At 40.8% G+C, this 72,089-nt stretch overlaps 1 long non-coding RNA gene across 2 annotated transcripts; it reads right to left on the bottom strand.

The window, feature by feature from the left end:
- Positions 1-20,626: 20,626 nt before the first annotated feature.
- LOC129705352 (uncharacterized) lies at positions 20,627-45,259 on the bottom strand. 2 transcript variants are annotated; one of them, XR_008724883.1, is made up of 4 exons: positions 44,958-45,259; positions 37,395-37,539; positions 35,003-35,102; positions 20,627-24,199 (listed from the first exon to the last, which is right to left on the bottom strand). It is a non-coding gene; the product is annotated as an uncharacterized LOC129705352 (long non-coding RNA). The 2 variants fall into 2 exon arrangements; XR_008724884.1 differs by lacking the exon at positions 37,395-37,539.
- Positions 45,260-72,089: the final 26,830 nt, after the last annotated feature.

A 72,089-nucleotide genomic window follows, 5' to 3' on the forward strand; every position in this document is an offset into this window, starting at 1 on the left:
GTCTTTGGAGTGTGGGAGGAAACCGGAGCACCCGGAGAAAACCCCCACAGGTCATGGGAGAATAAACAAACTCTGTAACTGCAGCAGACATTGTCAGGATCAAACCTGAGTCTCCAGCGCTGCAACATGGTAACTCTACCGCTGCACCACCACTACCGCCTTTACAAAATCACACTCCTGGCTTGAATCTTCAGACCAGAAGCTGGGAACCCAGATTTGTAAATACACATCCCTTAATGACACTTCAGTAGATCAATGGCCTCTTAAATATTAGAAGTGAATTTCATCACTCTTATTCAGTAAGCAGACAGTATGTTGTGGCTCAGTTCCCTTGGGCACCAATTGTTCTCAAGGTACAAATTCTAAGAATTGGAACTTTCAATTTCCAATTTTAAGTTTGGAATTCAAAAACGTATAATTCCAATAGACAAATTTTACATTGGAATTACAAAATGGAAACTCAATCATTTTATCATTGCATTCTCCCATGTGGCAAAGATCCTTATCTAATGCATCCATTCCTGTTTATGTGTCTCTTCAACCTATTTTTTTAATCAAAAGTTGGCATAATCTTTTTCTTTCAGTCACTACTTCTCATATTTCATTGTACACCCTCCCCTGTGAATGAGAGAAAAGCAAACAATTAAAGTCTAGATTTACATTGAGATGCTCAGTATGGGCAAAAACATGATACAGTCTTATGTGAAATACAGGTATGAGGAGTATTTGTACACTTCCATGTTCTGTATCTGATCCTAAATAATATTACAATTCTTCAAAGGTACACAAAAATGCTGGAGAAACTCAGCGGGTGCAGCAGCATCTATGGAGCGAAGGAAATAGGTAGCGTTTTGGGCTGAAACCCTTCTTCAGATTCTTCAATATTGGCAAGTTATTGGAAACATTTTCTGTGTTAGTAGTTTACAAAATATTTTGCTTTTCTCATAAATAAGGTGATCATTTCTCTCTGAAGAAACTGTCGATGTATATCTATGAACTGCAATCTACTATAGAAATTTATTAAAAATGCTGCATTCATTTTACAGAATACAGCACAGAGTTTGCAGCAGAATATGACCCTCTAGGAAACTCGGGAACAATCTAACTAACTTCTTGATTGTAAGTGGAAGACTAAAATAATCGCTGTGGCATGTGCCAGCTTATCGATAATTATCATTGTATTGTGGATAGGTGGGTGAGCTGGTAAACAATAACCAATTTTCAAGAGTCATGAGTGGTTAAATGTTGTATCCACAGGCCGGGGACAATTAAATTCTTACTTGCTGCAGCTTTATTAAATATTAAACGCACCAACACAATAATAAAATACAATCAATTGGCAGTTATTGTAGTTTATACTTAATTGCAATATTAAGTAATCAGTTCTATCTTTTCGTGTTCATTGTAATCCCCACTCACAGCAACAGCAAGTATACTTGACCACTAAATGAAAACACAAGTTACAAAACCTGCCTGCTCCAAACTTTTCTTCAACACCATTTCATTAAATCTAAGTGACTACTTAGTGAGTCCTGAAACTCATTAATATGGTGCTTAGAATGGCAGGTACGAATACAATGTGCGGTGGGCCAGCAACAAGCTAAAAATATCTCCAGCACATGCCTGCAAAGAGTCATCAATAACTGTTCTGTCCCACACATGAAGATATTCATCATGTCACTCTGCCGCTCATGACACATCCTCTCCTAATGCTGTTTTGCACCATTTCCCCTCACTAATTTGAAGTGATCTTCATTAGCAAAGCTTCACACATAAACCTTTACCATCAAACCCCCTTCTCCTTGATTTTCTGTTGGCAAAACATGGACTGAACTGATCACACTGGGCAGTCATTGAGAATTGAGAGAAAAGAGATGGGATACCAATATTGTGATGGAAGGAATAAACAGTCAGTGGAATGAAGCAAATGTGTTTCTTTTTGTCTCGTGCCTTGTTTGTGAGAAGAAAGGAGATCAACATGTATATTCTAACTCTACTGCTTGACAAGTGTCCGCCCAATTATACAGGAGAAGAAAGAAATGAGCATGTAATTGTCTGTAAACAGATGCATGGACATTCATTATTAGATTGCTGGAAGTTCTTGACAGTGATGGAGGGCGTCGCACTGAACAGGAAGAAAACATTTAACCATCAATTTGTTCATTGCGTGCAGCCACAGTTAGGAGCTGCTTCCTCAGGTCCTGAGTTGTTGAGTAACTACGCACAGTTACTAAATTAGAATGCTGTGAACGACAGCATCTGGCTATTTAAATTAAACCTCTTATTCTGAGCTATGTTTCGTACGGTGGGAAAATGCACAACGTGGACTATTTTTTCCTGGGTTATTTTTTTCCAGTGCATCGTGCGAGAATGCAAACTGCAAGTTTCCTCCTGCCTTCAAAAGAATAGTGGTTTACAGAGTTATGGCAAATTTATGATCAATTTGTAGAATATATTTTAAATTATTTTATCATAAGGTCATACGATATAGGAGCAGAATTGGGCCATTCAGGCCATTCAGTCTCTTCTGCCATTCGATCATGGCTGACCTATTTTTCTCTCTCAACCCCATTCTCCTGCCTTTTCCCCTTAACCTTGGACACCCTTATTAATCAAGAACCTATCCATCTTTGGTTTAAAAATATCAGATGACGGCCTCCACAGCCGTCCGTGACAATGAATTACACACATTAACCACCCTCTGAATAAATAAATTCCTCCTCATCTCCATTCTAAAGATATATCCTTTTATTCTTAGGTTGTACCAATATATGTTGATATATGTAACTATCTGTATATTTGTTACCTTGTAAATGTTCAATGTAGAATTATTCTTTCATTTGTAACTTGGTGGGATCTTTTCATTATTAATTGCTCCCTGACTGGAGACAAATGTTGCCCCTCAAAGAAGCACAGAAGAAAAATCATAGTTGCTATGATTCATTAGGGAAATGACATGAGTTTAATCTCTCAGGTTATGGTAATTAATTTCTCCTTCTTTGAATAGTGTCCAATTCACAACTGTGCAGTCTCAGCATCTCACCAGCAACATACATCTTGTGAGATGCTGCTGGATCATCAGACCAGAGAGCCGCCATGTTCTGTTGAAGATCTGTATTGTGTTGGTTGACTGCAATCAGAATAGGGTTAAATGTGCTAGAGGACATAGATGTATTGTTAGGACTTTAGAGATTTAGAGGGGATTTGTCAGGGACATTTTCTCGCCCACAGATTGACAACTACCTGGAATGCACTATCTGAGAAAGTGGAGATATGCAGGGCCAGAGTTTTACACAGAGAGTGGTGGGTGCCTGGAGCACACTGCCAAGAATGGTGGTGGAGGCAGATACTATTGTGACACTTAAGAGGCTTTTCGAAAGGCCCATGGAAATGCTGGACATAGAGCGGCATGGATCACATGCAGGCAGATAACGTTATCTGAACTTGACATCATATTCGACCCAGACAGTGGAACAAAGAGCCTGTTCTTGTGCTGTATTTTTCTATGCTCTAATGTTCTATCTCCAAGCTAAAGAACTTTCTTCTTCCCAACAAATGATTTTCAACCAGCCTTCAGAATTTCTTACAAAAAAAACCCTTTGTTAGACCATTATAAATAACAAAAAAAAATCATTCATTTCTTCAACACTCTCATACAAATCTTGCACTATTTGTATTTAATGAATCATACCACTGGGTGGCGCTTCGATGGCAGCTTTGCCTACAGTCTGTCTTTTTTTCTTTTTAAAATTTTTTATTGTGTTTTTAAAGTTTGTGTTGATGTTCTCTGGTTTGTTTTATGTGGGGGTTGGGGAAGGGGGAGGGGGAAACTTTTTTTCAATCTCTTACCTTGCCGGAGATGCGATTGTTTTCCAGTCACTCTGCAGCCTAACATCATGAAGCTGGAGGCCTTGTTTGGGACTGACGTTAAGCCTCACCACGGGGCATGGACTTACCATCGGAGCTGATTCCTTGCTTGGGATTTACGCTCTAACCTGCAGACTTTAACATCAAGGAGCTCGCAGTCTCGGGTTGAGACCGACGTTGGGAAGCTCCAAAAGCCACATGACGTTCAGCTAGCCCTGGCCTGGGGTTGATCACCCTGCACAGGGGAGCTGAGATTCCCCCCAATGCAGGAGTTTGATCACCTAGACGAGGAGACACGCCGCCGGCTACAGGACCAAGATCAATGGAAGGTTAGAGGCCCCCAACCGCTGGAGGACAAAGAAAGGAAAGATTGAACTTTTTTTTCGCCTTCCATCACAGTGAGGAATAGGTAGGAGTCACTGTAATGGATGTCCATGTTAAAATGCCTTTTGAATGTTCCATTGCTTTTTATTGGTATGACTGTATGGCAAATGAAAATCCTCGTATGTTGCAAAACATACTTGGCTAATAAAGTATGATTATTATTATCTGCTTTAATGTATGCTTGTTAATTTTGCCACATGTCACAGTTTAAATTCAAATAGCAAATCACACATTGATTCTACTTGTATCTCAGTGGTACTTCAATTTCTATTCATGCAATAGGCACAAAGTGACTCAACGGGTCAGGCAGTTTCTCTGAAGAAAAAGGATGGGGTGACGTTTTGGGTCGGAACCTTTCTTCAGACAGGTTTGAACGGCCAGATGCTGTTCTTCATTCCTGTGAGATTCCTTTAACCTGCACTTCCACCATTGAAACATCTCTTTGGTAGATTAATCTTCCTCGTGGAATTTTACCAGTTCATCTTCCGAGTCTGGAAAATTATATTTTAACCCATAGTGTTCTTTCTCCTTCTTATGAGACGCCTTGGAAATATTTTGATAATGTCAGGTCATTCAGAATGCTGGTTACAAGCCACATTTGTCCAACTGGGAATCCAGATGTGGCAATCTGTATTTCTAATCAACTGACTAAGAGATTTTGTGGTTACACATGTGGACTGTGATCTCATTCATGTGGGTCATCCATGTGTACTTGTGCGTTTGGTGCTATGATAAGAGTTGATTGTGTAAATCTTATTGGGTTGTTGTGAGTAATTTATTGAGAATTGGTAAATATTTGTTGACTAGTTAAATGTTAGCCGTGGCTCAGTTGGCAAATGATTCACCTTTGAGTCAGAAAGTTGGGAGCTCAAATCACTCTCCTAAAATCACTTTGTTTTGTTTAGAGATACAGCAAGGAATCGGCCTCTTTGGCCTACCAAGTCCAAGTCGGACATCGATCACCCATTCACGCACTAGTTCTGTGTTTATTCACTTTCTCATTCACTCCCTGGACAAGTGGGAATTTTTACAGTGGGGCAATTAACCTGCAAAGACGCATGTCTTTTGTTTGAGATGTGGAAGGAAACTGGAGCACCCGGGGGAAACCAACCACTCTCTGAAGAAGTGCTTTCCACAAAGCAAAACATAATCTAAAATGGGTGATCCATTATTTTATGCAGTGACTCACTTTTTTCTAGATTCTCCCACAAATGGAAGCATTCTTTCCATATCGATCCAATCAAGAGTCCTCAGGATCCTATATGTGGATGAAAAAGTGGGAGAACATCAAACAGGTGTGAATGGGTGATTAGTGGTCAGTGTGGACTCAATGGGCTGAAGGGCCTATTTCCATGCTGTATCTATAAAATAATCAAACAAAACTAAACCAAACATACATGAAAAATAACACAAAGTGCTGCTGTAACTCAGCATCTCTGAAGTTCATGGATAGGTGATGTTTTGGGTCGGGGCCCTTCTCCAGAAAATGTCACCTATCCGTGTTCTCCAGAGATGCTGCCTGACCTACTGTTAATCCAGTACTTTGTGTTTTTCTTTGTAAACCAGCATTTGCAGTTCTTTGTGTCTAAACATATATAGAGTTGCTTAGCGTGGAAAAAGGCCATTTGGGCCTCTATGTTCGTGCTGGGTATCACGTACCAATCTGTAGCAATCCTGTTTCCCTGAATGTGGTCTTTGGCCTTCTGAGCCATGACATTTTAAGTGTGCATTCTAAATACTTATTAAATGTTGTGAGAATACTTGCTTCTTCCACCCTCAGGCAATGCAGTCCTGAGTTCAACTAGCCTCTGATTATAAAAAATCCTCATCAGATCTCCTCTAAACCTCCTATGCCTTACTTTAAACAGATATTGTCTGGTTTTATATAATTCTGCTAATGAAACAACATTTCTCACTGTCTGTCCTATCTATGCCCTTACAAGTTTGTACACTTCAATCAGGATAGCACTCAGCTCTTCTCTAAGAAAACAAAACTTAGCGTATCCAGTCTCTCCTCATAAATAAAAGTTTACTCTGATGAATCTCCAGAAAATGTCACTTATCCGTGTTCTCCAGAGCTGCTGCCTGAACTACTGTTACTCCAGCACTTTGTGTTTTTCTATGTAAACCAGCATCTGCAGTTCTGAGTTTAAACATATACAGAGTTGCTTAGTGTGGGAAAAGGCCATTTGGGCCTCTATGTTAAGCAGTTCTCTCCAGTGGTTAGTGCAACTGACCTGAACAGTGTTGGACTATGAAGAGTGAATGACATTCATCAAGGGAGAACTGGCAGCTAAGATGCCTGAGTTCAGGACTTGGGGCAGGATGGCAGAATAGCTACAGTTGGGGCAAAAGGATTGGATAGAGGTCCTACCCTTCCACAGTTATTGTGTCTCTGAAATTCCTACGGCATTACTATTAAACCACACTGGAATGTTAATTATTCCAACTGATGAAGGTGACCCTACTGCTGAATATTCCTAAAAGACCCATAATTCAGTTAAATAAATAAAATGTTTCAACCAATTTCCAAATCAACATAAAGTGGTAAACCAGCATTTAAAAGTAGCCAGGGAAAAAGTGAAATTCAATTCACGCTGTTGTGATCCATAGGATTCAGTGCTGGATGCTTCATAGTGAGTACATTTTATTCAAGAGGCACAGGATTTCCCAAATTCCTGGCCATAAATTGAACACAGAAGAACCCTTGAAGCTGATATGTGATCTGATTGAAAGGATTCCCTGGGATTGTTAAATTCAACTCATCCTAACTTCCCTTGGCAGTATGGTTCATTGACAAATTGGTACACCGAGAATTGGAGGGCAGATCATCGAAAGCAAAAAAAAAAAATGGTGACTTGTTTATTTTCCCTTCAAATCACCCATTTCCATAATAACATTAATTATTTCTGAGGCAATCGGATTTACAAATAATGTATTAAAGAGAATTAAAGTTGAGAAACAAATAACCGTGTGACAAGAACCAAATTGTTGTTATTACATGGGTAACGTGGTGAATGTCAAGATGTTCATTGGGACTTACAACATGTGAGGAACAGTGGGGAGGGAGGAGGAAAGTAGGAAGGAAGGTGTCGAGGACAGCAGGACCAGTCAGAGAAGCCGCAGCTGCCAGGGGGTTCAAGTTGGAGAATATAAAACTTGCGGTTCAAGGACACTGTAGAGCGGCACGATGGCGCAGCGGTAGAGTTGCTGCCTCTTACAGAGCATGCAGCATTGATCGTTCGATCCTGACTACGGGTGCTGTCTGTACAGAGTTTATACGTTCTCCGTTTGTACAGAGTTTATACATGACCACGTGGGTTTTCTCCGAGATCTTCGGTTTTCTCCACACTCCAAAGATGTACTGGTATGTAGGTAAATTGGCTTGGAAAAAGTGTAAATTGTCCCTAGATTGTGCAGGATCGTGTTAATGTGCAGGGATCGCTGGTCAGTGCGGACGCAGTGGGTCGAAGGGGCTGTTTCAGTGCTGTATCTCTAAACTAAACTAAACCTAGCAAACCTTTGTCCTTTTGCATGCCTTTCATTCATCTTTTTCTATGTACCTTTTCATATCTCTCGGTTCCTTCTCCTCTCACTCTCAGCCTGAAGAAGGGTCTCACTCCTAAACATCACCTATTTCTTTTCTCCAGAGATGATGCCTGACCTGCTGAGTTACTCCAGCTATTTCTGTCTATCTTCGTAGCAAACCTCACAGATGGAAAGAGAATGAAATCAAGTATATGGTGAAGGTTTAAAAAATAGTATTAAGCTAATTTATATTCCCCTTGATCCCGAACATGGCTCCTTCAAAATCCTCTCTCTCAGTTCGAGCTTAGTTTGGGAACTGTTATAAGCCTTGGCAAAAACAGGCCAGATTTTTATCCAGACCATGTGGTTTTGCTGGACTCTAATGTTTTTGCCAAGAGAGGAAACACTGAAGTAAAATAATTTTACTAAGAGGGCAAGGATTTCTTCACAGAATACTTCTCACATGGAGTGGGATTGTCAGAAAATATTAGAGTTGCAGAATCACAGAGTTGTACAGCATAGCCTCATGCTGACTGAGATACCAGTTTCCTGCATTTGGCCCATATCTTCCTCTTCCTTTCCTATCCATGTACCTGTCCAAATGATTTAAAAAGGGTGTGAAACAGTGTGAAAACTTGCCCTTCAGCACAACTTGCCCACACTGACCAACATGCCCCATCTACACTAGTCTCACCGTCCTGCATTTGGCCCATATCCCTCAAAACCAATCCTATCCTTGTACCCATCCATATGTTTTTTTAAATGTTGTGATAGTTCCTGCCTCAACTACCTCCTCTGGCATCTTTCCCCCCTCACTTTACACCTATGTTTTTGATTCCCCCACTCTGCGTAAAAGACCATGCATTTACTCTATCTATTGGTCTCATGATCTTATACACCCCTATAATATCACTCCTCATTCTTCTGCACTCCAAGGAATAAATCCTAGCCTGCTCAACCTCTCCCAATAGCTCAGGCCCTCGAGTTCGGGCAACATCCACTTAAATCTTCTCTGCAACCTTTCCAGGTTGCCTACCTCTTTTGCTCATCTCGGTCATGGCTGACCATGGGTGTCTCCAGGGTGCTATTCCCTATATGGAGGACGCCTGTGCGTGACTTTATTTAACGTGGGGAGACTGGTGCACAGAGAGCCACCCCATGGTCCTTGACAGATCTAGATCAGGATCCGGTGGCATGGAGTCCAAGATGACCAGAGTCCTTTTTCTGCTGCAGCCTTCATCTGCCTTCCTAGCCGTGGTGACGCTCCACTAATGTCAGCAATCATCCTCCGCCTGTTCCACCATTGAGATCTTGGTTGGATTGCTCTTTGTCAGAGACCTCCCCTTCGACCTTACCGCCATGGGTGGCCCTACCAGGAGCATAGGTCCAGACGGCATCATGGTAGATCTGCCCATGGGACATGGGGAATAAATGGTGCACTCTCATTGTAAGCACTTATGTCTCACCATTCAACATGAAAATTGAATCATATCATTATAAAGATTTGGTATACCTATGGCAAAAATACTATTATTTAAACCAATTCAAACTAATGAAAGCTGCAAAATATGCCTGCCTTTTTTCTGAGTGTGACATTTGCTATTGAAGAATAATAAATAAAATGCTCAGATAATGACTTTTGGATTGCAAAATTGCAAATACATAAGGAGTCGATTTTAACAAGAGTGATTTCATGGGATTGAATGCAAGTGTTGTGCTAACGGATGTAAAATTCTCGGTCATCTGCAGCCCAGGTTTTATTGAGACATGTTAGGAGATGCACATCAAAATCACTTCCAAGAGGTGCCATTGTCATTTAAAGCTGTAATTCAAAGAACCACTGGGTTCAAGTTAAATTTCCAGGCACAGCAAAATCTAAACAAATGAAGGCAGGCAAAAAAGAAGAAGTGATTGCCTCCAGAACACTGCTGGCAAGTCTTGGCCACTTGGCGCATTACCTTCTTTCCCATGGAGATTAACATGCTTGTTTAGACGCTTTGCAATTGTTGTCCACCACTCTGCTTCCACCCCTCTCCCAGGCAGAGTATTCCAGGTACACAAAAAAGCTGGAGAAACTCAGCGGGTGCAGCAGCGTCTATGGAGCGAAGGAAATAGGAAACGTTTCGGGCCGAAACCCTTCTTCAGACTATTTCCTTCACTCCATAGATGCTGCTGCACCCGCTGAGTTTCTCTAGCTTTTTTGTGTACCTTCGATTTTCCAGCATCTGCAGTTCCTTCTTAAACACAGAGTATTCCAGGTATTCACCACCTTGTGGGCTGAAACAGAACCCTTCAATTTTTTTGCTCCTTACCTGCAATTTTGTCTATCTCTGATAGGGGACAATCTGCCCAATCTACACACCTGATAATTTTATATAGCTCAGTTATGTCTTCTCTTAATCTCCTACCCAAAACAAACCCAGCCTCTCCAGTCTCCCCACATAATTTAAACACTCCACCTCAGGCAATATCCTGATGAATCTCCTCTCCAACAATAAGACATCCTTCCTATAAGGGAGTACGTGCACATAACACCATAACCTGTTTGTCTTATAATCAACTGGATGTCGGTGTAAGAAGCAGAATCAGTATGTTTGCAGATGGTAAGAGTTATGCCCCTGTCCCACTTAGGAAACCTGAACGGAAACCTCTGGAGACTTTGCGCCCCGCCCAAGGTTTCCGTGCAGTTCCCGGAGGTTTTTGTCAGTCTCCCTACCTGCTTCCACTACCTGCAACCTCTGGCAACCACCTGCAACCTCCGGGAACCGCAGTGGGACAGGGGCATTTAGTGATACTGAGGCAGATAGTCCTAGGCTGCAGTAATGTCAATGTATTGATGAAATGAGTTGAGAAATAGTAGATGGAGTTTAATCCATGATAATGCATTTTGGGAGTACCAGTGAAACTAGGATGTACACCATGATTTGTAAGATCCCAGGGAGAATTGAGGAATAAAAGATCTCGGTTACAAATCCAAAGATCCATGCATAGTATACCAGCAGAGGTCTAAACCAAGTTAGAGCATAACCTTCCTGTTATTGTGATCAATGCCTCACAAATGAAGACCAGTATCCCATTTGCCCTCATAACCATACTATCGACCTGCAATGCTACCTTCAAGGATCTTTGGACTTGTACACCAAGGCCTGCTGTTCATCAAAACTCACTGGGACTTTAGCAATTATTGTGTGTGTCCTAGTTTCTCTAGTCTATGTCCAAAATGCATTACTTATCTGGATTAAACTCCTTCCGCTATTTCAAACCAATTTCACCAACACATTGACATTGTTCTGGAATCTAAGGCTACCGCATCACTAACAACTCCAACCATCTAAGAGTCATCTGCAAACTTACTGATTTTGCTTTTCTATGGCATTTCTACATGATTTTTTTGTAATAATATGTGACTCTGGGTGGACAATCAGAAGCTTTTTCCCAGCATGGAAAATGGCAAAGACATGGAGGTCAGAGGGGCAAAGTTCAAAGGGAATGTGTGGGGGAAGGTTTTTTTATACACAGTGGTTGATGCCATGGTGGTAGTGGTTGCAGATATGATAGTGGCATTTAAGATGCTTTTAGATAGACACTTGGATATGCAGGGAATGGATGGATATGGATAATTTGAAGGTTGAGGAGATTAGTTTAACTTGGTGTCATGTTCGGCATGGACATTGTGGACTTAAGGGCTTGGCCTTGCGCTCTACTCTTCTCTAATCTATGTTCAAACAGCAATCATACCACGAAGGATTCAGAAATAACTAAAACCACAATCTTGCGGACAGTGGTGAAGTATCACCATTCACTGCTGACCTAAAAAAAATTGCCTGCAAAGACCTAGTAATCTCTGGCATGGATTTCACCTACTACTGTGACTGGTTGCTATCAGGCATTAGTACGAAGGGATTGTTGACATTCAGTAACAGCAATGTTATACAGCAGGCTGGGCAACTGTTCGCATTGCAGAGTTCTCACAGACCACAAGCCTGGTTGTAAAGAACATAATTTTTGCAGAGAATGAAATGAGCATTGGAAGTTTTTTTTGGAATGAGCTTTGAAATTTATGAAACTTATTGAAACTTCACAAATGAACATCACAAAAACAAAATGAAATTATACCTCAATTATTTTTTTTAAATTGCTGAATTTTGAAGTAAGTTTTTATGGTCTTGTTTTTTGCAATCTTCAAAATGTGAGCTGTAATTTTGTATAATTTGTTTTTTGTGTATTGTCTGAGTCTATGTGCTTTGATGTGGCTGCAAGCAAGATTTTCATTGTGTAGGAAGGAACTGCAGATGCTGATTTAAACTGAAGATAGACACAAAAAGCTGGAGTAACTCAGCGGGGCAGGCAGCATCTCTGGAGAGAAGGAATGGGTGATGTTTCGGGTCAAGACCTTTCTTCAGACTAGTCAGGGGAAAGGGAAACTAGAGATATAGACGATGATGGAGACAGATAAAGAACAATGACTGAAATATATGCAAAAATGTAATGATTATAACGTAAACAGACCTTTTTAGCTGTTTATTGGGTGAAAACGAGAAGCTGATGTGACTTGGGTGGGGGAGGGATGGAGAGAGAGGGAATGCGTGGGTTACTTGGAGTTAGTGAAATCAATATTCATACCACTGGGCGGTAAGCTGCCCAAGCAATTTTCATTGTACCTGTACCTCACGTTCTTGTGTGTATGATGGAATTAACAACATGTTTGCCTCTACATCTTTCCATGATCTATCTACCTCACTGTTCCTGTACCTCCCACTGGCCATTGGCCACTTCTTTTAGAGTGATCACATCTTTAATATTTTTGAGATCTATCTGTATGCCTCAGTGGATGAACCCTCCAGTATGCCCTAGTCTCTGAGTGCAGTTGTGACATTCTCCCTGATTGGTGATGCTACTTCCAGCATTTAATTCATTATTTCTTGTGATGAATACAGACCCTTTGCAATTACCAGTTTCAGCGTCTCGCCAATGCGTCACAGTCACAACAGAATCTCAGACGAGGAGATGTAGATACAAGATTAACGGGCTGTCATTTCAAACTTGTGAGCAGGTACTTCCACTGGCAGCGAATGCTGAATAGCCAGAGGGCTGTGGAGGATAAATCATTGGGATAATAAAAGAGCAGTTGGATAAATACGCGAAGGATCAGGGAATTGAGATTAATAAGGAAATGCCAGATGTCCTTATTTCCAAAAGTGGAGATGAACCAGCCACATATCAGACATTATCCTATTGAAGAGCTGAGCAGACCTGAGGGTCTGACCAGCCTCTACCTGCTCCTATTTTCTAATATACTTACATTCAATAAATTGTTCGGCAAAGCAGTCGCCCGACCTGCATTTGCTTTCTTCAGTGAAAGGGCGACTACATTGTGAGAACTAAACGCAGCACAGTAGATAGGAAGAATCACCAGCTGCTTCACCTGAAAGGGCTGGTATCATTGACAGATGTTTTATTTACTGAATTACATTTTCGGCCCAGCTGTAATAATGACATGGCAAACCATAAAAAATACATAGTATCCTTTTGCAGCAAGAATACAACAAAAGTTGATAATGCAAATATTCCACGTGACCCTTCAAGGATTTATCTATCTCCTGGATGTCGCCTGGATAAATCCTATCTATCTATTTAGGAAACCACCAACAACAACTGCAGAGGTTAACAAATAACTATTTTGGGACCAAGGCCGAAAGAACACATGCAACAAGCAATGCCACCTGTTGCCGCTCAGTGAATTTCTAGCGCACTCTCGTAATTTTGTCCAGATTAAAAGTGGTGCCGGACCATCAGTTGCTTGAAAATCGGTGGTGGACCTGTACTTCAATTGGTTTTCAGACCACAGTCCTCATTAAAATCACCAATGTTTGTAATTTCCCTTGATGTATCTATGTTTTCACATAATGGGTAACTAGACTAAATATAAGACATGGCAGAGCTGTGACTAGTTGCTCAAAGGTCAACTTTTTTAAATCATTGCATATCCACTATAAAAACGAAGGCAGATTGACAGTATTTCTTAAAAATAATTTAGGATGGTGCATATCTGATATCTATGATATATGTTACAATGGCTCAGAATTCCTTGGAGCCATACATAATTGTGGTGGCATATTTCAGGTCCAAGATAAAATGTATTTTTTAGCTTTCCCAAACTTGTTTGCTTAACTTCCGGAAACTTCAAATAGTCTATTTTATATCAATGCATTCATTCAAGACAGGCATTGCATGGTTTTATAATGAAACCCTTCACCATTTAAGATATAAATGTAGTGAAGCATTAAATAACAAGCAAGTCACTTGATGCTCCCCACAAATATTTAGTTTTGAATCAAAACACTCAATGGGACAGAATGTTTACCATCCATCACCATCCTTTAAGTCTGCTTCAAAAATATCTGAACACTATTTATAACATATCAAACTCAATGAATGTGATGGCATAATCAACATTTTAATCCAAGAAGCATAGGGATCTCCTGGCTAATTGTTTTTTTTTTAACTGAGCAACAGGTTACTTCATCAACATACTATTTGTAGGCATCACCCTGGTCTCCACATCCTCAACAGGGGAAGCTTGTGGACCAGATCAACCAGGTTATGAAACCCCAATCAATCAATAATAGCCTTTGGTTACTATTCCAATTATAAGCAGTGATATTGGAAATAAAAGAGTGATTTATTCATGTACAAAAAGTTTCAATATGTATCTTCTCATTGCAGGAAATACGAGCCAGTCAAAGCTGTGAGATTTCTGTTATTTGGATATCCACGTGACGTGTATTTAAGTTGGGTATGATTTGCAAGCTCTCCATGTCTTCCTTCTGACTCCCAATCATTCATGTAATCATCAAAGAATGCTGGAACTCTCAGTCTTCAGAAATCTTAGAAAAATAATCAATCGAGGTTTTCAGAAGGAAATCGATAGATACTTGAGAGAAAAAAAATAATTAGCGAGCTATGAAGAAAGAGCAAGGGAATGAGACTGATAGGATTGCTCTGTTGAGACCTTGCATAGACTTGATGGGCTGAATGGTCTTCCTCTGTGCCAAATCTATGATTCTAAGTCCGGTTGATCAAGATTCCCATTCACTTTCTCTTGCACTGTTGCTCTGCATCAGCAAGCCAGGAGACTGCTATGCACATCCTGTCCAAATGAAATTGTTTGCCTTCCCATAGGAAATAATTTTGTTCCATTTTTATCAAAGCTGACTCGGCAAATTACCTAAGTGCCATTGGTTTCCCTGGGGGAGAATTGGGAGCCTGTTTTATATCCTGCTCAACTTTCATTGCAAACATTCTGTCAATACATTATTACAGTTCGGCAGTACTTGTGGTGACCAATTTCACCTGTTCTGTGGTTTTCTATTTCTGTTTTGTGACAAGGAGGAACTCAAAGTACTTTCCAAATATAATGGAAAGAACATCAGGATTCTCTACTACATATATCATTTTTCATAACAGATTGCTAATTACGATTGCCAATTTGCATCTGCATAATCATATTTTTTTGCAATTATTGCAGTTATTAATGGCAATCACAGCAAAAGACTGACAATGCCAAATTTTTCATTTTGTGCAAGTGATTATTTCAATTTGTTAAAAATAGCTGTCGTTGCATTATGCTATCAAATTACTCTTCATTTCAAAAAAGTTGCGGAAAAGGATCTGGGTTTGCTATACATACTGAGTATTTTGCAGTGAATGTGAATATCTTGCAAGAAAGCTTGAATTGTAGCCAGAGTCAAGGGAGAGAAATTAAACCTAATCGGACATGAAGTAAGGGAAAATGTATCAAACACAGCAGTGTTATATAGTGGTTCTCATCCAGACCGCAGCAGTGGAAATGTTATGGGTGACTTCTCAAATTTTCCAGTGTTGTGGTCTGCATATCGTATCCCAATCCATGCACCCAAACCCCTTGCCTAAAATACTCGTATTAGAGTCATAGAGTCAGATTTATACTGCAGAGAAACAGGCTCCTAGGCAAAACTCATCCATGCCAACTACATTGTCTGACCCATGTCCCTCTAAACCTATCCTATCCAGGTACCAGTGCAAATTTATTTTAAACATTGTAATTCTACCTGGCTTTACCACTTCCTCGGGCAGCCCGTCCACACACCCACCAATCCCTGTGTGAAAATGGTGTCCTTCAATTTATCTTTTTAAATCTTTCCATTTTCACCTTAAAAATCTATGTCCTCTAGTTTTAGACTCACTTTTTAGTTTTAGTTTTAGAGATACGGTGCGGAAGCAGGCCCTTCGACCCACCGAGTCTGCACCGACCGAGAAAATAAAACTTACCATTCACCTTATCTATGCCCTCACGATTTGAAACCCCTCTATAGGTTCACTCCTCAGCCTCCTACACTCCTTGGAAAAAAGCCCCAGCCTATCCGGTCTCTCCTTATAGATCAAGCTCTCCAATCCTTATCCCCAGTCTTTGTCATCCCTGTGAATCTTCTCTACTCCCTTTCTGTCTAATGACATCCTTCCTATAGCTACGTGACTAAAGCTGCAAACAGTTCTCCAAATATGGTGTCATCAATGTCTTGAACAGTTGTAACATGAAGTCTCAACTCTTGTACTCAATGCCTTGATCGACAATAGCAAGCATATTATTTTAGTTCCTTGCAATTAATTACCTTGATTGGAATTCCATACGGTATATCATAGCACTGCAATGATATCCACAAATTACCTAATGACAAACATCAGGGGACAAGGGAACTTCAAGATTCAATGTAATCCACAAGCCATGCTGGAATTGACAATTTCTACTATTGTAACTCAGTCAAAGATATATGATTATGAACATCAATAAATAATTGAAATAGAATACCAAGACACAATTGAACAAGAATGCAAAGGATCTCAACAACATAATCTGGAAATATTAAAATGTTACCATTGTCTGTGTGCATCACATTTTCCCTCCAAAATGTGATGTAACTAGGGCATGGTGGCACAGCGGTAGAGTTGCTGCCTTACAGCGATTGCAGCGCTGGAGACCCGGGTTCGATCCTGATTACGGGTGCTGTCTATACAAAATTTGAACATTCTCCCTGAGGTTTTCTCCGAGATCTTCGGTTCCTCCCACATTCCAAAGGTCTTTAGCTTAATTGGCTTGGTAAACGTAAAAAAAAATTGTCCTTAGTCGGTGTAGGATAGTGTTAATGTTCAGGGATCGCCGGTCAGAGAGCCGAAGGGCCTGTTTCCGTGCTGTATCTTTAAACTAAACTAAACTAAACATAAATTAAACTGCTTGGATTACCAGTAGTGTCACGGTGATGTTATTGAACTGATAACATTGAAGCTTAGAAGATCACACCATGGCTGGAGACATATTCAAATCCTCCATTGTAAGCTGGTAAAATTGAATAAAGTATTTAAATTCACTGAATTTAGCATTTAGAATTAAATGGCGGGTGTCAATAAAAGTGACCATGAAACCACTGGATTTTAATCATCTGATTCAGTCTGCAGAAGGACCCTGACCTGAAATATCATCTATCCTTTTCCCTTCACAGATGCTTATAAGGGGGAACACAATATATTTAATAATTAAGGCTTCTGTAGTCATTGTAACATAAAACTACCAAGAAAGGCCCTCGATCTTGGGAAGACCAGTTAACCACGACCATAAGCTTCACCAAAAATGATCATGGTCACATTTGATGCAATGTCAATCACTTTTGACTTTAGACTTTCGAGATACAGGGCAGAAACAGGCCCATCGGTCCACCGGGAACATGTCGACCAGTGGTCACCTCGTACACTACCACTATCCTACACACTAGGGACAATTTACAATTTACAATTACAGAAGCCAAATTAACTTACAAGCCTGTATGTCTTTGGACTGTGGGAGGAAACCGAGAGAACCCAGAGTAAACCAATGCGGTCACAGGGAGAAAGTACAGACTCTGTACAGAGTCGGGAGCGGAACCCAGGTCTCTGGTGCTATAAGGCAGCAACTCTGCCGTTGCACCACCGTGTCGCAACTTGTCATATATACATAGAAACATAGAAAATAGGTGCAGGAGTAGGCCTTTCAGCCTTTTCAGCCAGCACCGCCATTTAATATGATCATGGCTGATCATCCAAAATCAATACCCCATTCCTGCTTTCCCCCCATATCCCCTGATTCTGTTAGCTCGAAGAGCTATATCTAACTCTTTCTTGAATATATTGTATGACCGATATTGTCATCGTATCCAAAATGTTTAAAATGTTTAGATTCTCATAGATACATTCTAAACCATCCCACCTGATCTCTGCTCTATATGCTAGCATTTGTTTGGATAAAGACACTGCTTCAATCCATGAGTGGCTCTTCATGCATAACACTGCCAAAAAGAGAAGGCTCATTTAACATCTCTTCTGTAAAGCAGGCCTCCAACGGTCCAGTCCTCCAGTATTGGAACAACATCTTACAATACGTTCCTCCATATTCAACCCAGGATGTGAACCCTGGACCTTCTGAGCTAGATGTGGGAGCTACAACTTGCATCACGTTAAAAGCAATGCCCAAGGTGGAGTGATACAGAACAGGAAGGCTCATACTGAATCCCCAGAGGTATCTCACAGAATTGACTGAAAATGCTATGGTTCTCTTATCTATATGTCACTGATTAGGTCCTTAAAATTATGTAGAGGTTCCATTGGATAAACATAAAGATGTTTCCATACATAGCAATTCTGAAACTGTAGATCTTAAAATGTAAAGGGGCTGTCCCACTTGGGGGACCTAATTGTCGAGTTTAGAAGATTTGAATAAATGATATGCTGAAGACCTCCTTCGATTATGTAGAAGACCTCCTTCGACCTCCTTCGACCTCCTTCGACCTCCTTCGACTATGTTGAAGACCAGCTTGGACTAGCTATGACTAGCTACGACTAACTTCGGGAAAATTGGACACCGAATATTGGAGAGTGAAGATGACCTCCTTCGACCTTCCTTCGACTATGATGAAGACTATCTAAGACTACCTTCGACTACCCTCGATTACCTAGACTAACATGCAGACCTACTACGACCTACTGCGACTAAACCTACGAGTAAAAAAAGTATCGATTTTTTCCATGGCGAGCTTTTTTTACTCGCGGGCATTTTTTAACATATTGAAAAAAACATTGTGAACTAGTTAAGGCCTCGAGTACACAGAGACGACTCTCGAGCATGAAGGACAGTTACAAAGACCTCCTACAACCTCGTGTCGACCATGCTGCGAGTATGAGTCAAGGGCAAACTCGCCAGAACTCGGGAATTAGGTCGCCCAAGTGGGACAGGCACTTAAGTCATATAAATCCAACAGGACATCCAAGAGGATATTTACTCCAAGTATGATGAGAAAGTGGAATGTGGAATGTGTTATCACATGGAATTATTGAGATAAATAACAGGGATGTATTTAAGTGGAAATTAGGCATATACTCAAGGGAAGAGATGAAGGATTTGCTGAAGTAAGGGATTGTATGAGGAAATCCAAAGGAAATTGATATGCACGGCTTGGATCTCTTGCATAATACTTTGCTACATCCTGATTTTGTGAAAGACACTTCATAATATAACTTTTTTTTATGGGGCTGAGATGTGAAGCTGCCTATAAACCAATGAAAATATATTACATAGCATTGATTACCAATGCAAAAGTGCATGGATTTACAGCAAAGAGGATAGTCTCCTCTCATAGGGTGGAAAAAACCCCACTATCATATGTCATAATTCTAGTTTAAACGGTACTGACAACGCATCTGAGACACATCGATGAGTCATCATAATTAGGTTTATTACCTCAGTGAACATGATGAGTACATGCCCTGGAAAGGATCTCATTTAAGTATAGAACTGGGCTTGGCTGAGATGTGCTGCAGTTCAACAGCTGGGCACAATTCCTTTTATAAAGTGGCTCCAGTTACATCAAATTTCCAAGAAAGAAATGAAGGGCTAAGAAGTAAATAGTATTTGCATGAAGTCAAATGTCTCACAGCGCCAGAGATCTAGCTTTAATCCTGACTTTGGGTGCTGTTTTGTGTGAATGTTTGCCCGTTCTCTCCGTGACCACTTGGGTTTCTTCCGGGCGCTCCCGTCTTCTCACACATCCCAAAGACGTATTAGCCTCTATAAAATTGGCCTGAGTGTGTAGGGAGTGGATGAGTAAGTGGAATGACAAAAAATGAGTGCAAACGGGTGATTGATGGTCAGCGTGGATTCAATAGGCCAAACGGCCTAAAACAAACACTGATGTACTGTACTGCGCTGCGATGAGGGAAGTAATTAGTGATTATTTTTGTTCAACCATTTATAGCACAATAGTAAGTGGCATCAGTTTTACCATTCTGGACCACTCGTCATGGTGTTAATATTAAAGGTGAATTTTGATAATGGGTCGAGATACAGTATAGAGATCAGATGTATCATCAGAGGGAGGTAAACCTGAAGGGATGGTCATATTATAGCAATGGTAGACACAAGGTGCTGGAGTGACTCACTGGTTCAGGCAGCATTTCTGGAGAAAAAAGATGGCTGATGTTTCAGGTCCAGACTCTTCCTCAGACCCGATGATGCAATGTCACCCATCCTTTTTCTCCAGAGATGCTGCCTGACCCTTTGAGTTACTCCAGCACTCTGTGTCTACCTTTGTTATAAACTGGCATTTGCAGTTCTTTGCTTTTACGTCATATTATAACACCTTGGTCTTCCCTCTTGCTCGAACATAGCTACTGTGTTTGGCATGAAAAGATTCCAAAACAATTTTTGAATATTGGTACTGATGGCAATCAGTATGCTTTCCAGTGACTACTTCAACAGCAGCATTGACAGAGGTCTGGAAAAAATCTCTAGCATTGCGTATCTATCGAGGCTAAAGTTCATGACCCAGAGTGATCCCACAGATAAGCGGCACAGAGAGAAGAGTGATCAAGAAGGAATCCAACGATGTTGCACTTCCTAAATTATGCAATGACCAGAGAAGGTGGTTTTAAGACTTTACCCAGGTGATAGCATATTTCACAGTAATGCCCAGCATAAGAAAGATTTGGTGTAAGAAAGCACCACTCAACTTTGGGATGTACAAACACATTAACAGTCAACAGAATCCTCAAGTGTAGTCACCGTTGTAACACAGGAAGCACAACAGACAATTTGCCAACAGAAATCTCCCATAAACATGACATGAGATGGTGACAATATTATCTGTCTTTCCAAAGTTGAGTGAAATCTAGCTGTTGGTCAATATAACTTCCCTACCGTACCCAAAGTTGGTAGCATGGAATGTTTTTAACCTACTGACGACAGTTTAAAACATTACAGATGGCATGGAGATGCAACTGTAGAGTAGATGCCTTACAGCACCAGAGACCCGGGTTTGATCCTGACTATGCATGCTGTCTGTATGGAGTTTGTATGTTCTTCCTCCGACCGTGTGGGTTTTCTCCGGGTGTCCGTTCCTTCTCACATTCCAAAGACGTGCCCGTTTGTAAGTTAATTGGCTTCTGTAAATTGCCTCTAGCATGTAGAATGCAAAACTGGGATAACATAGAACTAGTGTACGGGTGATCGATGGTTGGTGCGGACTCGGTTGACCAAAGGACTTGTTCTGTATCTCTAAACTAAAAACTAAACATTATTTGAATTGTCTATTCAAGACAGCACAGTGCTCTTTCAACACGGCACTGTTATTTTACACTATATTTTGCACTCAAAACTTTTTTATGAGAAATTAGTTTACATGATTTGCTTATTCAAAAGGAAGAGCAATGTTCTCTAAGCTTTGGCTAACCCAGTGCCACCACCGTAAACAAAATGCCGCGCTCTTTTCCCTTCATCAACAAAATATGGTTTGGTAAATTATTTTGTACTGAGATGGGGATTCTCGGAGCCCAACAACCGTGCAAAACAAAATATCGCTACCCAGAATCGAGACAGGCTAATAAAACAGGAAAAGCAATTGGATTTTGGTAAGATGACCATAAATGGGTATCACTTCTCATCTCAAAAACGTCATTGGGGTCATTAGCGGTACACAGATAAACTGAATGGGAAAAATATTACAGCTGGATTGTGACTCACTGTGGCGATACCTACTTACGAATTCTGGGGGATGTGCTGTGTCATTGTGGCCGCATATTCATGCCAGTGGTCAACTTAATGTTTAGTGGCTCCATCGTGCGACCTTTATAACTTCCTCTGAAATGCAACATCTAAACAACAATCTAATCACTGCCTGCATCATTTCAATTATCATGCTGGAAACAGTTTACTCAGAAGCAGAAGCCACAAATTACATGTCACTTTACCTAATTTAGTAATAAATCCAATTTACTAGTGGTCAATTATTGAGTATTAACCATGGATAGGATTTAAACAGGGTGCAGACTTAGAAAGTCGTTGCATTTTGACAACAAGCGTAAACATCAGTAATGTTTGTATAGATCCTTGCCTTCAGCTGAGTTATGCTGGGTTTTTTACATTGTGCGTGTGCAGTCGCAATCTGCTTTCTGAAATCCACAGATGTGCCACCATGATACATATTTAGCACATTAAGCAGAGGAATGCTTTCAGTCTAACATGAACTTTATTGTTTGTTGAATCATTTTATTGAGTTAATCACTTGTTGACAATGTTCCTTGTTGAATTTTATCATCTCTAACAATCCTAAGGATAAATTCACACTGGAGGAGGGGTAGCAAGCATGGTATGGGGGATGATGCCAGTGCAATTTGTCTCATTGAGTGTATTCAAAGCTAAATTACATTTTGGAAGGATAGGTCAACCTAGGACGATAGTGAACAGGAAGAGAAATTAAATTATAAGCAACAATGATCACATTGAGATTTTTACCAAAAAAATCCAAAAATAAATTCAAAGCTAATTTACCACCAAAATGGTAAAAACTCACTACAACAGGAAGTGGTGGAGGCAAGTAATATGGATGCATTTAAGCAGACTTTATAGATGAACATGAGGTAGATAGAAATTATGATATAAATGAGGAGGATTTGGAAAGAGTACGGTAGAGTTTTATCAGAATGCTGCCTGGATTAGATAATATTAGAAATATTTCAGTTAGAGTCATAGTCATACAGTGTGGAAACAGGCCCTTCGACCCAACTCACCCACACTGGCCAACAATGTCCCAGCTACCCTAGTCCCACTTGCCTGCGCATGGTCCATATCCCTCCAAACCTGTCCTATCCATGTACCTGTCAAACTGTTCCTTAAACGATGGGAGTCCCAGCCTCAACTACCTCCTCTGGCAGCTTGTTCCATACACCCACCCTGTGTAAAAAAGTTATCCCCCGAAATCCTATTAAATCTTTCCCCTTCACCTTGTACCTATGTCCTATGACCCTCGACTACTCTGGGAAAGACTCAGTGCATTCTGAAATTTTGTTCCGTCAAAGAGAATGGAACCAATTTACAGAACTGGGGTATGAATCAATGTTGTGAGTTCTCTCTGGGCAATAGGGAATTAATCATATCGTTCTGGTATATGATAAATTAAAAGGTGACCATATTTTATATTACTTAGAAAGCTAACTTTTAATTGCAAATTCTGTAATGCAAGGCTGCACTTTCGTGAAAACCAACTGACTCCATGTGGTAGAAATCTGAAAGAAAAACAGGAAGGCTGAAGCATTGGTCAGGTAGCATTTATGCAAAGTTAACATTTCAGGCTGAAAACAGGCCACATTTCAAACAGGCCACCTTTCAAATCACATCAGAACAACGGGATGAGCTAACAAGCAGGAATGAGCTAAGTTTTATTATTCATTACATAACGTGAACATCACTGACTATGCTGCCATTCCTAATTGCCTGAAACCGAGGAAGTAATTAGATCGGTGTGTCTGAAGCCGCAAGTCGGCAAAGAGAACAGCTTTCTCTCCTTGAGGAAGGAATGACCGTGCAAAGCTTTTTATACGACAACCAGGTGGTTTCATAATTACATGCTCTTTATTCCAAGGTTGTTTAATTGATTTTAATTTCCCCAGCTGTTCAAGTTTGTCCAGAGTTCAAGCTTGTGTCTCTATATGAAACTCCAGCTGCTCATCCAGAGTATTATCCACTGTGCCCCAGACTGTGATGAAAACTGCACTGCATCGGGGTGGCACAGTGGCGCAGCGGTAGAGTTGCCGCCTTACAGCACCAGAGACCCAGGTTTGATCCTGTTTATGGGTGCTGTCTGTATGGAGTTTGTATGCCCTCCTTGTGACTGCGTGGCTTTCTGTGGGTGCTCCAGTTACCTCCCACACTCCAAAGACGTACAGGTTTGTAGGTTAATTGGCTTTGGCAAGTTGCAAAATTGTCCCTGGTGTGTAGGTTAGTGTATGGGGTGATTGCTGGTCAGTGGACTGTGGACTCGGTGGGCTGAAGTGGCTTGTTTCCGCACTGTATCTCTAAAAAGAACTAAAAAAGAGAACTGAATAATAAAAGTCCGTGAACCCAATGACACATGAATGGCAGTTCAGACGACAGACAAAATTCCTCAGAGCTTCAAATGTCTCCTATTCTAACATATATTGCCGTGCATTAGTCCTGTGCTCAAGAGACTCTGTTGGGGTCAATAATGGAACACCTACAATTTCAGCAGCACAGGTTCCCAAACCTTTTTAAGCACTGCCAATTTTACAAAGCCTCTTGGTGAGATTGGAGTTCTACTTTGGCAGATAGGGTGACACAGTGCGCAGCGGTAGAGTTGCTGCCTAACAGCGGCAGAGACCCGGGTTTGATCCTGACTACAGGTGCTGTCTGTATAGAGTTTGTGCGTTCTCCCCATGATCGCAAGGGTTTTCCTCGGGCGCTCCGGTTTCCTCCCACCTGGGGATCGCTAGTTAATGTAGACTTGGTGGGCCGAAGGGCCTGTACTGCACTGTATCTCTAAGCTGAACTAAAATAAATAAAGGACTCACGTGGGAATCTACATCATCTTAATGGGCAATTTGATCAACATGGCAAATGAGTAGCAAATCAAACTGATTGCCACTGGAATCATCATCTATTTTGATTGAACGATGATTGAATGTATCTCCATGATATCAGGACCATGCAGCAAATACAATGTTTTCTGAATGAATAAGGGAATAAGTATTTGCAAAAAATAGTCACTATAGGTGGTCTTTCCAAAACCCACTGTGAACACAAGAGATCAGGAGGTTAAAAATATGTGTACAAAAGACAAAACTCACAATGCAGAATATATGAGATACAAGGGGCAACAAATGCAGAGTAGGTGAGTCTGAGACAAACAACAAATATTGTGAGATTGTTCAGGAATAGAGCATTGCTTTTATTTCACTGACAATGGCTGTTCTATGTCCTCGCAGAAAGTTTTTGCCCTGACCCGTTTTATTTTTCAAATGGCATAGTTAATTTTAGAATTTAATCTTCTTCTTTTCGTGTCCATCTTGTTACAAATGTTGATCTCGCTGACATCGTCCGTCCGAAAAAGGACGCAAGCTTCCGCCGTCTATGAGTGGAAGCCATCACTTGTCGCAACAGATGATGGTGGCAGCAGAATTAGCTCAGGATACTTCCAGCTTCCAGCCCCATCGCGTGGACGCTTCTGCTACGGGGCCAGAATTTATTTAACACAGGCCTCTGCAAATTTGACCTTTTGTGTGTTGTTGGTCAAGCTACGACAGATTTAGTGAGGTGGTAATTAGCTTACATCCTGAGAGACGATTTATCGTTCTTTGAATGAAAACCAAAATCAATGAAAAAATCTTTACAATCCTGTCTAAATTTTATTTTATTCTCTGTTTATCGAGGGCAGAATGTCATAGCGGGCATAGCTTTAAGGGGAGAAGGGCAACATTTTATGGGGATAGAGTCATACAGCACAGAAACAGGTTATTTGGGATTAATTGTCCACGGTAACCAAGAATGTGCACAGCAAGTTTTATTTTCACAGAGGGTGGTGGGTGCCTGGAATGCACTGCCAGTGGTGGTGATGGAGAATTCAAATGATAGTGGTGTTTAAGAGGCTTTTGGATAGGCTTAGGGATATGCAGCAATATGGATCACTTGCAGGCAGAGGAGATTAATTTAACTTGGCTTCATGTTTGGCATGGACATTGTGGGTCAAAGGGCCTGTCCCTATGTTGTACTGTTCTATGCTCTATGTTCTGTATAGAACATGGAATATAGACCATAGAACAGTACAACGTAGAAACAGAGCCTTCATTTGCAATGCTTATCGAAAAACCTCCTAAACGCCACTATCATTTCTGCCACCTTCACCACCCCTGGTCCAAAATCTTGGTTAGGATAGTGAGATGGCGACCTTTCCACAGACCTTTGCTGGTGACTTTCCTTGGATGGGTTTCACATTATTTCCCTGCACTCTTTCTGGAGAGAAGTCAAGTGCCGACTGGAACCCTTATGTTGACCTTAAGATGTGAGTGGGAGTTTACAACAATCTCATCATTCTCTGGCACCGCGCATCATAGTACCGAGAAATAAACTCAAACGTGTTTATTTTATGAATTAATGCAAATATCACTCTCTGGAACTTTGAAGTTTGCAACCTTTTACAGCTCTTTTAGAGAATCGCAAAACTAAACAGTTGTACCTCACAAATTATCAAAACCAAAATTGTCAGAACTTATTTGGCAAAATGTGAGTGGCCCTTTGATAACAAGCTGCCAGTGAGACAGCAATGGTGAGGTGCTGTGATGTTTAGGATAAGCTTCATTTTGATAACAAACCTATAGGCAAATGGAACTGGGAAAATGAAAGTTGTAATTTCATCAAATTCAAGCCCTGTAAAGGCAGATGAGTGGTAACCTTACCCATGTGTATGAAATCATGAGCGGTATAGATAGGGTGAATGCACAAAGTATTTTACCCAGAATCGGGAAATCACGAGGCAGAGGTCATAGGTTGAATGTGAGAGGGGAAAGATTTAATAGGAACCTAAGGGATAGATAGTTTGCACAGAGGGTGGTTTGTATATGGAACAAGCAGCCAGCGGAAGTAGTTGAAGTAGGTACAATAACAACATTTAAAAGAGATTTGAACAGATACATGGACAGGAAAAATTTAGAGAGATATGCACCAAACATGGATAAATGGGATTAGTTCGGAGGGTGCATCTTGATTGGCACGGGCGAGTTGGGCCGAGGAGCCTGTCCAAGCTACATGACTCTATGAAAATGGTTGTGATTGAGATATTTTTCTTTTGACCTAATTGATGAACATGAAAACAGGATGCTATCTGCTGACTGGAACAATATTGAGACTCGCATTGTATACATTGCATTATTTCCACTGGCAATCATTATTTTATACCTTGGAGAAAAAGCACTGGGACTTTTTCATTTGTTTAATTCACTTCTGACCTGTAAATTGTTTAGTTTAGTTTATTGTCATGTGTACCGAGGTACAGTGAAAAGCTTTTGCTGCGTGCTAACCAGTCAGCAGAAAGACTGTACATGATTACAATCAAACCATTCACAATGTACAGATACATGATAAAGGGAATAACATTTGGTGCAAGATAAAGTCCAGTAAAGTCCGATTTAATTCAATTCAATTCAATTCAATTTATTTGTCAATAAATATAAGAAAGTCAGAGGGTTTCCAATGAGGTAGATAGTAGCTCAGGACCACTCTTTACTAGTTGATAGGATGATTCAATTGCCTGATAATAGTTGGAAAGAAACTGTCCCTGAATCTGGGGATATGCATTTTTACACTTCTGTACCTCTAGCTGATAGGGGAGGGGAGAAGAGTGAATAACCGGGGTGCGATTCATCCTTGATGTGTAAATGGAGTCAATGGAAGGGAGGTTGGTTTGTGTGATGGTGATGGTCTGAGCTACGTCCCCAATTCTCTGCAATTTATTTTGCAAATTGTCTATTGTGAATCAATTAAATTTGTTTAAAGGCTCTCTCTTTCCTAAGTTGGGCCCCCAGTACAAGCTGGCTAAGAGATCAAATCAAGATCAGTACATCAGTCTACATCAGCTCAGCCGTGCATTGTTTCTCTTGGCTACAAACTGGACAGTTGTTTAGACAGTAATTCTTAGCATGTCGTGCAAATTCATCTGATGTAATACAGAACTTTAACACAGGTGTCCTGGACAGCAGGCTACTATAAAACAGGAAATCTTGAGCAATAATCTGGGCTCTTGATATCAGGATGCGGTCAGGCAACCCTATATTCAACTGCCTCCTAACAAATGTCACATAACGCACTCGTGCAGGCAAACTTGCCTAACCAATATGGCACCAGGCCACATAACGTCCTTTCTCTGTTTACATTGTTGGGGTTTGTTAAGATACAGTTCCATTTCAGTGTCAGTTGTCGTGGCTTATTTTAATGGTTTGATGGAATGGGGTGGGTAGTGGACTGAGAGAACTTTTTCAAGACAGATAAATGACTTCCTTTGAACCGGGGGATGGTGCTTTAGTCAGGAAGTATGGGGATGACACTGGAACTAAACTGTGATGGAAAAATATAAGACACCGCACATGAATGGCAGGAATGGCATTAGAATAGAAGAAATTTAGAGATCTCTTTTATTTCTGTGGCGATATCTGTGGTTTCGATCTTTTCTTAATCTTAATTTATATTCCCTCAGAAGTTAAAAATGTCAGCAAATAAACGTGAGATTATTGTTAAATCTCGGACTGCTTATTTTGGATAGAAGGCTATCTAAATTAAGGATTGCCTTCATCCAAACATTACATTTGTTTTACTTTAGGAGATTATCCACCAGCATTGAGCAACTCAATGTTCATTAGAGAACCTTTTGAGAATTAAATGATTTGTAAATCAAAAGAATCCAAATTAGATTTATGACAAGATATGTTAAATGATGACTAGCTTTAAATGGTATTGTCGTTATCAATACATTATCATTGCTGCTTTACAACCAGTGGGCCAAAACAATGAAAACTTTAAAATATAACCCTGAATGGCCAACATAATCAAATTGTGATATACTTAAAAGTACAACAAAAATAAAGATATTTTTGCCAGCGGTTAAATGGTTATTCAAAAATAGAAAGCCAATCCTTTCAGGAATGGCGCTAGAATAGAATAAATGTAGAGATCTCTTTTAATAGATCTTTTCTGGTTTTCTGGTGATTTCAAATTTTTCTTATCCAGAATTGATATACCTTCAGAAGTAAAAAATATCAGCAAATAGAATATTGCTAAATAATCTGACTTGATTATTTTTTTGTTCAATAAAGATACTAAGGAATGGATGGAAGTAGATGCCAACCTGATGCTTAGGAATCATTTCTGAATGTACGAAGCTTAGAATAAAAATAATTAGACACAAATTATGTAGTAACTCAGTGGGAGGCAGCTTCTCTGGAGAGAAGGAATGGATGATGTTTCGGGTCAAGACCCTTCTTCAGACTGGTTATGGATAAGGGAAACGAGATATCTTATCCCTACCCAGTTTGAAGAAGGGTCTCAACCCGAAACGCCCTATATCTCTCGTTTCCCTCATCCCTAACCAGTCTGAAGAAGGGTCTCGACCCGAAACGTCACCCATTCCTTCTCTCCAAAGATCCTGCCTGTCCCGCTGAGTTACTCCAGTTTTTTGTGTCTATCCTCAGTTTAAACCAGCATCTGCAGTTCCTTCCTACACATAAAAACAGAAACCCTAGGAAGCTTATCCTGCGCACAATGCTGCTCGCATGCAATGATCCCTTTTCCTCACTACACCAAGGCAACTCTAAAATGAACCTATGGCACAGAACCATCATTCGGAAGTTTAGGTTTTGAGGAATACACTAACAAGATGAGATAGGGTAGGGCTGAAATTCTTTAGCGGTGACTCTCCTTGGTGCAAGACCATCAGTCCCATTAAAAGCAGGTAGCAGAAAGAGCAAAAGTGGAAACTCCAAGCCCTCAGTGTTGAAGTGTGACTGGATGAGAAGGGACGTTTTAATGACTTACATATTATTCTGAAATTAAATAGGAATTCTGCTTTATGGAAAACATTTTTTTTTTCTGATTTGGAGGTCCAACTAAAGACAAAGTAGACAATCTTTTAACTTATTGCGGCAATATTCCTTGGCAGCATGACCTACTTTGTAGTTTACTGTCACGTAATATTCCGTAGCTCCCTGGTTGTGAGCAATTAAACTACATTTATGTGTAGGAAGGATCTGCAGATGCTGATTTAAACTGAAGATTAAAATCGAGATCCTGCTTCAATTACATTTATGTATCATTTCAACAAGCCTGGATAATGCTTCTGCCGACAAAAAAAATCAAATCACTCATTAATAAATAATTTGCAGTGTTCTTATTCAAATGAAAGCAAAACAAGCACATCTTAAATATGTTTAAATATGCTGCAAGATGTCACAAGAATCATGATTTTAATTGTGTCCCCAAATACAGGAAAACCTTGAGCCGCAAATGTATTTTCTGTAAGAATTAAAGGAAACTTATATTACAAAACAGGCTTAATAAAAAAAAAAGAGATAGAATAAAAACCCTGTATGAGTAAATGTAGCAAAATTGTTTTTGTAATTGAATTGAGATAAACAAAATCCTTAAAAAATATCTATAGTAAAACTACAACAAATCTCTGCAAAGTACCTCTTTCATCGCAAAATCTGTGGACAATCGCAAATTTACTCATACTTAAGAAAATAAACAATTTGTTTTTAAATGAAGGTCGGATGGTGCATGGTTTGGTACAGAAATAATTATCCTGCTGTGCTCACTGGTTTACTGAGGACCTCTCCATATAGTACCTGCATGATTTGAAATTTGGACTTGGATGGGCAGCAGCTGGTACATGGCACTCACTTGCAGCACTTGCAAGGAGCCCCTGTATTTAAAAATAGATGTTATTTTTTTATGATGGTAAAGAGCACTTTCAGAGCTTAGCACTTGTTTCAATTATACATGAGGAGCTTTCAATTTGTTTGAATTCACTTCCTTGAAATGTCTCAAGTTATAGCAAAAATGCAATTGCATTAATCTTATTGCATGGAATAAGCCATTTTCATAGATCTCACAGCAACAAACAAACTTTCTCTCCTGTGATGCTGCCTGCCCTGCTGGGTTACTCCAGCACTTTGTTTTTTTTTGTAAACCCACACCTGCGGGTTTGTCATAATTCCTTGTGACAACATTCTTCCCAACTCGTTTTTATCATAAATTCTGAATGTCTTTTTTAAATCATTTTCTTCCTTTAATGTATATCTAGCTCTACATTAAAAACATCCAATGGAGTTGCCTCAGTAATCCTTTCCAACTACTCTCTGAATGAAGATTGTTTTGTTATTTAATTGTTGAATTTGTAGGTGACCATCCATATTTATGCCCTCCAGTTTTTAAATTCCGTTTATTTTACAGTGGATAATTTTCTCATCTGAACATCTGGCATAAGTTCAGCAACATTTCCTTTTAAAAAGATCATACATATAAAATTCAGTTTTATTTAAAATTACATGTTTGTTGACTCCCACCAAACTGATACTAAGTCATTATCACAAATAGAGTTTTGTAGTTTCATTTCAGTTTTGATGTTTTGTAGAATACTCTGTGTACGGCTCAGAATATAACCATATTTTCAGACAAGATTTAAGGTCTAAACAATGGAAAAAAAGTTGTTCATCACATTTTCAGAGTTAAATATTCCATTTGAAATGCAAAACTAATGATAGAAATAGTGGAAGAAATCTAAGCAATTAATCAGTGTGATGGATTTCAGAATCAAGAGTTCCATATTAGCGAAAGTCTAAAATATTATAAATGTGAATCAGACATCACTTTCTTTTAAAACATTTGCATTAAAAATGTAACTTAATTACCGTTAAATTTGGTGCATTAAACATCCAGTAAAAACAGTAACTTTTCTGTTAAAGAATTATTTCTGTACCGAATATTTCTAATTGATATTGGAGGATACAGAATACAATAGATTTGTTCTTATTCTGCATAAATAAAATCGAAAAGCATTACATTTGCATCAGAAAGTATAATACATAATTTATCCCTGCAGCAAAATAAAAACAAAATGCAATAATTCTAAATAACAAAATTGTTGAATTTGTAGGTGACCAAATTCACAGCTTTTTTCCCCCGAAAGGATGTGACATTATTTTTTTTGAACAGTTTTTGCTCTCATGTTAATTCTGCATGCCAATGTTGAAGCTGCCTGTCTGGCATTATCTATACTCGATCATGCAGAAATTATTTACAGGTCTGTTACTGTTATCAGTGAGTTGCAGCAGGCAGGGTCAGTCCATCTGAATGATGTCACTGGGGTTATCAGAGACAGGCCAGTAGTGTCCCCCTGCCAGAGATGTGCAGTTAGTTTGTATGTCAAAGGTTAACAGCCACAGTGTCACCAAGTGTAATGGGTTCAAATCACACCATTCCTGCTTGCATAAAGACCATATTCAGAGAAAGTAAAAGACAGCTGAGACTAGTCTGTCTGGACTGCAGCACACTAAGCTTCATACAGCGTAGGTCTAGTCATTGGAGAATGCGAACTCTCTTTATTTTCAGCTTCTCCGTATTATGAGTCTGAACTAATAACACAATAAAAAAAGCTGCTGTAGCTTAACACAACACAAGAAGCCCTCGGTGCTTTTCTTCTGACCTCCTCTGCTACAGAGCAGCGCATACATTTATCAGCTATTATACATAAAGTCTATACTCTTATCCAAACATAAAAATAATGATTAAGAACAAATATGCCTCCTCTGCTAATCTCATTTGCTTGCAAATGACGGTAAAGTTGGCAGTATTTAATTTTCTGATTTGTTCAGTTTGTTCGGAATCATTTTGTTAAGAAAAAGTGTTCAAGTTTTATTTTGCAGGTTCTAAAAATTTGCTTTCCAAAACAGATTTGCGGAAACAGGATGCGTTTATTTTGAAGAATTACCCAAACTAAATACTCCAATAGTGTTTGATTTTCCACAGCATTCACAGATACAACACAATTTCAGAAATAAGCACCATTACAAGGTTAATGTAAGTTAACCTACAAATATAAGAATGCATTGTAGATACAATATTATTAAATAAGGAAGCAAAATTCATTGTTAACTATTAACTATTTCAAATTATGGCTCAATCTTATATTTTGATATTGTAGTGTTTATTATCAACACAGCTAAAGTAAAAACTTCTTGAAAACAAGTGCATTTGTGCAACATTAATACAAACTAGATCAATCAAACTTTGATATCAGCAGTAATATTTCTCAGGATAGAAACTGCTGGAAATGTGATTTTATCATCAATAATGATCTGGTTGCTATGAATGGCATCTGGCAACCATTTAATTCCATGTTCAGAAAGTTATCTATGTTCAGGATTGCTTACATCCACACATTATACTTTTTTTTAATTTAGGAGATTATCCAACAGCATCCCAATGTTCATCAGATAACTTTTCAAGAGTTAAATGATTTGCATGTCAAAATAATCCAATTTAAATATGTGACAAGATATGCCAAATAATGACTGGCTTTAAATGGTGTTGTCTTTATCAATCCATTATAATTACAGCTCAACTACCAGTGGTCTAAATCTATGCAAACATTAAATTATAATTGTGAATGGCCAACATCATCATATTGTGATATAGTTAAAAGTACAATAAAAGAAAGAGATATTTTTGGCAGATCTTAAATAGTTTGCTATTAGTCTCATAATTACTCAATAAAGTCATATAAAAGACTGTTAATCATCAATTTATTAGTCTAAAATGCAGAAGTACATTTAATACTGCGGCAAATGGACTGTTTCTGGTATATTTCCAGTGAAATGGAACATTTAGAAGGCAAAAACTATTATAAAATTAGAAGACGGTCAATTCTTCCTTTATGAAGTGATCCCCCAGGATTTGGATGTGCTCTTGTAAAAGTCTATTAAGGTCCAAAACCATAGTTAAATGCAGCAATATGTTCCATTTACCCAAAGGTTTGTTCCAAACACTAAATATGTCCCATCAGCTTGATGTTTTTGCACTGGGCATTTCATTGTTCACAGTATCTACGAGTACATTCAGTTCAGTGAGGTACATTATAGTATATTTGATTGAGGACATCCTGCAGTATATTTTGATAAAGATTTTCCATGACTGTGGGTGGTAATGAGTGGTATTTATTTAATTTGGCCGAACGTGACTAATTACTTGAAATGTTTGATATGACCTTTATATCCTTCATGGTGGGGGATTCGCAGACACCATGATAAGATATGTGTCACGACATGGACATACTTAGAAGTAAAAACTAGCGGTTAACTCCTTCTGAGGTTGTGTTGCCATATTTGTTGCATTTAATAAATCTCTAAATCTTTCCTGGTAATGTACTTCCTCTGCTAATTGAAGACAATTGAAGCCAATATATTAGTCGTAACACACTTGGAATAAAAGACAAAATTGTCTGCAAAACAAAAGTCAATGAAAGTAGCAATATAAGGATTCCATGAATATTGTCATTGGTAGTAAAGAAAACAGAATGAAACAACGTGACATTGATAGGGAAGCAATGAAAGGAAGAATGGGGATAGAAACTAGGGTTAAGTAGATAAATCAGTGAATATGGGAAAGCAAGCAGCACAACATAACCAGCTCAACAAAAATAAAACATCAACTGTGGAAAGAAAGAGAAAAAAATAAAAGTAAGATGGCGTGTAACAGACAAACAATTAAAAGGGAACTTGTTCACTCAGAGCCATGCTGAAACAACAAATTGCACCTTTAATGAAGCACAACAAAGGCCTAGGAACTTTACAGGTGTGTACTGAAGGAAAATAGATATCAGAGAGAGAGAGATTAGAACAGGTTGCTGAGGCTGATCTTAGAAGCAGCTTCGATCCATACTGTTCCACTAAAGCTCCTCTGGAAAGATAAATTTGTACAGTGATAAGTGACAAACGAAAGAAGGAAAATGGAGTCCAGGAGAAGGAAAATAAATAGAACAGCAGATTAAAGAGAAGAGAGATTAAAGAGAAAAGCTCATTAAAATAAACTAATGAAACAAATATACACACACACACACGATCGTTTGTCTCCTGTTACCTCATTGCACATCACTTTAATAGAGTTTTCTTCCATTTTCAATCACTTTTTCTCACGGGTTAGACTATCTTGTTTTTCTTTTACCAAGGTTTATATTTGGAGCTTTTGCTAATACAATAATTTTAATATGACAACAGTTGAAAAGGAAAAGAAAATACAGACATACTGAGATTTAGTAAAACACGCACTTACCCTCAATCTAACCACATCAGTGAACAAACCACAGCCTGTGGATTCTTCTGTGAGATTATTTTAGTGAATATTAACTACTTCAGCATCCTCACAATTGGCACTAAACAAAAACAAATTTAAAATATATTGAATCACAAGATAAACGACTCACTTGTTTGAAAATGAACTATGAGTCCCAGAATGAGTATTCAATTCCTTTACATGAAACACATTCACCTATTAAAATATTTTAACATATTTTTTCTCATTTTCTGTATTACCTATTCAAAATGGATATAAAGCAAACCTTAATTTAATGTCTTAATGAATGCAATCTGCTCTAAATGGGTGGATATGTTGTTTTTATGTTTATGTTATATCAATACATGGCCATAAATGTATTTGTGAATAGGATTAACTGAAGAGCAGCCAAATGGGAAGAGCAACTACAGCTCAATGCTGTTTTGTTGTTTCAGTGATTTATTTTTTAGTATCTCAAAGGCAGTAACAATGATAATCTTATGTATATTTAAGATTAATTGATGAGTGTGTTTGCCTATGTCCATTCCCATATTTTAATGTATGTCCCTATGAAAGCCACCAAACTTCAATTCTTCTGCCTGGCCTGGCTTTAATAGAAATGATTCCCGGAAACAATATACTTGCTTTCCTCCACAATGCATTTAGTACATCAAGAGTCAAGTTAAGAGTGTTTTATTGTCATTATTTCCCAGATAGAACAATGAGATTAACACTTGCAGCTGCACAAAGAAAATATGCAAACATAATTCACTGTAAAGAATATAATGAACAAGAAAAAAAAGTTAAGTGTGTGTACATATACAGTGCCCTCCATAATGTTTGGGACAAAGACCCATCATTTATTTATTTGCCTCTCTACTCCACAATTTGAGATTTGTAATTTTAAAAAAATCACGTGGTTAAAGTGCACATTGTCAGATTTTAACAAAGGTCATTTTATGCAACTTGGTTTCAACATGTAGAAATTACAGCAGTGTTTATATATAGTCCCCCCATTTCAGGGCACCATAATGTTTGGGACACATGCCTTCACAGGCGTTTGTAATTGCTCAGGTGTGTTTAAATGCCTCCTTAATGCAGGTGTAAGAGAGTGCTCAGCACCAGTCTTTCCATCACCTTTGGAAACTTATTGCTGTTTATCAACATGAGGACCAAAGTTGTGTCAATGAAAGTCAAAGAAGCCATTATGAGACTGAGAAAAAAGAATAAAATGTTAGAGACATCAGCCAAACCTTAGGCTTACCAAAATCAACTTTTTGGAACATCATTAAGAAGAAAGAGAGCACTGGTGAGCTTACTAATCGGAAAGGGACTGGCAGGCCAAGGAAGACCTCCACAGCTGATAACAGAAGAATTCTCTCTATAATAAAGAAAACCCCCCAAACACCTGTCCGACAGATCAGAAACACTCTTCATGAGTCAGGTGTGGATTTGTCAATGACTTCATGAACAGAAATACAGAGGCTGCACTGCAAGATGCAAACCACTGGTAGCCACAAAAATAGGATGGCTGGGTTACTTAAAAGAGCAACAATAGTTCTGGAAAAAGGTCTTGTGGACAGATGCGATGAAGATTAACTTATACCAGAGTGATGGCAAGAGCAACGAATGGAGGAGAGAAGGAACTGCCCAAGATCCAAAGCATACCACCTCATCTGTGAAACACAGTGGTGGGGGTGTTATGGCTTGGGTATGTATGGCTGCTGAAGGTACTGGCTCACTTATCTTCATTGATATACAACTGCTAATGGTGGTAGCATAATGAATTCTGAAGTGCATAAACACATCCTATCTGCTCAAGTTCAACCAAATGCCTCAAAACTCATTGGCCTGCGGTTCATTCTACAGCAAAACAATGATCTCCAAACATACCTCTAAAGCAACAAAGGACTTTTTCAAAGCTAAGAAATGGTCAATTCTTGAGTGGCCAAGTCAATGACCCGATCTGAACCCAATTGAGCATGTATTTTATAGGCTGTAGAGAAAACTGAATGGAACTAACCCCCAAAACAAGCATAAGCTAAAGATGGCTGCAATACAGAGAAGACACCCAGCAACTGGTGGTCCATGAATCACAGACTTCAAGCAGTCATTGCATGCGAAGGATATGCTACAAAATACTAAACATGACTACTTTTATTTACATGACATTGCTGTGTCCCAAACATTATGGTGCCCTGAAATGGGGGACTATATATAAACACTGCTGTAATTTTTACTTGGTGAAACCAAATGTATAAAAAAGGCCTTTATTAAAATCTGACAATATGGACTTTAATCACATGTGATTTTTTTATATTACAAATAGCCGAATGGCTGTAGGGAAGAGCTGTTCCTGAACCTGGATGTTACAGTCTTCAAGCTCCTGTACCTTCTTCCTGATGGCAGGGGTGAAAAGAGTGCGTGGCCAGGGTGGTGTGGATCTCTGATGTTGAATAATCATCATGCAACTGATGATGAATTTCCACTCCATTAACTCATAAAGGCAATCCCAGATATATTCTTCAGAGCTGAGCCTAGACATGGCAAATTATAATTTGAACATGTTTATGCTTTAAAACAAACATTGATTGACCATTACATTTCACCTTCTTTGACATCAGATGCCCTTTCCAATTGGAAGCGTGGAATATTGCTCAAGGGTACGAACATGAATTGGTTGTTTTTCTCTAGATGGCCCATCTCTTCTGCCTGAACACAATTCATTTCCCTGAAAGTAATAATTCCTTTGAGGAATTGCTATTCATTTCGAAAAACTTAGTCTATCAGCATAAGTCATTAACTGAATGATCCTAGACCTGCACTTAAAAATTCACGTCATGTGGAAGATGATTGCATGTGATATTAGATTCTGAGTCAAAGGGGAAATAGCAATTTTGAGTCATAGTGGGAACTTACGGTTTTGGTTACAGTGATTGAGGGCTTGGAAAATCCAAGCTTGCATGCTGACAAAGAGCATAAATTTACATCATTTGTGGTTGAGCTAGTCACCACGAATTAACCCACAACAGACATTATATGCGTTCAGCTTACACCAATTTCAAGGCATCCTTAGCATAATTGAAGGTCTGGATTGACACAGTTTCCTTTCAATTAAGCTGGTAGCTCACAATGTTAAATTGATGGGTAAAGTTAATAACAAAGACACCACATTAAGTCACACATCCCACCTCAAATCACTCCCTCACACTGCAGACAAAATCAGATATTGCCCACTGGTAACTAGGGAACAAATTCAAAAGTTAAAGCTGAATAGCAGTTGAACAATATGAACTTTTGTTCAGTGAAGAATCTTTGAAATTCCTTGGGATCTGGGAGTCTGCCATGGGAAGACTCCCGATGGACTGACATGAGAGTAAACTGGGTAGAATGCATGGTTTCAAATTTGATGGCATAGAAACTATGGAAGTAGTGCATGTATTTTATGAACTGTTAATAATTTGAAGCAAGATGCAGCAGAAATTCTGTGCATGCAATGGAACATTGCAAGATGGAATATATACCAGTACATGTCAGCAACAGGCAATTGGCTCACAATGTCTGTGGTAAACAAGATGCTAAGCTAAGCCGAACTCATCTCTTCTGCCCACACATGATCCATATCCATCTATATCCTACATATCCAAATGTTCCTATCTAAAAACCTCTTGAATGCCACTAATATATCTGATTGCACCGGGCAGCCGTATAACCAACTTTTCCCTCTTGTCTTTGACATTTCCACCCTGAGCAAAAAGGTTCTGACTATCTGCTCTATTTTTGCTTCTCATAATTTTATATTCTTCTATCAGGTCTCCCTTCTACCTCCAGTGATCAAGAAAAAACAAACCAAGTTTGTCCAATCTCTCCTTGCAACTAATACCCTCTAATCCAGGCAGAATTCTGGTAAACATTGATTGAAAGGGTCTCCTTGTGGTTGGAGAACATGGGCTGCACAGCACAGCACTTGTCACATATGTGAGTTTGGATTGAAATATATGCTGAAATAATGGATTGCATCTCAAACAAATCTGACCAGGATGATAGTATTGATGTGGATAGAGAACTGGCTGGCAAACAGGAAGCAAAGAGTAGGAGTAAACAGGTCCTTTTCACAATGGCGGGCAGTGACTAGTGGGGTACCGCAAGGCTCAGTGCTGGGACCCCAGCTATTTACAATATATATTAATGATCTGGATGAGGGAATTGAAGGCAATATCTCCAAGTTTGCGGATGACACTAAGCTGGGGGGCAGTGTTAGCTGTGAGGAGGATGCTAGGAGACTGCAAGGTGACTTGGATAGGCTGGGTAAGTGGGAAAATGTTTGGAGGATGCAGTATAATGTGGATAAATGTGAGGTTATCCATTTTGGTGGCAAAAACAGGAAAGCAAACTATTATCTAAATGGTGGCCGATTAGGAAAAGGGGAGATGCAGTGAGACCTGGGTGTCATGGTACACCAGTCATTGAAAGTAGGCATGCAGGTGCAGCAGGCAGTGAAGAAAGTGAATGGTATGTTAGCTTTCATAGCAAAAGGATTTGGGTATAGGAGCAGGGAGGTTCTACTGCAGTTGTACTTGGTGAGGCCACACCTGGAGTATTGCGTACAGTTTTGGTCTCCAAATCTGAGGAAGGACATTATTGCCATAGAGGGAGTGCAGAGAAGGTTCACCAGACTGATTCCTGGGATGTCAGGACTGTCTTATGAAGAAAGACTGGATAGACTTGGTTTATCTATATTACTAAAAGTCTGTTCTTGACCGGTTTTAGCCATCTGTGCTGCGATTTCCGAGAGAACGCCGCCACCAACTGCCGTCATTTTGGGCCACCTCGCTCAGAGCCCCCCTCCGCCATATGTGTGCCGAGGATTTTTCCCGTTGATGAAAAATGACAGAGATATTAATGATTTTGCAAAATTCCCCATTCTCTCTGCTGCCCCTGCTGGCGGCAGGATGGAGGGACTATAAAACCAGGAAGTGGTGTGCCTCAATCAGTGTCTGCAAGCTGGAGGAAGGCAGAGGGTCACGTTTCTCTGAGCTGTGAATAACACTGAACACATGTCTACTCAAATGCAAGTGTCCTTAGTGGTTCTAAAATGCTTGCAGAATGTGTCTATTGGTTCTAAAATGTTTGCAAAAAGTGTTTATTGGTTCTAAAATGTTTGCAAAAAGTGTCTCTTTTGGTTCTACAATGCTTGCAGAATGTGTCTTTTTTGGTTCTAAAATGTTTTTTAGGTTCTCCCCCCCTTTCCTCTCCACCCCCTCTCCTCTCCCCCCCTCTACAACAGTAAGGTTAATCTAGTCCTCATGTAAAGATAAATAACGGAGCCTTACGCATTTTTATAAATAGCTACCTGTAAAGAAAGGCTACAATCATGTGATCCTAAGATTTAAAATTTTGGTAATTGGTATATTTATTAAAATAGTTACCATGTCAAAGTTACTATAAACAGCAACTGCAGATATTTCTAGTCTTGCATTTTGAAAACTTTTTACAGACAAAGTTGCAATGGTGTTGATCATTATCTCCTGTCAGGGTGGAGTTGGGGGGGATTTGCCGAACAAGCGCTTCAAGAATTAAATGAAGCTGTTGTGCTGATCTACAGCCAAGATAGCATGGAACTCGTCACCAAGCCAGCTAGCTCTGTGTGTCACAATGCAGGAATTTACAGAACCATGATATATTGTATCTGCCATCAAATCTCATTTACCGTGAGTATTACACATTAACCAAGATAGTGTCTTTCTGAGGAGTATATTCAATTCCATTTAAACTGCTCAGCAGACACTACAGTGCAAACTGCCAACATACAATTCTGTTACCGCAAATATGTTGACTCAGCGTGGGAAACAATTATCTTTTCTTGACTAGCCAGACAATGGAATAAAAAGCATAATTGGTGCAGAACCAAAATATAGGTTCATAGAAAACATAGGAACATTCTTCCCAGCTGTTAGACACAAAATGCTGGAGTAACTCAACGGGGCAGGCTGCATCGCTGGAGAGATGGAATGGGTGACGATTCGGGTTAAGACCTTTCTTCAGACTAATCTTATCAGGCAAATGAACCATCCTATCACCAACTGCTCGGAGCGGCACAGTGGCGCAGCAGTAGAGTTGCTGCCTTTCAGCGCCAGAGCCATGTTCGATACTAACCACGGGTGCTTTCTATTTGGAGTTTGTACATTCTCCCTGTGACCGTGTGGGTTTTCACTGGGTATTCCGGTTTCCTCCCACACTCCAATGATGGGCAGGTTGATAGGTTCATTGGTTTCAGTAAGTTGTAAACAATTGTCCTGTTGTATATAAGATAGTGTAAGGGGTGATCGCTGGGTCATTGTGGACTTGGTGGGCCAAAGGACTAGTTTCCACGCTGTATCTATAAACTCTAAAACTAGAGAACTGTCCTGACCAACCATCTACCTCATTAAAGACCATTGGACAATCTTTAATTGGACATTACTGAATTTAATCTTGCACAAAGCGTTAAAACCTCTATCCTGTATCTGTACACTGTGGACGGCTTGATTGTAATCAAGTATTGACTTCTGCTGACGGAACAGCACACATCAAAAATGCTTTTCACTGTACCTCGGTATGCGTGATAATAATCAACTAACTTAAAGCAAAACGTGTAAAGTTAGGAGCAGGGATAACAATTTGCATCATAGACCCTGATCCGTTAATTAAGATTCTGGCTGTTCCCCATTCTCTACTTGATTTGCATTGTAGGTGATTCTCCGGCAGTGATTTGGTTTTACTTATTTCCTTCCAAGATTAAGACTACTTCAACTAATATTCCCAGGGATTACAGGAACATAAATACCTGACCAGAATCCACAAAGATCTATTTCTCACAAATGTCATCAGTTGAAGGGGGATGTGATAGAAGTATATAATATTATGAGAGGCAAACATAGCGTGGACTGACAGAATCTTTTCGCCCAGGGTAACAATGTACAACACTAGAGGGCATCGCTACAAGGATGGAGGTGGAGGCAGATACAATAGTAATGTTTCAGAACCTTTAGATAGGCACATGGAAGTGCAGGGAATAGAAGGATAGAAACTGGCTAGACACATAGATGGGGGAATTGAGAAACAAATGACATAGGTTTAAGGTGAGGGATGAAAGATTAAATAGGAGCCTGAGGGGGTTTTCACACAAAGGATGGTGGATGTATGGAACTAGCTGCCTGAGGAGGTAATTGAGGCGGGTACTATGGCAAACATTTAGACAGGTACATGGATATGACAGGTATGGGCTGAATGCAGGAAAAAATGGGACTAGTGTTGATGGGACATTGGCTGGTGTGGGCAGGTTGGGCCGAAAGGCCTGTTTCCATGCTGTAAGACGCTAATCTAGCATCTCAATTAGTTTGATTTTCATCAAATTACCTAAAAGTTTATTCTCTGGTCATAAAGTCAATAAGAATAGTCTTCCAGATCTTCAGATTTTTAAGCATTTCACAGAAATATATTCCAAAGATTTGTTTTAATTCAATGTAATTTGATTAATCTAGTTTAGTGTAGACCTAGTATGGAAACGGGCCCTTTGGCCCACCGAGTCCATGCTGATCATCAATCAGCCATTCACACTAGTTTTATGCTATCTCACTCTCATCCACTGCCTACACACTAGGGGCAATTTTAGAGAGGACAAATAACCTACAAACCTGCATTCTTTGGGAATGAAGGAAGAAACCAGAGCACCTGGAGGAAACCCACATGATCACAGGGATAACATTCAAACTTCACACAGACAGCACCCAAGTTCAGGGTCAAACTAGGGTCCGTGGCACTGAGACAGCGCCACTACCAGCTGCGCCATTGTGCCGCCCCAAATTTTAGATGCTGTTCTTTAAGTTTGCATTTGGCCATACTTTGGCATTGCAGAAGACCAGGGACTGACAAGTTGGTGTGGGAATGACAAAGGGAATTAAACTGACTGGAAACCAGTAGATCCAAATGACCACAATGGACAGATCACAGGTCTCGGCAGAATGGTCCCTCGTTTGTTTGTTGTCACTGACGTAGAGGAGGCGGCAACTGCTCTCATTTATCTGTGCCGTTAGATGTTCTATGTGTTCTCATTGCCAAATACACACTGACCTCTGACATTTGTATTACTCAAAAAGAACGTTGCTTAATCCTGTTATTATTTTTACATGCTATTACAGTGGGATTGTGGAATGATATTTCCCAATTATGTGGGATTAATCAAAGATATATAAAATAGTGAGATAATCATAAGAAAAACTGCAGTTGTACATACGTCTGTTATTTATTACTCAATACTTGTGGTAACGCTAAACACTACATCAGGTATTTGCTTGCAATGCCAAACTTAATGGGAATAATCCAACGGTGACATTTCTCAGGCCTTGAAACAAGTTGTTAAAGTGAGCTGGAATACCTTGTTGTTTTAGCTCATCAACAATTAACAAGTGTGCTTCCAATGCACTCCCACACATCATCTTGTTTTTGGCCAAATATGTACAATCTTCAAAATGCACCCATAATGTACTCATAAACTCTCAGAGAATGTAGAAAACATAGGGAACATTTTTCAATGTTGCATATGAAAAATGTCCTACCATTTAAAAAGATTATCCTAAAAAGGGGCTGCACAGTGGCTCAGCTGGTAGATCCGCTGCCTCACAGCGCCAGAGAACCAGATTTGATCCCAACCTCCGGTGCTGTCTGTGAGGAGTTTGCATGTTCTCCCTGTGACCATGTGGGTTTCCACTGGATGCTCCTTCCTTCCACATACTAAAGACTTGCAGGTTTGTTGGCCTCTAATGTGTAGGGAATAGATATGAAAGTGACATAACATAGAATTAGTGTGAACGAGAGATTGATGATGGGCGTTGACTCAGTGGGCCAAAGGGCCTGTTTCCATGCTATATCTTTAAACTAAAGTAGACAAATCTAAGCCTGACCCACTGAGATTCTTTTGTGATTTTCTTTTGTAAAACATTTCCTGTTTCACTCAAAGATGTCTTGCTATCTTGCACACAGCATCTGCCTCCCTCAGTGATGAATGCCCAACAAAACAGTTATCCTTATTATTACCAGGAATTTTACACAGACGATGTCAAAGATACTTGTGTAGGAAGGAACTGCAGATGCTGGTTTAAACCAAAGATAGAAACAAAAAGTCAGAGTAGGGCTAAACACAAATTCGAGGAACAGCATCTCATATTTCACTTGGGCAGCTTACAACCCAGCGATATGAATATTGAGCCAATATGAATATTGATTTCTCTAACTTCGAGATACCTCAGCACTCCTTCTCTCTCCATCCCGCCCCCGCCCAGGTTGCACCAGCTTCTCGTTTTCACCCAACAAACAGCTAACAATGGCCTGTTTCCTTTATCATTGTTAGTTTTTTTACTTATATTTCATTCATTGTTCTATACCCCTCTACATTGTTTCCCTTTCCCCTGTCTGGTCTGAAGAAGGGTCGCGACCCAAAACATTACCCATAACTTCTCTCCAGAGATGCTGCCTGTCCTGCTGTGTTACTCCGGATATTTGTGTCAAAGATACATGTTGTACTCAGTGTCTCGCTGGTCATCTGGCACCTCATGTTCGCTTTGGGTCACTTCACTTACGGGAATCAAGTGCTGCTGGCTGTTCCAAGAATCAGACTTGCCTTATAACTTCCTGGTGTAGGTATAATACCCCTTTCATTAATGAAGCTAATCTCTACTCATTACATTCCAAACTAATTTTTCTCTACTTTTAAACAACATGCAAATCTGAATAATCTGCTTACTACAAAACTGTCTCTTGACCAAAAGTGTTCCACACTGTTGTCATGCATTGTTAAGGGAACTTGTTACTTACGTAAAAAAATATAATGCATGTCATTAATTCACTGCCTTTCCCCAGGCTTGATCCTCAGTGGCAGAACGTCAGTAAAGTGTTAAAGAGTCTCACGTATACTCACAACAAAGGTTAGTTCAAATATGGGTGGAGTAAAGTATCAAGTACATTACGCTGCCTCCAATAATCTGTTAAACACAAAGACGTTATGTAGTGGTTGCTTTTGCAAACTTTAGTCCCAAATGCTGCATCCCTCAGGGATTCTGTTCTCCTACTAGATGAGTATGGTCTCCTCTTACAATCACAGCTTTAGTGATTGAGATCTCATTCGCCAACAGAAGTAAATTAAGTTTAGTACTCCAATTTGCAACAACCACCCATGCGTAATGCAATCCAGATGCTTTTCAATTGATATACTAGATTTATATTGCTGGTAATTAATTTTGTATGGGATCTTGACAAATCTAGATCAGACTGTGTGACTATAATTGATGCTACATTACAATGGCGAATCAGTTATTTTCAGCTGCAATCCTCCACTTGGCTCATTTGACCAATTTAGCAAACTGCTGTTTGAATAGCATTGAACATTACTCCTGCTATACACAGCCAATGTATTAGAGACTTTCTTAAAGAAAGCACATGACATCTGTGTCAGAGCTGATACATTTGCTTGGCTATTGATGTCAGGGGCTCCAGTGATAACAGGCAGTCCTCCTATCGCAGACGAGTTAATTAACCTGCTTCTGGAACCAATTAAACGTGGAGTCAACGGCAGATGAGAACTGGTGTTCTTATCATTTAAGGCCAGTCGCAAAGATGAGTTACGAATGCAAGTGATTACACAGTTATGTTACTGTTTTAAAATTAAGTTTGGAATCAGCATTGGGAATTGGTTATCCAATTATAAGTTACAAACACAAGCTAATTGCAAATGCACATGAACTAGATTGCAATTGTGGCCGTGCCCATAGGGAATGATTTAGAGTCTTCATATTTGTCTTCATGTCACTATTTCAGTGAGCCTTCCCACCGGTCTTCAACGGGTCATTTGCTCTCTTACTCCAGAAATTTGACAGTGTAGATCTCAGTGCGACCACCCAGCTTTCAAACCACCAACCTGAAGTTCAATCAGTTCGACTGAAGGTACAGGGATGGGGTTTGGGGCCTGCAGGGAACAGTTCTTTCTAGGGGTTAATAACAAGCTGTACTCTGACTGGTAACAAACTGTGTGGGTATCTCCCAGCCTGTTGGATTCCTTGTTATCTGGACAATCTGACAAGGCTACTCAATCCCTCAATAACCCTGTCATCCTTATAAATCCTGGTATCATTTACTGGCATGGTACTACTGATCAAGTCCCTTCAGTTTTAATCCCAAATGCATTACTCGGTGAGTCCTACAGACCACTTGAGGCTAAAGCTTTGACAGTGATTACCAATGGTATGTAACCACTCCTACAAACAACATCTCAGATCTGCCTGCCTGATGCTTCAGTTCAGGAGCAACGTAATAGGGGGTGTTAAGGCTGACTTCCTTTGCTATCCATTCCTTATAAATCCTCTTACAGATTACACAGAAGATTGAGTTCACCATGCTGTTCACAGCAGGCAACCATATCATATGAAGAAACAACCTATAGCCACTATACCATTATGAAAGCTCTTTACCCCCTTTGAAACCTATTCAGATTAGATATATTATCATCTGTGAACACAAAAAAAACCAAGATAAAGCTTTATTTTTTATCACATTTGTGAAGAATATGCCATCACATCTTGGAGTGATAACAGGATAAAGAAAGTGTGCAGATTTCTCCTCGGGCTCTGCAGAGAGTAGAAAGCTACAACCACTTTACACTAGAGTGGACTACAACTTTTTACCCACTTATCTTTTGTTACTAATATTGAGATCTTGCCAAACGTGAGTTGTTTCTTTTTCTTATGGGGAGGAGGCCCTTTCCAAAAAATATTTCACATCCTTCAATAGCAAGAAATGAAAGCTGGAATCAAAGTCATCTAAGTTACCAATGAATTGCGTTACATCGGGAATGTTGTGAAGAATATGAGCATCTCTTAAAAGAATTTCAATTGGAAATAAGAACCACACAACGTAGCAAATGCCTGTAAATAGATAAAATCAATGGGGTCTGATAATGCTCAAGCAGATCTTTGGTGGTCAGATATAGGATCAAAGGCCATCAGAGAAAATGATAACCTCACACTTGCATAGGGCTCGGCAGAGAGACGTTGGGATGTACAGAATGAGAGCTGGTGTCTTGAGACTGGGGGAAATAAATAAAAGAGCCCCGTTCAAAGAGACTTAAGGGCCTGTCCCACGATGCGAGTTTACCCAAGAGCTCTCCCGAGTTTTAAAAAAAATCAAACTTGTGGCACCTCATCACGAGTATTTTTTTATTCTTGGAAATTTTTCACATTGTTGAAAAAACCTCACAAGTTTCCGCGTTTCCCGAGAACCTGCCGTTAGCATTACGAGCCGCTACGAGACATCCACGAGCTCCGACGTACCCGATACGTACATTCTACGTACTTACCACGAGTTTGATTATTTTTTTAACTCGGGAGAGATCTTAGGTGAACTCGCATCGTGGGACAGGCCCTTTAGAGGTGTCTGAAAGTGATGAGAGGAATAGCAAAGCAATGTAAAATGCTTTCCCTGCTGCAGGCAATATGCCTCTGGTTCCCTCTTCCATTCCGTATTAGTTTAGTTTAGAGATCCAGTGTGGAAACAGGCCCTTCAAACCACCAGGTCCGCGTCGACCAGTAATCACTCCGTGCACTGGTTCTATCCTACACATTAGGGACAATTTACAGAAGCCAATTCGCCTACAAAGCTGTACGTCTTTGGAGTGTGGGAGGAAACTGGAGCACCTGGAGAGAATCCACATGGATACAGGGAGAACATAAAACACCGAACAATAAGTACCCACTTACCTGGACTTGTTCCTTGTCCTTTTACCATCTGGACGCCCGCAGCAACGGCTGCGGAGGGTTGAGGTCCCGACCACGGGGGAAAATGGAGGAGGACTGGCCAAATTGTGTGCCTTCCACCACAGTGATGAATGCTGTGGTGGATGTTTATGTTAAATTTGTGTTCTTTATCATTGTACCGCTGCTGACATATTCATTTCACTTACACTTTATGTGCAATGTGACAAATAAACCGTATTGTATTGTATTGTATTGTATAATCAGGATCGAACCTGGGTTTCTGGCACTGTAAGGCAGCAACTCTGTTGTTGTACTATAGTGCCACCCTAAACACAAGAACAAGAAAACACAAGAAAACACAAGAAAACACAAAAGAATCAAATTAAGCAATAAACAAACTGAGAGAAACTCAGCTGGAGAAATTCAACAGGCCAGTCTGATAAATAGTTCTGAAATGTAATTTGTCCATTTCTTTCCACAGATATTGCCTGGCCCACTGAGTTCCTGCAATACTTTGTTTTTAGCTCAAGATTCTGGTATCTGCAGCCTCGTGTGTCGGCTCTTCATTGACTACAGCTCAGCTCTCAATAACACAGAATAAGCTCATTCCTAAGGTCTGGAACATTGGCCTAGGGGGGCTCCATCTGCAGTTGGCTTCTGGAATTCCTGACCTTCTGTTTCAAGGGAACAGGTTCAAGGATCTGACTATCAGAACAGAAAAAGGCTCACTCGTCTGTTTAGTTACAAATCAGTTTTATTGGCAAGATAAGACACAAACAATAATTGTCTTGATATGTACGGGGTCCAGTTTTACAGCAGCACACCTCTCTCTCTCTCTCTCTCTCTGCTTCCGTCCGCAGCATTGATCGTTATACATACATAGCGACTCAGCCCGTTATACATAAACTAACTTATGGCTTACTGGCGTTTGCCTTTATACAGGTAAGAAATCGGTCCTGGCCAATTGCGCTGCTCCCAAATTCAAACAATAAGCAATGACAGGGGTCTGCATCCAAGCATCCCCCCCACCCACCCCCTTGGGAATAAAGTGCTATCAGCCTCAGACTGGCGTGTAAAGCAATACACACAACGCTGCCGGTTTGTCACGCAAAGGTTTAAACAGAGCACTGTCGGCTTAGTGCGTGGGAATTTAAACAAAGAGCTGTCAGCTGCAGCACTATGGGTTCTAAACATAGTGCTACTGATGGCAGCGCTATGGGCTTTAAACATAGCACAATGGCCACAGCGTTATAGAAACGTAGAAACATAGAAAATAGGTGCAGGAGTAGGCCATTCGGCCCTTCGAGCCTGCACCGCCATTCAATATGAACATGGCTGATCATATGGGTCACAGACTGTTCGGGCAAAATTCTCGTATAACTCCTTCCTCTAGAAGGAAGGAAGTAAGTAAGTAAGTAAGTAAGTAAGTAAGTAAGTAAGTAAGTTAGTTAGTTAGTTAGTTAGTTAGTTAGTTAGTTAGTTAGTTAGTTAGTTAGTTAGTTAGTTAGTTAGTTAGTTAGTTAGTTAGTTAGTTAGTTAGTTAGTTTGTTTATTGGCCAAGTATTCACATACAAAGAATTTGCCTTGGTGCTCCGCCCACAAGTCACAACATGACATACAGTGACAGTTACGAATGACTCAGAAAACACTAAACATTAATAATAATGAAACATTAATGATAAAACACCATTGATCAAGCATGTGAACCAACAAAATACCAAATCAAAGGGAGGCTACGGATTTTTGGCTGTTGAGTAGAGCAACTACTCGTAGATAAAAAACGTTTTTATGTCTGGCTGTGGCAGCTTTGACAGTCCGGAGTCACCTTCCAGAGGGAAGTGATTCAAGGAGTTTGTAGCCAGGGTGAGAGGGGTCAGAGATGATCTTGCCCGCTCGCTTCTTGGCTCTTGCCGTGGGCAGTTCATCAATGGAGGGAAGATTGCAGCCAATAATCTTCTCTGCTGATCGGACAATTCGCTGCAGCCTCCAGGTGTCGTGCTTGGTGGCTGAGCCAAACCAGACCATGATGGGGAAGGTGAGAACAGACTCTACGATAGCCATGTAGAATTGGACCATCATTGCCTGTGGCAGATTGTGCTTCCTCATCTGCCGTGGGAAGTACATCTTCTGTTGTGTTTTTTGACTGTGGAGTCGATGGTAGCCTCCCATTTAAAGTCCTTGGAGATGATGGTTCCCAGGAACTTAAAAGACTCCACAGATGTGACTGTGGTGTTGTTGATGGTGAGTGGGGTGAGGGGTGGGGGAGCTCTCCTAAAGTCTACAATCAATTCCACTGTCTTAAGAGCATTTAACTCCAGCTTGTTGCGATGGCACCAGGATGCCAGCTGTGACACTTCTTGTCTGCAGGCAGATTCCTCCTCATCCTGGATCAGTCCAATCACGGTTGTGCCATCCACAAACTTGAGAAGCTTGACAGAGGTGTCTCTGGAGGTGCAGTCGTTGGTATAGAGAGAGTAGAGGAGAGGAGAGAGTACGCAGCCTTGCAGTGCTCCTATGTTGAGGGTTTGCGTGTCCGAGATGTGCTTTCCCAGCCTCACATGCTGCTTCCAGTCTGTCAGGAACCTGGTGATCCACCGACAGAGAGGTTCAGGCACAGTTAACTCGGAAAGTTTGGAGTGTAGTAGCTCTGGCACAATGGTGTTGAATGCAGAGCTAAAATGAACAAACAGGATCCTCGTATAGGTTCCCTGGCTGGCGGTCTAGGTGCTGTAGGATGAAATGCAGGCCCAGGTTGACTGCATCTACAGATCTATTGGCCCGATATGCAAACTGCATAGGATCCAGCAGGGGGATCGTGATATTTTTCAGATTGGACAGCACAAGCCTTTTGAGTGTCTTCATGACTACAGAGGTCAGTGCGACAGGCCTGTAGTCATTAAGACAAGTAATCCTTGCCTTTTTGGGTACAGGGACAATAGTGGAGACTTTGAAGCAGGCAGGGACAGTACATGTTTGCAGGGACTGGTTAAAAATGTCTGTATAGACCGGTGCCAGCTGTTTGGCACAGAGCTTATGAGTAGAGGGGGAAACATTGTCAGGTCCCGGAGATTTCCGGCTTTCAGTTGGTTAGTACTGGTCATAACATTTCCTCTGGGTCATTGGTTTATTGAAAAGCCTCCTGACATAGGTGGTTGTAATGTCTAGATGATTCAGGTTTAAATGTAGCTCAAGAAATGAGGTGTCCTCTGTAGACCTAATTGTAGGTGTGTAGGTTAATTGGCTTCTGCATATTTCCCCTAGGATGTAGGGAGTGGATGAGAAAGTGGGATAACATAGCACTAATGTAAACAGATAATAGATTGTCTATGTGTACTCATTGGGCCGAAGGGTCTACATCTATGTTGTATCTCTAAACTAAAATTAAACTAAAATATTAAACTAAACTAAAACTATATTTCATATATATATATATCAAGTGAATTGGGTCTAGATTGGAAGACTGACACAGATATAGGCCATTAAGAGTCTTTTAAAGCACTTCATTATGGCCACTGTTGGAGCTATTGGCTGGTAGTCATTCAGGCAGATCACTTTATTTTTCCTGGGGATTGGAATGATGGAAGTTTCCTTGAAGCAGTTGGGGACATTGGCCTGTGAGGGGAGAGGTAGAAGATGTGGCCACTTGATGGGCACACAATTTCAGAACCTGTCCAGGGTCTCTATCCAAGCCCGCTTTCCGAGATTTAACCCCGGTGAAAGCAGATCTGACTGCTGCCTTTTCATTACATTGTTGTTGTCAGAGATTTCAAGGAGTGGTGTTCAGATCCTGTGCCAGTCACCTGGCATCCAAATGTTTGAATGGAGCCTCCAGCTAGTTTTGGAATTCTCTTGGCATCCCATAACCATGTAGAGAACATACTAGACTTTCTTCTTCAATGCAGTGTCATCTTTCTTGAAAGTCTTGGATCTGGAATTCATCTGGACTGAGCGAACCTTGCCCAAGAAGGCAAATGTCACCTATCCATGTTCTCCAGTGATGCTGCCTGCCCCACTGGTTACTCCAGAACTTTGTGTCCTTTTTTGTGTAATTTAGTATTGTTTTACTAAGAATGATCCTTCTGATTTCAAATCCATTGTGTTAACATTCTTATGTTAAACCAATCTTCTACAGAATTGCTGACGTTGATGCAGAGATAATGTTAGAAATGCCTTTCAAGAATTGTGTCATTGCCCTGTTACAATTTCCTGCCATTTACTGAACTTTTTATATTTGTGGCTAATACTGACAGGAAGTAAAATTTCTCCATGTCAACAATCCTTGCCTGTTGACGTCCTGCCTTATCCTAATCTTACAGCAAAGGGAGATGATCCACCCTCAACCCCCAACCAACCTCTTGAGAAAAATCCCCAGCGTCTTGATCTCGGACCTCCTCTCAACCCTTGGACTCTGTTGACCTGTGGAAAATGCGAAATTGGCAGAAAGGTTACACAATGGTTTTCCTGCATCAAGCGGGCTGCAAATTCAGTGGTAGCATTATCATCGACCAAGTGCTAACTGCTTGCCTGGCCTCCATTTGATAACAGTGGGAGAAACAGGCCATAAAGAAGACCATTTATTCATTTGATAGTAACACACCATTGGGTTTGAATCGTGTTAAGGTCATTCAAAACCAAAGTATGAACTCTTTCTTGCAAGTTTTTGGAAGACCGATCAATGTTTGCCATTCAGTTCTTCTACTTGACTTATTAAGAACTACAAGTGCACAGGGTTTAACTTTACATTAGGCAGCAATAATCATTACTCAAAGCCAATTGAAGAACAAAGTTACTCTAAACAAATCGAAATTGGGGCCTGCGAAGTTTTTGAGTGAAACATAACAAAATTCACGTCTGCATTTACAATTCATTTTCTGTTTACATCAAATCCATGTACTTAAAACATTAATGGCACTGCTGAAGTCACTGACAATAAATTGCAATAAGATTGAGTGGAACGTACAACTGAGTTAAAGTTCTACAATGATCGATATGACAGACTGCAATCAATTGAAACTTTCTTTAACCTGTATCAATTACTCTTTGGACCGCACAGGAATGACAAGCATCAAGAACTTTTATTTTTGGAAAGATGGATTAGTTGCATGTGAAGGGCTGCTTGCTAAAGTGCACTTTTGCAGCTAAAGTGAAAAACTATGCAGGAACTGTGAGATTCCAGGGTTTATTCACAGAGCCAGGAAAACCAGTGAGCCAAAATTCTTGATGATGTGAATGAAGGATATGTTTAAAATTAGTAATCTCCAGAAATTGAATCTCTAATTCTACCAATGCCTGGTCACTCAACGTGGGTTGAATCCATAACTACTTTCAAATACTTTCTAGCTAATTTTGGCTAACATGTGAAGAACTGTGTATATGAAAACAGCTGGTGAGGTAATTATCAATTAATAACGATGGTTTTAGCATTTGTTTTTGGGAAATAAAACAATAATCAAAACTTTTCAGAATTGTTGATGCCAAGGTTAAAAGCAGATTTCATAATACATTGGTATACTTGCAGACATGCACATAATCTCACATATTTACTCAGGTGTCATTATGCTGCACAAACTCAAATAGGCATTTAGCACATTTGATGCGCAAAGGAAGTCAAAAAGACTGATTTAGCTGCAGATGAAGGTAGACAAAAATACTGGAGAAACTCATTGGGTGAGCCAGCATCTATGGAGAGAAAGAATAGGTGACGTTTTGGGTCGAGACCCTTCTTCAGGTTGTCCCTTGCATGATATGGTAAACATCACCTTTTGAAAGTACTTTGAGTCCTTAGATAGTTGTGTACTGGGACCAGCTGCACCAATTTCTAGGACTTTTTATCCATATTCCCTATTGCTGTTATTTTATTTACGTGCTGACTATTATAGAAACATAGAAAATAGGTGCACAAGTAGGCCATTCGGCCCTTCTGCCATTCAATATGATCATGGATGATCATCCAAAATCAGTACTCCGTTCCAGCGTATTCCCCATATCCATTAATTCCTTTAGCCCTAAGAGCTAAATCTAACTCTCTCTTGAAAACATTCAGTGAATTGGCCTCTACTGCCTTCTGTGGCAGAGAATTCCAGATTCACAACTCTCTGGGTGAAAAAGTTTTTCCTCATCTCAGTCCTCAATGGCCTATCCCTTATTGTTAAACTGTGACCGCTGTTTCTGGACTCCCCCAAACATTGGGATCATTTTTCCTGCATCTAGCCTGCCCAATCCTTTAAGAATTGTATATGTTTCTATACGATCCCTTCTCATCCTTCTAAATCCCAGTGAATACAAGCCCAGTCGGCCCATTCTTTCATCAGATGTCAGTGTCACCATCCCGGGTATAAACATGGTGAACTTACACTGCACTCCCTCCTTCCTCAAATTAGGAGACCAAAACTGCACACAATACTCTAGTTAAGGTCTCACCACCAGGGCCCTGTACAACTGCAATAGGATCTCCTTGCTCCTATACTCAATCCCTCTCGCTATGAAGGCCAACATGACACTAGTTTTCTTCACTGCCTGCTGTACCTGCATACTTACTTTCAGTAACTGATGTACAATGACACCCAGGCCTCGTTTCACCTCCCCTTTTCTTACTCTGACACCATTCAGATAATAATCTGCCTTCCTGTTCTTGCCACCAAAGTGGATAACCTCACATTTATCCACATTAACCTGCATCTGCCATGCATCTGCCCACTCACCCAACCTGTCCAAGTCACCCTGCATTCTCATAGCATCCTCCTCACAGTTTACACTGCCACCCAGCTTTGTTTCATCTGCAAACTTTTTGATGTCACATTTAATGCCTTCATCTAAATCATTAATGTATATTGCATGGGCGGAAATTCTCGGGGGGACGGGGGGGGAACACGTCCCCTCCATGCTTTGAGTGGTGGGGGACAATTCCCCCACCCCCCCCTCCCCATGTTTTGTAATCCGTACTTTATCAGACGCTTTCTAAAGGCTGAATCGGCCCGTTCGCGGGGCCTTTCAGCTCCCGGCGCGGCTTAAAATCAAACTCCTGCTTCGAGGTGATCGAGGCTCCCGATGTTGAAGCCTCCGCCGGCCGACAAAAGACCCCGCGAATGGGCCGATTCAAGCCCCACGATTCAGGGCGGATGAAGCTGCTATTGCTGCAGTTCGGAGTTGGTCACCAACCAGGTCAGCTCCCGATCTTACCGTTCACAGGGCCCATGGTCGAAGCCTCGCGTTTGTGCACACGTGCACGTCTGTGTGTGCGCATGCACATGCGCGGCTGTCAAAAAATTGTCTCCCCTGCATGTTTTGATAGTGATTTCTGTGCCTGGTATATTGTAAATAACTGCGGTCCCAGCACCGAGCTTTGCGGTACCCCACTCGTCACTGCCTGCCATTCTGAAAGGGACACGTTAATCCCTACTCTCTGTTTTCTGTCTACCAACCAGTTTTCTATCCATGTCAGTACCCTACCCCCAATACCATGTGCTCTATTTTTGCCCACTAATCTCCTATGTGGGACCTTATCAAAGGCTTTCTGAAAGTCCAGGTACCCAGGACTTTCAGAAATCCCAGTAAATCTTATTAAATCTTTCTGCCCTCATCTTAAACCTATGCGTCTGGTTCTTGATCCCCCTACCCTGGGTAAGAGCCTCTGTGCGTTTACCCGATCTATGACTCTCACCATGTTATACACCTCTACAAGATCACTCTATCATCCTCCTGTGCTCCAAGGAATAGAGTCCCAGCCTGCTCAACCGCTGCCTATAGCTCAGGCCCTCGAGCCCTGGTAATGTCCTTCAGCCATAAAACCTGTGAAGACTTAGATTGGGAAGCATAGATTTTTTACAGTACGGTATTAACAACCGAAGCACATATCAGATTTGTCCCATTTTGTTCAATGCACAAGAACAGTTTCCTGGAGTAAATTAGCTTCTTATTTGCCACAGAAAAGATACATAAAATCCTGTTACCTGATTCAAAAAGGAAAGACCTGGAATCGTGAATCAATAAGCTATTAAAAAAAAATACACTACCGCTCTTTTAATAGTGCCATTTATTTAAAGTGAAATATTTTAGTTTCCTTCAAATCCTGTTACAGTATCCTCAGGCACCCAACCACAGAAACTTGTTACTCGTCCAACTAAAAGGTATTTATTTATAAAGCTTATTAAAAAAAATAAGCAGTGTATCTATGGACCTTTTTTTTACATTTAATATTTTTTATTACATCCGATAGGGACATTAAATATCTGGTAATTGGTGTAATTAATAACTAAGGAAGTGCTAACGACAAATACTACTACCGTAAATGGATAAAACTAGTATTAGCTCAAATGACCAGCACACAAAACTACCTTTTTTCCATCACGATTTTCTCGCCATGTAATTGCAAAAATCTAGTGAAATTTGTGAACGAGGGGCAAAAGATGGTTTATTGGTGAAAAATAAGTCTAAACTTGGATGATGCAAATTAATGAGCATTTAGTTAATTGGGGCCCCATAATCTCTTTGTTTTACACACGTGCATATACTGATTCTCATTTAAAACTCACAAATACATCGCTGCAAATCCTTATGTCCAGTTCAGATAATTAATCCAATATAGCAGCTTATGGTTAGCTACAGATTGCTAGTTAACTTCTGATCATATAACTTATTCTTAATCAGTCTCTCATAACAAAACATCAAGTATTGAAGGAATATGGAAAACTGCATAAATGCACCAATGAATTTAACAAAGCTTAAAAGTTAACGATTGTTTAGTTTGTAAAAGTTGGGCACAAAATATCAATGTGTGCACATGGTTAGAAACAATTCCACACATTATGAAAATGCATTGGAAACAAAATGTACTCAGTAAATGTTTAATATTGTAATTGGGACCACATACTCACTTAATGCCCACAACTAAAACAAGCTGTGGCATACCCTGATCCTCATCCAGTCATGTTCAAAATTAAATACCTTGAAAGTACAGATCACTTTTACTAAAAAAAAAGCCACTTGCATTTCATTGCTTAACCATCTGAGAGACAACTTACTTTTTTTACCTCAAATTTACCTGGGTACAAAATGTCTCTGTGGTTACGGTTTCCATTGCATGCTGATCATAGTGGCTTCTTTTCAAAAAGACCCATTCCCTCTGAGGAGGTGTAGTTAAACATTCTCGATGTTCCACGTGGCGATATACTCCACCAGTACCAGAACCACAAGAAAAACAGGAGCATTTGCATGTCCCCATACAGTACCTGCTCCGCCATTCAATTTGATCATGGATGATCTGTGTTGATCTTAACACTGCTACTGTTTCAGAAAACCCATGCCTCAGCTTGGCCTAGGAACAAGACATTAGTGAGGTCAAATACTGCTGATATGTGTGATATTATACATCCACTGCATGACTCCTGTATACAGTTTAAGGTGTCTAGTTTTCCCGATTGCATTTTCTTTGTAACATTCCAGCAGACCTTAGAAAATGTCCTGTTCAGCTTTAATGAGCTCTTATGCATATTAGCTTTGCGTACATGTTTTTGGTTTCAATCAGAACCACGTGTATAACTTGGAATGGAATGTACCCCGGGAGTGGTTTATTTTCTGGTAAGCCACAGGGGCTAGAGATAGCACTTGGGGACCAGAAGAGGTGGGTGGGCATAAAGCTGGCACGAGCGGTGAGCCATCGATGTTGGTGGCGAGAAGTCTGTAATGGGCAGCACTTTGCCCTGTACGGTTGCCATTCATCTGCGGTCTGGTCAGCAAGATAACTGGGACTAAGAACCAGGGCATTGAACAAACAGGATGGCGAATAGCCATGAGGGCTTGAGGGATCGTGATTCAGGTTTGCACAGTTACAACATATAATTGGGAACAAAGTTTACAGAAAATGCATTAATTGGTCAAATTCACGACAGCAGGCAAGGCTGCCAGTTCACACGCCGATAACCAATAAATTCTATATCTGTGTTAAACTACCGGATGTTGTCTGTTTATTGCTTTGGCAGCGAAGAGGTAAATTCCTTGCAGTTTGAAACTTTCCACTTTCTTTATACCCTTGAACATACACAGACTGGAATCGTGCTACCGATCGTGCCAGCTTTATGCCCACCCACCTCTGCTGGTCCCCAAGTGCCTCTCCCCCACCATCACCTCCATGAGGCAGCCCCCCCAACACCACAGCTGCAGCACCTCCTATGCCGGCATCTCTTCAACTGTTCTTCACGGCGGACGAGGTGAGAGCTGAGCTGAGGAGGTTGCGCCCTGGTAAAGCAGCTGGCCCTGATGGTGTATGTCCCAGGCTACTAAAAGACTGTGCGGCTCAGCTGGCGGAGCCGCTCCAGACCATTTTCAACCTGAGCCTCCAGTCAGGGAGGGTACCAGGTCTGTGGAAAACATCATGTCTCGTGCCGGTTCCCAAAGCAGGGCGGCCGACCGAGATCAACGACTACAGACCGGTGGCCCTTACATCCAATATCATGAAAACAATGGAGCGGCTACTCGTTCATCTCCTGAGACCACAAGTCCAGCACGCACTCGACCCACTACAGTTTGCATACCAGCAGAACATTGGGGTGGATGACGCAGTCCTCTACATGCTGCACCGGATCTACTCCTTTTTGGACAAACCCAGTGGCTATGTGAGGATTATGTTCTTCGACTTCTCAAGTGCATTCAACACCATCCAACCCCTGATTGTGAATGACAAGCTTAAGAAGATGGGGGTGGATTCCACATTTATCTCCTGGATAGACGACCACCTGACGGGTCGACCACAGTTTGTCAAGCTGGGGGACAGTGTCTCTGGCACAGTGGTGTGCAATGTTGGAGCCCCACAGGGAACGGTTCTGGCCCCGTTCCTCTTCACCCTGTATACAGCAGACTTTAACTATAAGTCTGACACATGCCACGTACAGAAATATTCAGATGATACAGCGATTGTGGCATGTGTAAGGAACGGGCAGAAGGAGGAATACAGGAACTTGACCAGTTCCTTTTGTGCCTGGAGTGAAGAGAACTGTCTCATCCTGAACACAACTAAGACTAAAGAGATGGTGGTTAACTTTGGCAGGTCCAAGCTCCCCCTTCAGCCGGTCAACGCTGCTGGGGCTGACATTGAGGTGGTGCAGACATATAAACACCTTGGAGTGCACCTTGATAACAAACTGGACTGGTCTGTCAACTCTGACTCCCTCTACAAAAAAGGCCAGAGCAGACTCTTTTTCCTCAGAAGGCTCAAATCCTTCAATGTGTGTAATGACATGCTGCACATGTTTTACAACACTGTGGTTGCAAGTGTTATTTTCTACGCTGTTGTCTGCTGGGGCAACAGCATTAGTGCAAAAAACAACAAGAAGCTGGTCAAACTGGTTAAACGAGCTAGCTCAGTGCTGGAGAGGAGAGTAGACTCTGGGATGGATGTGCTTGAGAGGCGTATGAGGCACAAGGTGCAGGTCATCCTGAAAAACCCCGGGCATCCCCTCCATGTAATTCTGGAGAGTCAAAAGAGCACTCGGAACAACAACTGGCTCCTCTCCCTGCCCTGTAGAACGGAGCGGTTCAGGAGATCCTTCACCCCTGCAGCCATTAGATTTTATAATTCGGACCGCTAGGCTGTAGGGGGATGCATTCTTGCAATTTTTAATTGTTAATTGTTAATTATTGGTCTTTTTAAGTATTTATTGCTCTCAGGTAGTGTCCACAGTGTATTCTATGTATTTTCTGTCTGCGTTTGTTTTGAATCTGTGGGTTTGTTGGTTGGGGGCTTCTGGACATCTGAATTTCCCTGAGGGGATCAATAAATTATTTATTATTATTATTATTACCTTTACACTATTTAATAAAACACTTTTAGGCCGCACCTTGTTTATGAAAAATGCTTCAAGTACAAACATCGGCCTTTGTTACAACTCACAAGACGCTGCACCAAAGATAGAATTTAGACTCTTCTTTTAGCTCCACATCCTCACATTTATACAAAAATGTAACCTGTTCTGATTTATTGCTGTGTGCGGTCTCAGATTTCCTCTCACTTATTGGCATCTTAACTGCTAAACAGCCAACACAAATTGCGCCGCACAAAGACCCAGTGTTATAGGACGGAGAGGGAACAACGCATGACATGATGTCACGAGGTGTGTTCAAGTGCCCTGTGTACCTAACGGATATGATATTAAAAATAGCATTTCAATAAATCATTTTTGCTTGTGCCTTGCATTTTACATAATTTTTCTGTGCATGCTTGTGTGGACGGGTGAAGGTGCGTTTTCAATGCAAGTATTTATTTCTCTCCATCCATCCTGTTTGCTCATGTTCCACAGTCACACACTGGCAGCACTCAGCGACCCTGCTCAAAATCCTGACACTCCACGCATCAGCCTGGGCAGCTAGACCTCGATAACAGCACTGAGGCATTGCCCCTGGATAACAGGCCTCCCACCCACCAGAAAGACGGTGGGGTCCATTTTCCAAGCCCTGCGTCATTTAAAATATTTTTTTGGCAAGCACCTTGGCATTTTTTGGAAATGGTCTCAGGAAAATCTGAGCGACCGTTACAATTTTGCGGCTGTTTGGTTCTTTTTTTTTTAATTTAAAAAAATGTTTGTTTTTCGGAAGTAGCGCTTTTGGCAGATATTTGCATAAAAGTGGCATGCTTGAAATATTAATGGGCCTGTTGAAATAAAAAGTAAACTATAGTCACGGCATCAGCAGAGAGATGAGCCTGTTAAGTGATGCTCCATCACTTAACTGCAAGCTTTCTTGCACCTGGCAAAGCTGTAGGTCAATGATGTGCTGACCATAACTGGTTATTAGGCGTGTACAAACATAAGGATGCACCAGAAAATAGAGCCAGAGAAGTGAAAGATGACAAGATTGAAGACTCTTTATTTGAATGCTAGTAGCGTTCACTTAAAGATAAAGATTATGGCATAATAGGAACAAAATCGAAATTGTTTGATATCCATTGCATGATGTGCTTTTAAAGTGACTAAGGCTGACACCTGAAACTGTAAGGTTTTTTGGAAGGATTCACAGAAAGGAAAAGGAGACTGATTGCTTTACCTATGAAGGATTAGACCATTGCTGGTAGTGGGACCAGTGGTACAGCTGGTAGAGTTGCTGCCTCACAGCGTCAAAGCCCCAGATTCAATCTTGACCTCAGGTGCTGTCAGTGTGCAGTTTGCACGTTCTCCCTGTGAGCAGGTGGGTTTTCTCAGGATCCTCCGGTTTCATCCCATATGCCAAAGAAGTGTAGGATTTAAAGTTTAGTTGTAAATTGAAGTAAGGCTGCTATAAATTGTCCCTAGTGGATGCGAATTTGGGATAACAAAGAACAAGTGCGAACAATTGATTGATGGTCGGCATGGACTTGATGGGCAAAAAGGGCCTGTTTCCATGTTGTATCTTTCAATCGATCAATGTATTTCTATGGTGAGGAATGATATTGATTCAGCAGTTCTAAATATTGAATCCGTTTGTAGAAGGGGAGGGAGAAAAGAAAGATCAAGGGTAGAAAGACACTGGTGGAAGAATAATTGATGCCCCAAACTTTACCTATCTATCTTCAGAGTACTAAACAAGAAATATTGGATGCCTTTAAAAATTATACTGCTGTATTCATACACAATGTGTATTGTCGAAGAGATTGGCAAATTTATTTAGCGATGGTGGCCTTGGATATCAGTTCATGGAGTATATTTGGGATGGTTTCTAAGAACAATGCATTGAGGAACCAACTCTGAAACCAGGCTGTTCAAGGTCTGTAATTTTGTAATGAGAAAGGATTCATTGGTGCTTTCATGGTAAAGTAATAGAATTATGGTCATACAGCGTGGAAACAGGCCCTTCGGCACACTAGCCCATGCTGACCAAGGTACCCCATCTACACTAGTCCTTCCTACCTCAATTTGGCCCAAATCCTTCTAAAGCCTTTCTGTCCATGTACCTGTCCAAATATCTTTTAAATGCTGTTGTATTATCTGCTTCAACTACTTCGTCTGGCTTTGGACGGAAGGACGGAAGGCTTTGCAAGAAGGAGACACCATTTGTGGCAAACCGAGGAAGTTAAATATGGCAACAAATTGAAAGAAAAAGCATTCAACATTGTAATGATTAATGTTAGGCTGGAATCTAGGGAAGGAAGAAAGCAAGAGAGGGAAAAAAGACAAACACATACCAACCACAAATAAACAGACAGATAGGTAGATAGGTAAATAGATAGGTAGATAGGTAGATAGGTAGATAGGTAGACAGAAGAAAACTGATCTTAAAGAATATTTTTAATCTCTGTATGATGGATGAAGATGCAAACAAAAATTACAGTTTAGTTTAGTTTAGTGATTAAGGATGGAAACAGGCCCCGGCCTACCAATCCATGCCAACCACCAATCACCCTTTAACATTAGTTTCGATGTTATCTCACTTTTGCATCCACTCTCTACACACTAGGGATAATTTTCAGAGGTTAATTAACCTACAAATCTGTACATCTTTGGGATGTGGGATGAAACCGGAACACCCTGAAGAAACTCATGCGGGAGATCATGTAAACTCCACCAAGACAGCAGATGAGGTCAGGATCGAATCTGGGTGTCTGGCACAGTGAGGTAGCAGATCTACCAACTGCATCACTCTGCCACCCTATTATTGCCGTATTGCAAATCCATTTCAATACTATTGCCTTCCATGGACTAAGGAATTATTTCAGCAATTGTAAATGCTGGCAAATGATATAAGAAAGGCTAAAGAATACAAATATTCGAGTTTGGCTGTGGGCGTGAAGAAAACTGTGAACCAACAACTGTGTCACAAGCAAAGATCTGATCATCAATTTTAAGGATTCTGCATTTGGCCATGTACCTCATGCAATATATGGTGCCATGAACGTGACAAGAAAGATATACATTTTAATTGTTGGTTTAAATTATGTAATACTTACGTGGGTGGCGACAGGTGGTGCAAAGGGCTAAGTGTTTGGCTGGCGACCGGAAGGTAGCCGGTTCGAATCCCGCTTGGAGTGCATACTGTCGTTGTGTCCTTGGGCAAGACACTTCACCCACCTTTGCCTGTGTGCGAATGTGTGTGAATGTGTGTGAATGTGTGTGAGTGACTGGTGGTGGTCGGAGGGGCCGTAGGCGCAGATTAGCAGCCACGCTTCCGTCAGTCTGCCCCAGGGCAGCTGTGGCTACAGAAGTAGCTCACCACCACCGAGTGTGACTGAGGATTGAATGAATAATGCGATGTAAAGTGCCTTGAGTATCTAGAAAGGCGCTATATAAATCCCATCCATTATTATTATTACTATCTAAAATTCCCAACTTTTGTTTTTTCTAGGGAACATTGATGATATTCACTTAATTGCATCTGATGTCATAACCCAACTCAAAAACAAGGACATTGCTGTATTGTTATCACTACCAACTCAGTACATTTTGCTGTCGTAAGATATGTACGGCCACTGTGTTTGCCAACTTTGATCAGAATGTTTCCCCTCATTCTTCTCTCCCATAAAGTGTTGACCAACTGCTTGGATTAGGTTTATAGTCACCAGATAAATGAGTAGTTATTCTTCATGTGTGCTAAATAGAATAACCTGTTTCAAACATGGAAATGTATAGTGCAGAGTTATTTTGTTATTTTGCTTGTCAGGCTTTGAAAGGGCAATCCTCATCAAATATCCACACACAAATACTGTACTCGCAGTTGGACTCTCTGGACCATCATTTAAAAACCCATGGATTTCTTCTATAAACTGGATGCTTTTGTAGCTACCATGCCAACTTTTAGTTTAGTTTAGAGATGCAGCGCGGAAACAGGCCCTTTGGTCCCCACCGACCAGCGATCCCCGTGCACTAGCACCATCCTACAAACTAGGGGACAATTTACAATCTTTACCAAAGCCAATTAATCTACAAATCTGTACGTCTTTGGAGTGTGGGAGGAAATTGGAGCACCCAGGGAAAATCCACACGATTACAGGGAGAATGTATAGACTCCGTATAGATGGCACCCATAGTCAAGATCGAACCCTGGTCTCTTGTGCTGTGAAGCAGCAACTCTACCACAGCGGCAGCGTGGTGTCCACCTGCACAACTTACAGGTTGAAACCACTTAGGGTCATTCATAGAATCACATAGCATAGAAGCAAGCCCTTCTGCCCAACTCATTCATGTTGACCAAAATGCCCGATCTACGTTAGTTCCATTTGCCCACATTTGGTCCATATAATCTAAACCATTCCTATCCATGCATCTGTCCAAGTGCTTTTTGGATGCGGTTATGGTACCAAACATAACTACCTCCTCTGACAGCTCGTTCCATATACCCACACAATGCAATCTAAAATCCAGCAAAGTCCTAATCTATGTCAATCAATGGTTTTTCTAACTTAAGTACCTGATGTTAGTTTTGAAACTTTTTTAGTTTTAGCAGGTTGTTCATTGGGATTCTGATTGGTGAATACCTTGTTCTGTTTTGTTAATGTGCAGACTGGAGCCAACAAAATAACTTTGCACTGGACTGGAGTTGTTCCCAATGGTTGATGACTGACTTCTTTAATTGAAATGAACTGTGTCAAGTATGGCACTTCCATCTAGAAAAGTTTAAAGTATTGCTGCAAGCTACTGTTTGTTTTTAAAAGGCACAGGAAAATGGAGGTTTCCTATTTTTGCCATAATAATGAAAATTAACAAGCATTAACAACTAAAAATATCACAGCAAAGAATAGGTGACACATTCTGGGACTTACTGATCCTGAGTTATACCAAATTGCTAATATATTTGCATGATATTAACCAAATTACATTTCCTCTGAGGTGAAATTTACAGCACAGAGGTGTAATACAACCTAAGATACACATTGGAAGTTTGTTTTGATAAGGTACCTATAACTCTTTGGGAACTTGAAAAGTTTTAAACTGAACCATCCCTCAATTTAATGCAGTTGTATTAGGATGTTTTTGTAAAAAATGTGAAAATACAGATTTCACAGTAAAGAAAAAGATTAGGTTGAATTTAAGATAGACACAAAAAGTTAGAGTAACTCAGCAGGATAGGCAACATCTCTGGAGAGAAGGAATGGGTGACCTTTCGGGTTGAGACCCTTCTTCAGACTGGTTAGGGATAAGCGAAATGAGAGGTATAGACAGTGATGTGGAGAGATGAAGAACAATGAATGAAAGATATACAAAAAAGTAACGATGATAAAGGAAACAGGCCTTCGTAAGCTGTTTGTAGGGTGAAAATGAGAAACTAGTGCGATTTGGGTGGAGGAGGGATAGAGAGTGAGGGAATGCCAGGGCTACCTGGAATGAGAGAAATCAATACTCATACCACAGGGCTGCAAGCTGCCCAAGAGAAATATGAGATGCTGTTCCTCCAATTTGCGTTTGGCCTCACTCTGATAATGGAAGAGACCGAGGGCAGAAAGGTCTGTGTAGGAATGGGAAGGAGATTTAAAATGTCCAGCAAACGGGATATCAGTACAAAAGAACTGCAGATGCTTGTTTAAATCGAAGGTAGACACAAAATGCTGGAGAAACTCAGCGTGCCAAGCAGCATCTCTGGAGTGAAGGAGTGGGTGACACAAAATGCTGGATATTCCTTCTCTCCAGAAATGTTGCCTGTCCCGCTGCGTTACTCAAGCATTTTGTGTCTAACTGGGAGATCAGGTTGGTTCATGCGGGCTGAGCGAAGGTGTTCCACAAAACGATCGCCCAGTCTGCGTTTGGTCTCACAAATGTACAAGAGTCCACACCTTGAATAACGGATACAGTACATGTGATTGGAGGAGGCGCAAGTGAACCTCCGCCTAACATGAAAGGACTGTCGGGGTCCCTGGACAGAGTCGAGGGAGGAGGTATAGCAACAGGTGTTGCATCTTCTGTGGTTGCAGGGGAAAGTACCTGGGGAGGGGATGGTTTGGGTGGGAAGGGATGAGTTGCGGAGTGAACGGTCTCTGCGGAAGGTGGAAAGGGGTGGAGATGGGAAAATGTGGCTATGGTGGGATCCCATTGGAGGTGGCGGAAATTTCAGAGGGTTATGTGTTGTATGCAACGGCTGATGGGGTAGAAGATAAGATCTAGGGAGACTCTGTCTCTGTTGGGCCTATGGGGAGGGGGAGCAAAGGGCAGAGGGAACTGTGGGGTACAGAGGAGACACGAGTGAGGGCCTCATCTATGGTGGAGAGGGGAACCCCTGCTCCCTAAAGAATGAGGACATCTTGGATGTTCTAGTATGGAACACCTCATCTTGGGCGCAGATGCGACATAGACGGAGGAATGTGGGGGTAGGGGATAGAGTCTTTGCAGGAAGCAGGGTGGGAAGAGGTGTAGCCAAGATAGTTGTGGGAATCAGTGGGTTTGTAATAGACATCAGTCAATAGATTATTTCTTGTGAAGGGGACTGAGATCAAGAAAGGGGACGGAGATGTCGGAGATGGTCCAATCAAATTTTAGTGCAGGATGAAAATTGGTGGTGAAGTTGATGAAGTCCTTGAGTTCTGCATGGGTGCAGGAGGTAGCACCGATGCAGTCATCAGTGTAACGAAGATAGAGTTTGCGGATCGGGCCAGTGCACACCTGGAACAGGGATTGTTCAACATACCCTACAAACAGGCAAACATAGCTGGGGCCCATGCAGGTGCCCATAGCTACGCCTTGTACTTGGAGGAAGTGAATGGAGTCAAAGGAAATGGTGTTGAGGGCGAGTACCAGCTCCACTAGGCAGAGTAGAGTGTTAGTAGAGGGAAATTTGATGCTTAAAATCTTTTCTCAGATCCAACTTCACCAATATTCAATTAAACTCAGAAGCCAAATATATTTGGACTTTAACGCAAGTTTGTAGCTTCTGTTCTATATCACCATTTCACATTTCGTAAGCAAGAAGTTTCTAGCTATCTTTGCACAGTCGAACGTTAATATATCATCATGTTTATTTAAACATTGTTCCAGGACTCACAAGTTAATTAACTAAATAATTTATATTGTAAAATCCTGTTCCCATAGAAAACAAAGAAAGTCTTGTGCAGGAATCTAAGCCTGCACAAGAACATACATGATGAGGTAATAATAAACTACGCAGCCTCTCAAATATCTTGTACCATATAGGATCATGATTGATCATTGTTATATCATTTGATTAGTTAGGCTGAACAAGTTCATTGCTAAAATCTTGAACATGGAACGTCACAACTGAAGCAAGTAGAATAAGCCATGAGAAAAATCCATCGTAACAATGACAGTATTGGTATTGTTGATTGCAAAGATAGTCATGGCACACTTGATGGGCTTGACTTAGCAGTCCAGTGTGATGGTCTGATGTAGGTGATGTTGTTCGGTCACTTTATAGATTGGAAAAGTTTAGCGGAATATGGGCCAAATGTTGGTAGGTGGGACTAGTGTAGATGCGGCATGTTCTGGATAGACTGGAAAGACTGGATAGACTTGGTTTATACTCTCTAGAATTTAGGAGATTGAGAGGGGATCTTATAGAAACTTACAAAATTCTTAAGGGGTTGGACAGGCTAGATGCAGGAAGATTGCTCCCGATGTTGGGGAAGTCCAGGACAAGGGGTCACAGCTTAAGGATAAGGGGGAAATTCTTTAAAACCGAGATGAGAAGAACTTTTTTCACACAGAGAGTGGTGAATCTCTGGAACTCTCTGCCACAGAGGGTAGGCGAGGCCAGGTCATTGGCTATATTTAAGAGGGAGTTAGATGTGGCCCTTGTGGTTAAGGGGATCAGAGGGTATGGAGAGAAGGCAGGTACGGGATACTGAGTTGGATGATAAGCCATGATCATATTGAATGGCGGTGCAGGCTCGAAGGGCCGAATGGCCTACTCCTGCACCTAATTTCTATGTTTCTATTTTATGTTTCTATGTTGGTTGACATGTGCAAATTGGGCTGAAGGGCCTATTTTACCTGATGTATGACTATGACTCTTTGACTTTGTTGTTGGCCTTCTTGTTGCAGGCTGATGTTTATTTGAAGTGTCAATGATAAAATGAACAATCTCAATGACCAGAATGGAAAAAGTAATCCACCAGCATTATGGAATAGGCATTTCGAGATAAATTGAAACTCCATCTTGTCTTTGGTATTTTTGGTGCTGTCTAACAGCTGAGACAGATGGCTTTGGGTATAATACATGTTCCTTGTCAAGTATCATTGGATCCATAACTACCTTGGGGGGTCGGGAGGAGGGGTGAGGATTGGAGGGCCAGAATGATCCAAGGTTTTTGCATTAGCTGGGGTCCATTTTTAATTCTGGTGGCATTGGAGCTCATGGAGACTCAAGGAACTGGAGATGCTAGAATCATGAGTAAAACACAAAGTGCTGGAGGAAGTCAGCGGGTCAGAGAGTAGAGTGGCACAGCGGTAGAGTTGGGGTGACACATTGGCGCAGCGGTAGAGTCGCTGCCTTATATAGCAAGAGACCTGGGTTCGATCCTGACTACCAGTAGTGTCTGTATGGAGCTTGTACGTTCTCCCTGTGACCACGTGGGTTTTCTCTGGTTGCTTCGGTTTCCTCCCATACTCTAAAACGTGTAGGTTTGTAGTTGAATTGGCTTCTGAAAATTGTCCCTAGTGTGCAGGATAGTGCTAATCTATGGAGTGATCGATGGACAGCACCAACTCTGTGGGCCAAAAGGTCCACAGAGTTTCCATGGTGTATCTCTACAGTAAAGTCTAAAGTAAAGTATCTGTGGAGGGAAATGGACAGATGGCCATTCCCAGTTCAGACCCATCTTGAGTCTGAGGAAGGGTCCTGACCCAAAATGTTGCCTGTCCATTCCCTCCACAGATGCTCCCTGGAACACAAAGATCCTCCAGCACTTTGTGCATGGTGCTAATTGAGATCATTCTGATACAAGCAAGAAAAATGTACCTCTAGCCAAGGAATAACCATGGTGTTTGACTAAAATTGTTATTACTGAGGTTTCACAAGATTCAACTTCTGCACTTGTTTGACGTGGTTTTGGGCAGTGGTTTATAACTATCCCAAACCACCTGCATAACTAGTTCTTATTTTAAAATATACTGTTGAGACATTAGTGGTTGAACATAAATCATCTACTTCTGATCTGCTCTCTTCAAGTATATTTATTATTGGAAAACAAAAAAAATTAGATATATATTTTCATTCCATTGATTTTGGGCTGCTTTGCCTGATTATCACTGAGTGCCCCCTCGCCAAGTTCAGCTGACATTGACAAAAAGAAAATAAATTTACATTATTTTCTGGTATTAAAAGTTTGCATTGCATAAAAAGGACCATATATGCCAGACTAGTGGTTGTTGGGTAATCGACCGTACATGCCCACTTGGCGGTTATCAGTTCTAACCTGCACTATTTCCTGCTTTATTCCTGTAAACTATGTTTTTACTGAGTTGCCACTTGGGTGGCACAGTGGAGCAGTGGTAGAGCTGCTGCCTTACAGCGCCAGAGGTCCGGGTTTGATCCTGACTGCCGGTGCTGTCTGTACAGAGTTTGTACATTTTCCCTGTGACTGTGTTCGTTTTCTCCCAGCGCTCTGATTTCCTCCCACCCTCCGAAAACCTACAGGTTTGTAGGCTAATTGGCTTTGGTAAAATTGTAAATTGTCCTCATAGTGTAGAATAGTGCTAGTGTGCGGGGCTATCGCTGGTCGGCGCGGACTCATTGGACCTGATTCCACGCTGTATCTCTAAAGTCTAAAGTATCTACTATTAACATAATATGTGGTTAGATCATTAGTGGTTGTGGCATGGTGGTTTGTGTCTTCAATTATTCTACCTGTTTTCTGATACTATCCAGAGAAATGCGGTTGTATTTTTGGTAAACTACTGTATCTCTTCTCAGCGCTGTCTTGGTGTTTGCTCTTGACATGAAAAATAATTGCTGAGAATAGAAAATAAATGGAAATATATATTAATCGACAAAATGTCAGCTGACATAACAAAGAGCAATATCCCCATTATTTTTATTTCTATGAGGTATTACTGTGAAGGACATAGTGGAGTGGGGAAATAGAAATTCATAACAGTTGAACTCTGCTTCTGAAATTACACTGTATTAATACTCCACAGTTACATATTACAACAAGATCCTGTTCTTACTCAGGGTGTTGGAGCAGTTCAGCGGAACAGGCAACATCACAGGAGAACATGGATAGGTGATGTTTCGGGTCGGGACCCTTCTTCAGCTCAGCTGATCAGTCAGCATCTCAGGAGAGCATGGGTCAATCTAAAAAAGGGTCTCAACCTGAAATGTCGCCCTATCCATGTTCTTCTGAGATGCTGCCTGACCCACTGAGTTACTCCAGCACTCTGTGCCTTTGTTTGTAAACCAACATCTGCAGTTCTTTGTTTCTACATTCCTGCTCTTATTTATTCCACAGACACTGGGCAGTTTTGTTTTCACAGGTTTTGATAGGTTTTTTTAACAACAATAAGGAGTTATGTCTTGTTTGTGTACTGTGTAAATGCATGTGGGTGATTGCGCTTCCCTTATGACAAGTAATTGCGTGCCATGAGATAAATTTATACATATAATAAACATACAGATTTGAACAAAAAGAGCAGAGTAGCAGTTAAGATACTTGACTTTAGACTTTAGTAGAGGTTTGTTTTTCAAACTGGACGCCTGTAACAAGTGATATATCACAGGGATTGGTGTTGGATCCATTGTTGTTTGTTATTTATATTAATGATCTGGACGTGAATGTAACTGGCATGCATTAGTTATGGTTGGTTAGGATGTTTGCAGATGACATTAAAATTGGCAGTACAATGGACAGTGAAGAAGGTTTCCAATGATTGCAACGATCAGCTGGTCAATGAGTCAAAGAATGGCAGATGGAATATAATTCAGATCAATGTGAGATATTGCATTTTGGTAATGCTAAGGAGAACAGGACATACACTGGAAATGGTAGGGCCCTGGGGAATGTTGCAGAACAGAGAGACCAAGGGGTGTACATCATTACATGAGGGTGGTGAAACAGGTGGACAGGGTCTTTGGCATGCTTGCCTTCATCAGTCAGGATAATGAGCACAGGAGTAGGGATGTGAAGTTACAAGATGTGTGTCAGGCCTTATTTGGAGTTCGAGACTGAGTTTTGCGCGCCCTGCTGTAGGAAAGATATTAATAAACTGGAAAGGGTGCAAAAAGTTATTACGAGGATGTAACCTGATCTGGTGGGTTTAAACAATAAGGAGAGGTTGGATCAGATGGTTTTTTCACCCCTAGGAACAAAGGAAGCTGAGTAGTGACCTTATGCACACAAAATCAAGGTGAATAACCACAGTCATTCCCCCAGTGTAGGGCATAAGTTTAAGGTGAGAATAAGTTTAAAGGAGAGACTTGATGAATAAGTTTTCACACAATACATGGAATGAACTCTTCTCCGTGGATTGTCACCTTGTCATGGTGGAGAAGCTTGTGTGGTCCTAAGATCCTGAGAGCAATGCAGTCTGGAGCTATGCTCCTGGTAGGGTCACCCATGGCGGTAAGGTTGAGGGGGAGGTCACTGACAGTCTCCCCACGTTAAACAAAGTCACACACAGGCATACTCCATGAGAGGACAGTTATGCTCATTTCAAATGACTGCCGATGATGATGAAATAACTGCCAGTGGAAGTGGGAGAGAAAGGAATAACTGCGACGTTTCAAAGAAACTTAAAAAGTACAAACATGGATCAGAGGGGTCTGGGGGATATGGGTCAGATACAGGCAAATGGGATTGGCATAGATAAACTTATTGATTAGTAGGGATTAGTTGGGCCAAAGGGCCTGGTTCCATGCTGTACAGCTCTAACATGCTACAACTTTGCTGGCATTATTCGCTGCCTGTAAGGGTTATATAAGGGTTCAAAAAATCATATACGGGTTCAAAAAAGAAAGCAATAAAATGTGAGCGCAAGATAATGTGACAGTTTGAGTCTCTTGGAGGTCAAACTGTGACATTATCAACTTTAAGTATCTGGAGAATGAGATATGGTTATTGTGCAAGTGGGGAGGGGCGGGATGTGCAGTAATGCTGTAAACTGGATGAAAACATCTCTGGCCACCAAATTCAAGTGCAGTTTCTTACCACTTCAAGCAGGGTGCAAGGCCACTAAATTCAAGTGTAGTTTCTTACCATTTCAAGCTGGGTGCAAGGCCACTAAAGACAGCAAGTCGTGACCTCTCCCTCCTCCATCTTGCAGAGACTGAGCCACACCCACACTTCTGGGTTTCATAGTCCCCCACTCCCACCAGAAGGGGCGTGGCTGTCATAGCGTGATTGACAGGAGAGAGAATCTCAACATTTTTTAAACACTAATAGCTCTTTTATTTTTCATCGATGGGAA

The sequence above is a fragment of the Leucoraja erinacea genome, chromosome 17 (genome assembly GCF_028641065.1).
Source record: "Leucoraja erinacea ecotype New England chromosome 17, Leri_hhj_1, whole genome shotgun sequence".
NCBI lineage: Eukaryota > Metazoa > Chordata > Chondrichthyes > Rajiformes > Rajidae > Leucoraja > Leucoraja erinaceus.